The sequence below is a fragment of the Choloepus didactylus genome, chromosome 4, assembly GCF_015220235.1.
Source record: "Choloepus didactylus isolate mChoDid1 chromosome 4, mChoDid1.pri, whole genome shotgun sequence".
In the NCBI taxonomy this organism is placed as follows: domain Eukaryota; kingdom Metazoa; phylum Chordata; class Mammalia; order Pilosa; family Megalonychidae; genus Choloepus; species Choloepus didactylus.
In genome coordinates, this window is record NC_051310.1 from 152,582,721 (window position 1) to 152,654,809 (window position 72,089).

Below are 72,089 nucleotides of genomic sequence, written 5' to 3' on the forward strand. Positions count from 1 at the left end.
AGTCAGTGTTCTGGGAAATAGGTACTTGCAAATGGTGGAAAAGCCTAGAAGAGAAGGTTTTAGGCTTGGCCACCAGAGGTGACTCCCAGAACAACACAGGATTCCTAGTCTATCAGGGAAGCTCCTTTATGGCAATCTGTGGCAATCTGAGGTCTGAAATCTCCCACCACTTTAGCGAGAGGCCGGGATCCAGAACCCCTGTTCCCCTATCAGATCTCCCCTAGCAAAACAGAAGTCCCCCCATGCTACTGCTCCTCCCTCAAGGAACCAATTTCCAAATTCAAGCCTTGCATGAGTACATTAAATGGGCAGCATCGAAAATATATCTGGAACCCAAATTGCAAGGGGGTCTTTGATTAATTTTTTATTTTTAAAAATAATCAAAGATTAAGATATTTTTAGTATAAATCATATGCATGGTAAACATATTGAGACTACAGCGAAAGTGGTCTCAATCCTCAAACACTTTCTTCCTCATCCTCATTTCCAGCTGATCACCTTACTTCCTGTTTCACTGAGAAGAGCAAAAGAGAATTTCTCAAGCTTTCATAACTCCCACTGCAAGTAGATTGCAGTGTCTAATCCCTGATCTCCTAGATGTCATTGCCTTTTAGTAACTTTTTTACCAAGGCACGAGAGACTATATATATCCAGGCTTCTCATGCTCATTAAATATTGTGGTGATTTCATTAGATTTGTGAATCTTGGAAAATATGGTGTTTTTGATTCCTGCTGCATAGCTGGTAGGTTAAGAGCTGGGAGTAGTTTGAAGGATCTTCAGAAGCAGCTGTGGTTTGTGTTTTGTGTTCTTCAGGTAGTAAAAATGAGATAGAGCAGATCAACATTCATTTAATAACTAGGGGTAGTAAAAGAGAATTCATGTAACTTGAATATATCAAGAGGAATGATTAGGTATGAATGTGAGCTATTCTTCTGGAGATAAAGTGGGAGGAAAAACTCAACTCTGTTCACTTACAATGATCCTGTTTATGTAGGATTATGTATAATAATGGTTCCACTTAACAATTAAATTATTAATTCAGGAAAATAGAAAAACTATTCAAATGTGTGAAGCTGAGAATTTTCAATGGATTTAATGTAATAAGGTACTGAAGATAAAGAAGCAATTTAACTTTAAAAAGATGAAATGATTCTCTCTCTCTCTCCATGTATATATATGCAAATAAAATAAGCTGATTATTTCTGAATAGCATTCCTAAATCAGATTTTCAGACCTAAAAAGTTCCTTGAATATTACCCAGAGATATGCTCAGTCCTTTGTATGAACCATCTAATTTAATCCTCACATACAAAGGGTCCAAATCCTAGAGAGGTTACCAAGGTTTGATTAATGTCACACAGCAGGTCAAGGACAATTTGACCTACAGTTTGACTTTACTACTGTAACACTGGATTCAGTTTTAAGAGTTTGGAATACTGTCCTCACAAAAATTCCAAAATAATGTTTTTAATTATAGACAAAAAAATTGAATATATACAACTGAATTGAGAATGAGGCCTGGTTTTTCTCCAGACTGGAAAAGGAGGTCACTTAAATGAAAAATGTTGTGGAAAGTAACACTGAAAATTTAGATACCAAGGTTTCAATAATAGTGTGAGTTAAAGATAGAATAATAAGGTAGATTGTAATTTGGAAAGTACAATTTATTTTCAATATATCTCCCTCTGCATGGCAACAATTAAATGAATAAATCAGAGTTTTTTTTTCCTTTTCATTGTTTGCCCTTCTAACTGGAGTGTAAAATTTGATGCAACAGAGCAATTGATATGATCCGCCAATTCTAAAGCCAGAATGTGGAATCAATGAAAAATGTGTGTGTTATCAAAAAAGAATTCAAAATTGTTTAAAAATATTTCTGATTTAGTTTTTATTATAAATCATAAAAATCTTATTCTCTAGTCTAGAAAATTTGCTACAACTTTTAATTCAAATTGGCCAGCTGATCTGGAAATTTAATCAACCAATTAGTTAATTAAATGAACATAAACCATAAATCTTATCCCTTGACTAAACTGATTCATTGATACTGCTGTAATAGTTAAAGCTTGATGTCTGCTGATCTACAATCTAAGGAAATTTTTAATAGTCAGTGGTCTCAGGGTTTTCATTTTCTGGGGTTTTCATTTTTATTACTATTTATTTTTGTTTTAAAAAATTTTAGAGGGATTATTGGGAATAAATGAGTGAAATGAAAATGGAGGAAGTGAAAAGCAAATAGTTCATTTGTTGATTCTCTTTTCATTTGCTTGGTGTCCAAATTTAGGTATTATGACTTCATTCTTATCTATTTATGTTAACGTAAACTACAACTTAAATGTTATTAAATATTGACATTTAACATTTAATTTGTCTAAAATGGTTCACTGACCATTTTAATTTTTTTCAGAGTACTTAGAAAATGTTTAAGTAGATTAAGGAACAAATAATGACATTTTCAAAAATAGGTAACCCTGGATTAGGTAAAATAGTACCTATTAATTAAATTATATCCAAATGTGCAAAGCTGAGAATTCTCAAGGTATTTCATGTGACAAGGGAACTCATATAATTTTATATATGAAAAGAAGCAATGTAACTTAAACAAATGAAATGATTTTGGTAGCATACAGTCTTTATAAAGTATTGAACTGAAATTATAATAATTTTTTATTTAATTAATTTTTATCAGATCAAATTTTCCAGTAACATGGACACATTTTCCAAATCACTCAGCTGAACACTTTCTAGTTAGAGAATTATCTTTCATTAGGTAGCTGGAAAAGTGAAGCCCTTCTGGTCACAAGGGTAGCTCTCATTTACAACATTTTTCATTTGGTTATTTGTGCCACCCTTTTGGCTATTTGGTAACGACACTGACATCTCACAGGAGATAAAGTTCACAGATCATGGCTTGTGCAATAAACTGAAAACCCTACTTAAAAAATTAGTTTGAGTCCTTAAAGTATCCTTTTTTTTTTTTCCTACTCTAAAAAAATAGCTTTGTTTGGGCATCAGGAAGAGAAAGAAAGAAGGGATATCTTCCTTTTTTAAATGTTTCTATGAGATTATAAAATAACAAAATTTCAAAATAATTCTCCTATATTACAAGTAAGCCTTATAGTTTTATGGCATACAGATATGCCAACAATAGTTTTATGGAATTAAAAATTTTAAAAAGAAGCATTTATCATCCTCATTGGATACTAAATGAGTCTATGGAAATCATTACATTAACTTGTTAATTAAATCCAGTGTTCAAGAATTGTTGATTAAATATAATTGCATTTTTTTGTGTAACAGCAACCTTTGATATTTCAACCCTCATTTTAATTTTTATTTTCCTGCCTTGTTAGTAGAGAGCACAAACTTATGTAATATTTATCTTTGAAATACAAACTATGTAGTGTCTTAGTATGCAGAACAGGAATATTATTATGTAATATTTATCTATAAAATACAAATTATGTAGTGTCTTAGTATGCAGAACAGGAATATTATTGTGTATGTATGCCAAAATACACTGATGCTGGTCAGAACCAAAAGGTTGTCTTTTTGAAGAGCTATCACAATTGTTTTTATTCACCCCCTTCCTTTAAAAAAAAACCCAGTGGTTCAAAAGAAAAATCTTTACTGGGAGGCTTACTAGGGGGTGATCTCTGTTCTCGGAAATCAGTGTCCCAGTGAATTAAGTGATAGAACTCTCATATATAGTTGCAGAAACATCACATTTTTACAGTTGTCATTGTGTTGTCTTTTAACAACATAGAGCAAAGTCTACAGATCAATGGAGAAGTTCAACCATTCTAGAGTTTCTGAATTCATGTTACTTGGACTCACTGATTCCCCTGAGCTCCAGAATTTTCTTTGTGGTGTTCTCCATTTCCTATGTAATGACCATGTTGGGCAACTGCCTGATTTTGCTCACAGTCATATCAACCCCACACCTCCACTCCCCATGTACTTCCTGCTCGGCAACTTGTCTCTCATTGACATGTGCCTGTCTTCCTTTGCCACTCCAAAGATGATCATGGACTTCTTTGCTCAGCACAAGGCCATCTCCTTTGGGGGCTGGATTTCACAGATCTTCTTTTTGCACCTCTTCACTGGGACTGAGATCATGCTGCTTATCTCCATGTCATTTGACATGTATATTGCCATATGCAAACCTCTCCATTATTCAGTAGTTATGAGCTAAAGAGTGTGTGTAGGACTTGTAGTGACTTCTTTGACCATGGGTTTCCTGCATACAATGAGCCAGTTAGCATTTACCCTCTACTTGCCCTTCTTGGTCCCAACATCATGGACAGTTTCTTCTGTGACCTTCCTTTGGTCATCCAGTTGGCTTGTATAGATATACATATTCTTGGGATCTTCATGATTTCAACCAGTGGTATGATTGCTCTTATAAGTTTTCTGCTTTGGCTCACCTTTTACATCATTGTTCTTATCACTATTAAGAACCATTCCTCCACAGGATCATCCAAGGCTCTTTCTACCTGCACTGCACACTTCATAGTTGTGTTAATGTTCTTTGAACCCTGCATCTTCATCTATGTGTGGCCTTTCACAAACTTCCTGGTGGACAAAGTTCTCTCTGTTTTCTATACCATTTTTACCCCGTTTTTGAATCCTCTTATCTATACTTTAAGAAACCATGATGTGAAAGCAGCCATGAAAAAGAAACTGAGTTACCAATGTTTCAGTCTTGGGAAAACTTCTCCACGCTATCCACTGCAATGAACCGAGATCTCCTGGCTGAGGGGTAGTATCACCAGTTTTGTTCATGGAGTAATAGAAAATTGAACATAGAAACTGCCTTTGAGATCATTTAATCTAAACTCATGAAAATAAGAAACAGGATCTTGCCTAAAACTTAGAATTTGCAAGCCTTATAATTTATGTATCTGTTTGAAAATCTGTTGAAATATGTAGGTTCTTTTCATAGAAAAATGTACATATCTTCAAAATTGTGAACATAAATTCAGGACTCAAATAGACCCTTGAATCCTATAAACATACCTCAGATTATGACTACTTGGAGAAGCTGGAGATAAAATATTGTATTCTTGACATCTAACCCAGAATATTCTCACTCTGCTGCTACACGGATAGTGTTCACTTGCAGATCTTTAATTAGTATTGGGCATAATGGGATTATTTTTTCATAGCATTGGCCATATTTTCATGGGAGAATTAGTATTATGAAGAGAATCCTTTGCAGATTGTTGAGCAATCTCTTTTCAATGGGTCCAACTGTTTTAGTTCTGAGTCAACTCTGAAACAAGAGAGCATTTGGGAGGATCTAAAATTTAAGTGTTAAACAGCAACACAGTTTCCTAATAGTGTGCAGATCACTATCTCACTTGATAATTAATACAGCAAATAATTAACCAAGTAGAAATTAATACAGCAAATAATACAGCAAATAATTAACCAAGTAGAAAATTGATAAGGTTTAAACGTCAGAAAGTAAACCATTTTATAACTTGGATGAAAAATCATAGATATGTTGAATCTGTTTAATACCAAGACTAAGTATTTAAGAAATTATCAACTACTAAATTAATGACAATATTTCATTTCCAAAATAAAATATTCCAAAGCATTATTAGTCTTGGTATAAATTTTCTACCTTATTTTCAATATATTGTGGCCTGTGGGAAGAAAATTTTAAAAGCATTTTAGAAATATATAGCACAATCTCCCTACTTTGTTTTTATTATTGATCAGGATAAATATATTTTTGTGTGGAATTGTTGTGGTAGTGTCACATTCTTAAGGAAATCTGTCTGCGTAAGGCAAACTTGAATTTACAAGTACTCATCCATTCTTTATACAAACACATAAGCAATATCTGCCAAACATCCTGAGGCAACTTTGGTCAATAAGACAGGAACATTTCCCCACCATGTGCACACCCAAAAAGAAACCAAGTATTTTCAGGAACATCAGGGTCAATGCATCTATGAAAGAATGACAAAAACATTATATATGTTCATAATTACGTATATATTTTTCTCCTTTCTGTAAAAGACAGCAAATGTAGGACATTTTCAGCTACTCTTCCTTCCTATAAGGTGTAGATCTGAATGAGAACAAGTAAATCTGAATGTAGAAACATTATTCTATCTCCTGTCCAGCCTAATGCTTCCTTCTACTTCATACAAAATTATAAAATAGTATTTGGCATGCATCATAATATCAAGCCAATCAAGTCTGACAGAAAGTCAGTAGCTTCTAAAATAATAATAAAAAAATACAGAAGTTAATTTTGTAAGAAGATCTCTGCCATATTTCAGAACTATATCTTGATGTGGTTCAGAGCTAAGGTAGAAGGCACACCATCAGGCAATTCTATACTTCTCCATCTCTGGCTCAGTGACTCTCTCACTCTCCATTGGTAAGAGAGTCCATATCTGTGCTTTGGGGTATTTTGAAGCAATTTTAAAATTATAGGTTTTTGGAGGGGGCACATAATGTGGTTCTCTAATAATGAGGAATAATAGAATCACCTGGAAATTTTTGTTATAGTATGCAGTTCAGTCATTTCTATTATCCAAAAGTTCCATAGTTGTTCCTCATATGCAACCTACTTAAGTCCTCTTCAATAGTGAAAAATGTAAAAGCTCTGCAGAATATGTTTTAAGTCATGAGATTTTAGACAAGATAGGCTTTGAAAATTAGTTAGCCAATCTATTTTCCTGAGAGCTGAAGATCCTAAGTTCCAGAGAATTCAGAGTTCCAGAGAATTCAAGGCTGAGTGAGGGGCAAAAAACATTGCTGTAGACATGCATAGACCCGGGAGTCAAATCTTGACTCTGTCACCTCCTACTTGTGTTATCCTAGGAGATTCTTTTGTGTCTCTATGCCTTTTATACCTCTAATGTGAGGATGACAAAAGTACATAAATGTTTACTGTGCCTATTTTACATAAAGTGGACAGAATGGATTCTAAAAGTGTCATTTCCATCCCCCCACCTCAGGTGAACTTTTACCTAAAATCCATCTTATTTTTAAGTAAGATGCCTTTTAAGAATAACTGCATTCAGAGCAGACCACCCACCAGCATGTAAAATTAGATATTCTAGCTTTGGGATATCTCTAAGACTATGGCTTGTCAAGACACTTGGCATCAAAACAAAGAGAACACTCTGATTTTCCATTGTTAACATGGTGGATGACAAAACTAAATAGATCGCCTGATACTCTGAGATTTCTATTGAGAACAATATACTGACGGACTGTGTCTCCTTGAATTGGCTGAAGTATGTGAAAAGAGCTCTGTACGCAATCTCTAATCGTGGATTCAATTTGTGAATGCTGCAAGAATAAAACACGTTTCTTCCTTTCAAAGAAAGAAATGACATTGGTAGTACCTTACATGTGTCTTAGACTTTTAAGGTCTCAACATGTTTCAACCCAAGCAACATCCAAGACAAATATTGACTACCTGAAATTAAATAATGTGCCCAAGTTATGAAGAAATACAGTGTTGGGGCCAGGTGCAAAACCAGATTTTTTATTTAAAATATTAGTTTACTTGTAACTAGAACATGAATTCTTCCCTCTTGCCTTAAAGTCATCCAGATGAAGGAAAAGGGGGGAAGCTGGAAATGGATGTTTGCCTCATTACTATTCTTCAGCAAAAAATTCTTATATTTGTTTTTAAACATAAACCCCTATTTTGAAGTGAAAATCTTTAGGTCAATAATTGCTTCTTGGGCACCTATTCTGTTTCAGGCCCTTGCCAAGTGCTGGAGATAACATTGAATATAAGATCTGTTTCTGTTTTTGAGCAATTAGATAGGTTCAGTCTCTTGTAAGTCTGAATTCCAATTTTACCACTGTCTTGTGCAATAATGAACATATTTTTTAAATATTACTAAGCCTCCATTTCCTTATCTATAAAATGTAGTCATAGTATTTATCCATTATGGATGCTGTGGAAATTAAACAAAAACACATTTGGCATATTTATTAGTGCTTGACTGTCATTAATGTTTTAATGAATACTAGGTAATAATATTTTTCTTGCTGCTATTGTATTAAATATGTATAAAATTGGAGGGGACTGGAATGGAAATGGAAGTACTACCTTGAACTTAATGGACATAGTTTTAATACGGTAATGCAATATGTCAATTTAACTAATATTAACTAATATTGGAATACTGGCTCTGTGCCAACTATTATTTATCTTCGGTGTATTTGTGTAGTTCATGTTGTTGTTTATAAGCCTATAGTTTTCAAAATAAGTATTATATTTTGGTGGTTTCTTATTCATTTTAAGTTGAAATATATTCCAAGATTGTGTGAAAGTGGAAAAATGATAAGTACATGATATTCATACATCAGTGTCTTTTATCACAATAATGTTTTTAAATAAAATAAAGGGTACTAAACATATAGTCTTCACTTTAAAACTATATGGTAGCTACAGAATAAAAATTGTCCTGGTTCTTCCTGTCTCTTTCCAATCCCTCCTGGATAGTCATAAATTTGCTTACTTGATCAATATGCTAAACCTCAATTTATATGAATAGTTGAACGATGCAGTTGGCACAGCAATTTCTAGAAGCAACACTCCCTTTTCCGTCTTATTCTCTTCTCTCCCCATTCCCTTGCACCTTGAAGCTGTTTCCCAGAATCCGTCCTACTGCTGTTCCTTGAAGTGAACTTCCTGGCTTATAGACACCTGCTCACTGCTTGACAAATTAGTGAATTTTAGGGTGGTGGCAATTGGTGGGAGCCTTTACATTAAGATAACAGAGTAACTTCCTGAATAGGGATCAGGTAGTATTAAGAGATGAGGCAAAAACTGCTCAGCAATTTTTTTTTCCAAGGTTGAAGTATTCTGATTCAATGTTTTTTTTTTAAATGTAATTTTATTTATATTTATTCACATACCAGATAGTCAACCAAAGTGTGCAATCAGTGGTTCACAGTATCATCATATAGTGATGCATTTATCACCACAATCAATTTTTGAATATTTCCATTAAGTTCTACACTGGGGTCTCGGCTCTTTCACCCATTCCAGGCTGGTGTATGATATGTGTCTGGTCACAGATATCCCCCAAGCTGTTGTTCCAGACTATTTACTAGTTTTTCCTGGCTGTTTGCTAGCTGTCCTAGAGGACTAACTAAATTTCACACCTCCCTGTGCCACCATATTGCCCCACACCTTGAAGTTAGTTTTGGCATTGCTTATCCCACAGTTGAGGATGATCATATATTTATTTATTTTCACATATTCATTACTAAAAGCTATAACATGAGAGGCATCATTTTATGGATCACAGAAAAAATAGCAATGGGCTACTGTATACAACATGCATCATCTGGATTGTGCTCACCTCCTCAGCCCATTTTGCATCCCTCTCCCCCTTGGACACTAACTTTCTTTTCTCGCCAACACACCAGGCTCCATTCTACCTTGGAGCCTTTGCGTGTGATATTTTATTTCCTTAAAAATATCCTAATGCCCACACTTGCTCACCTTTCCTAATTCCTACTTATTCCTCAAGACTAATCTTTACATATATTTCTCCAGGGAATTTTCCTATAATTACATCAGTGCAGAAAGTCCCAACATTATATGGTCTTTTGTTATGCTATAATATCCCTCCAGGTGCCCTGCACAATTATAATTAAAAATATTTATGTTATTATTTATTGAATCTCTTTACTTCCCCTTCTAGGCTATAATTCCATGAGGTTAGAACTACCTCTGTCATATTCACCTCCCACTCCCAAAGAAGTAACAGGAAGTTTGACACAAACAGACACTCAATGAATACTTATTGAATGATTAAAGCAGGTAAAATAATAGAATTATGTGCAAGTTACTTTGGTGCATAGAAGGATTGACCAATTCTTAGGGTTATAGAGGGGTTAATAAATGTAACAAAGTGTGGTGACAGTCTAGTTGAACCTTGAAAAAGGAATAGCAGAATTCTATGAAAACAAGTAAGGGCAGAGCATTTCAGGGAAAAGGAAGAGTATATATAAAATCTGGAGCTGTAAAACAACATGGTTAGTGCATTCTGAGAAGAAGAACGAATCCATCCTTTTAGAAGAAAGGAATGCTGGATGCGAAAGTGGTAGGATATGAGACTGAAGATTTAGGCAGAGGTAGACGTTAGAGAACCAAGTGCACTAACTCTGAAGATTTAGAACCCTATCCTGTGGGAGAGAGGTAAATGTAGAAAGGTTGTAAGTAGAATATTTGCACGATCAGATTTCCATTTTAGAAGGACAGCTCTGGTTAAGAGTGTGGGCTCTGGGAATTCATAAAAAAGTAATGCATGAGGACATTACACTGATACATAATTTATTAACTATCATATTGGCATATAAAGGTTTGATTTTTCTTTGGTAGAATTATGAGGAAACAAGCATGCTTATATATTTCATGAGGAAGTACGAATGAGTACAACTCTTTGAAAAGGCAATTTTCAATTTATAAGTGTACACACCTTTTCAAACAGAATCTCATGGATACATACAAAGGAAATTATATGTGTCCAATATTATTTTTTGCATCATTGTTTTAATAGAATAAATGGAGATAGCTATTATCCCTAAATAAGAGGCAAGTAAATAGATTATGACACAAACGTGTAGTGTAGTAATATGTATGTAGTAATATGTAGCTATTAAAAATTGAGCAAATTCTCTGTATTGATATGGAAAGATCTCCCTGAAACTGTTAAAAAATGTAAAAAGTATACTCCTTTCAAATAATACAGAGGCAAATGTATAAATATATATGTGAATCTTCTTATATTTGGTTAAAGAAGACACAGAAATTGTTGCAAAAGTTAATAAAGTGGTTTCAGGTATATTTGTCCATGTATATACGTGTGTGCACTGGCTAGGGAAACGGCAGATGGGAGCAGGGATGGCAAGTATACTTTTTATCGTACATCTTTTAATATTATTCTGATTTTTGAAACATGGGAATGTATTATTTATTTAGAACATATTGCAAATATAAAATGGAAGGAAGAAGGAAGGACGGAAGGAAGGAAGGGAGGGAGAGAGGGAGGGACAAAGAGAGAAGGAAAGAAGGAAAAGCCTGGATTGAATCTTGGCTTCACAATTTATTAGTCTTGTAATCTTAGTTAAATAACTTATTTTTTTGCCTCAATTTCTGAAACTCTGAAATATTGATGTTAACAATGATAATCTCCTTTACAGGATTGTTTTGAGTATTAAATTAATTAGAACACCATAAGCATGTATGGCAGAGTGAGATAAAAATTGAGTATTAAATAAATGTTAGTATAGTTTAATTTCCACCGCATGGAATTTTGTTGTCCTGCTTCCTTGGAGGCTTTGCAGGGCGTTTCCTTTAGTGTCATTGAATGGGCGTGTGGCAATTGTCCTTCTGGGTCTCCGGGATGATTTGACAGACATAGAACCAGAGTCTTTTCTTCTATAGACTCTGAACTCAGAACTACGGCCAATCCTGTTTTCCTACTCAGCTACCGTACTTCTCATTGCCACGACACAGGATGTGCAAGATGTCTCTTTATATGTTTGCTCTTCTCTGGGCTAGGAAACAAGGGGTCATTGGGCTTATTACCCTAGAAAAAATAACAAAAGCTATCTCTCTTCATTTTTCCTTTTCTGTAGAAACCTGCCAAGTAAAGTCCTGGTGTCTCAGTGTTTCAGCACCGCAGATCCAAGGTGTGGTTCCAACTATCTTTATGGTTTTTCAGATATCAATGGAAATCACACCAGCTTCCCACTTCCTTACCTCCTTACCACTATTTTAAATGCACCAAATGAATTATCCCTAATCTCAATTCCCCTCCCAGAAATCTGCACTAAGGAGGTTTTATACTTGAATGACCAAAGGACAACATCAACTGGTAATCAGAAATCCTAGACACTAGATTAATAGAGGCTTAAAGGACCCCAGAATGGATCAAATCAGAGATTTGTACTATGTCTCATAGACAGTTAATGGCAGAATCTGACAAGATATTTATTACCTCTGAAATCATCTCTACCTGAACACTTCTGTGATATTTATTATATTCCATTGTGAAAGAAGAGTGGAATATTAAAGGGGAGAACATAAAAATAAATTTTATTTAGAAAAAGACACAATTCAAAAATTGTGCTACATCATTCCTCCTAACTGTGCCTTAAGTTAAGGTGCAGATACTAAAAACAAACAAATTAGCAAACAAAGGAACAACAATAACAAAGTGTAAGGACAAAGTTGGCCTCGAAGTGCTTATAAGTTATAAGAAGAAGAGACACAGATTTAAGAAAAGGTTAGATAATAATATAAAACAATGCTTAAAACTGATGCAGAGAATATTAGCTATGAAACAAGTAAAGAAAATTCAGTACAAGAACTATAGAAGCCTCTTTCGAAGAGGTAGGACTTAGTTTAAAACTTGAAAGGTGATACATAATACAACTGTACTATGTCCTGGTTCTAAAATTATTAAAATTTTTGAAAAAGAAATTGTTCCCTCATTTTCTTAATAGGTGTTCTGGAAGAAGAGGGGGACAAAGTGATAACTGGCCAGAGTATTGACAAGCCAAACAAAACCTTTCTTGATCATTTCCTAATATGAACCCTCTTGTATCTCCAGCTACATCATCACATGGAATGCCACTTTACCAATTTCCTTTTAGCCTCTGGGATGAGCAAAGCAAAGTTGTTCCTAAACAGGAGCCACAGTTTTCTTCCAGGAAAGAAATACGATGAAAGAAAATTTAACGCCAAGAGCCCAATATGGTGCTTGAGGGCCATCCACTTTGAGAAAAATTTCAATTTTGTTTTGGGGAGTGTGTACATTGTATTTGTTTTGGACAATATTAAGTATTTTGACATCTCTCTAATTATGCATTTACTCCTGGTTATGTTCATTAAACTGCTTTATAATAATCAAAGAGACATATGAATATACAAAGGACATTTTAATTATTTTTTCACTAATAGTAATTCATTAATACATCTCTTCAGTGGCCATTGAGCACATTTGTAAATTGAACTGGATGAATTTCATCATAAGATCTGCATTTAAGACAATACATTTTCTACTGTATTAAATCCAACAACTATTTAAACAATTTTAAACAAGAAAACAAAGTGGCAATTTACAGTAGGAATAGGTTAGATATACAGAATACGTACTATTTAGTTAATATACTAAAGTGCATATTCATTTCTTTATGAATGGCAAATATTTGTCTATCTATATTACCATGTAACCTTTCTTCAGTCCACCCACTTACCCACCTATCTACCCATTAATTCACTTTGATCTGTATTTCTACTTAACTCCTTCCAATCTGTTTATCCATCCGACCTCTACATATTTATTTTTCTTCATCTATACCCAAGTGTGTTAGACAGGGTTCTCCAGATAAATAGAACCAACAGGATGCACACACACAAACACACACACACACCACATAAGTAAAAATAAATGTATACAAATATTAAGATATTTATTACAGTAATTGGCTCAGGTAACGACAAGAATTGGCAAGTCTAAATTATGTAGGGTAGGCTGAAAGTTGGGGACCCCAATGAAGTTTTGGTGATTTCCCCAGAAGTTGGCTGACTGTGGTAGAGATAGAAATTCTTCTTTCTCTTCCAGGTTCCATTAACTTCCAGCTGTTGGCTGCTACCCATGGCTTCCTCTCTCTGTGACCAATTTCTTTTGCTTATAAGGATGAATTCAGCCATCAATCAATTTGGGCATATCTTAACTAATAACATCTTCAAAGTTTCTATTTACAAATGGGTTCACACCCACAGGAACAGCAGTTGGAACCTGAACATGCCTTTTTATGGGGGATATGATTTAACCCCCAACACCACTACAAGGCAATGCCACACAAAATATGCAAACTTTGACAATGCCAGACAATTGGTTAATTATTAGTGGTTACAGACACCAGTAGTGCTGGTTTTTGTATTAAAAACTGTGCACTCTCAGAATGAAAATGAACAAATATCCCTCAAAAATCAACAGGCCACCCTTGCCTTGTTCGGTTGGGAGAGAGAGAGAGAGAGGAGAGAGAGAAAATCTTCTAAGCTTGACTCTATCATTAACAATTAGTTGTCTGAACTTGGGAAAGCTATTTTATTCCCTGGCCTTCAATTTCATCATCTGTAAAATATATGGATCTGATCATACAATTTCTATTTCCTAAAAATTCCAGCAATTAGTCACATCAAATATGTTGAAGGACCACTGTTTCAAGGAGGTAATTTAATCAAACACTGTGTTTAAACTGGAGGAAATGGCTCAAATCATGTACCAAGTATCATGGCACCAAAATAACTTGTTACTGCTTAGAAAATAAACAAATATCATATATGCAAGTGAAAAACTTAGATTCTGCCTCTAACTAGCAATACCTTGAAAAGTTACTATATCCCTGGGTCTTAGTTTCCTTTTCTGTAGAATGGGAGTGAGGGGGAATTTATTACAGATGATTCTAGGATCCTTTACATCTTTAATATATCCTAGACTATAAAAATTTTCCTGGATTTTACTGCACTTTTAAATCTGTGTGATCTACTCTGGAATTTTGGGACTGAAGATTAATAAGATAAATTCTTATTGTTACAAAAGAAGGATTACAAAAATATTAAATAGAAAATACTTTTACTTACCAAAAACACTCCATTTCCTTCTGTCTTTTGAACTTAAGAAATTCAGTACCACTGTCACCTGTAAAATTCTGTAACTTATACAGTGTACAAGGTACTATACGAAGTGCTTCCAGATTTTCCTCTTTTTTTAAGAGACTGTTGCAAGAGACTGGGAAGGACTGTGCTCTTTCTTAGAACACATGAATGTCTTAGGGAGAGGAATACTCAATTAAATGTTGATATCTGAAAAAAAGTAAGATATTCTAAATATGATTCCTTGTGCTCTAAAATGTTGAATATGGGTTTGATAATGTCCAGTAGTAAATGTTATGTTGCATGACCAGAATTTGGTGACTTCTGTGGTTGATTATAGATGTAGTTCTGCTATGAAGGAATATTGATTTTCTGTGATAGCATCACCATTTTGACGAGCTGAATGAGGCGGGTAAATGCTGAACAGGTATTTTATCTATGCTCAAGTGAAATCAAGGGATATGATCAGTCTTCCTAGACTGAACTATTCAGCTGCTTACTTTCCACAAGGAATCCTTGACGTCTTTATTTCTAAGGGTGTAGATCACTGGATTCAAGAGCAGAGTGAAAATCGTATAGAATACCGAGTACACAAAATTTGTGAAAGGCCAAAGAAAAGGCCACAACTGTGAAGCAGGCACTGCATGTGGAGAGAGCTTTGGAGGAGCCACCAGAAGAACACTGCCAAATTGTGACCAGGATGACAGTGTAGGAGATCACCAAGAGGATGAAGCACACTAGGGCAATCATGCCGCTGGTTGAGATCATGAACACCCCCAGAATGTAGGTGTCCACACAGGCAAGTTTAATAACCAAGGGGAGGTCACAAAAGAAACTGTCCACTTCATTGGGTCCACAGAAGGGCAAATTCACACTAAATGCTAATTGACTCAAAGCATGGAAGATGCCAACTAACCAGGAAAGTGCCACAAGCCCAACACATGCTCATGATGGTTAAGTAATGTAGAGGTTTACATATGGCAACATAACTGTCAAAGACATGGAGATCAGCAGTACAATCTCAGCACCTCCTAAGAGATGCAGGAAGAATATCTGGGTGATGCAGCCTTCAAAGGAGATGGTTTTGTGCTCACCGAGGAAGTCGGCAATCATTTTGGGGGTGGCAAAGGAGGCCAGAGACATGTCAATGAAGGATAGATTGCCCAGTAAGAAGTACATGGGGGCATGAAGGCATGGCTCTGATATGATGGTGAGCACAATGAGGAGGTTTCCCAGCACCGTGGCTGCATAGACTATGGAGAAAAACAGGAAATAGAAGATCTGGAGTTCCCAAGAACTGGAGAGACCCTTTAGTAGGAATTCAGTTACGACTGACTCATTGCCCCAGGCCATTTACTTCAATTTTAGAGTCTGGGGCTCTGCATTTCCAGATAGGAGGTTGACTAGGAAAGAGCACAGTGATCAAACTCAAAGTGAGATCTTTTGCGTAGAATGATTTGATCCCTGCTGTATCCCTGCCCTACCCACAGTAGTCAAATATTTCCCCAAATGGACTTTCCAGAAACTTTAAATGATCCAATTCAAGATAATTCTTATGACTTAGCCATTTGTCCTGGAGTAAAAGGCAAATATTCATAAAAGGAATAAAAATTAAGCTATTTGAATATATACTCCTCGGTTTGTGAAATACGTTTTAAAATTTCGCAGCTAGCTGCCAACAGGTTGTGAAGGGAAAGAGAATGTTAACCTTTTTCAAAACATCATGGTGATTGTGAAAGACAGAGGAAGTCTGTTTGAAAATCATGACTGACTATTAGTGGGAATACAACGGTGGAAAGGAATACGGGCACTGGTCTCTTGCAGTGGGTGGGGAAAAGGAGTAGAATACTGGAGGAGGGAAGATGGTTACAAAGAAACATCACCTGTTTACATTTTTTAATGAAGATTGTCCAGAATAAAAATGAAATAGACTTTCATTCTTGGTCCTTCATTTCAGAGTTCTGCAGACTTTCGCTATGTCCCTTGCCCTGTATCACCAGAACCAGGCATTTTTAAAAGCCTGATGTACATGGTGTGGTTGGAGCCTGAGGGCTTCATACTCTACCATGCATAATTTAAATAAAACCACTCTATTAAATATCATGCTGCTGGAAGCCAGATATTTTTGCTGCTGGATTTTACAGACTTTAACAAAAGCAATTTGAAACAGAAGACTCATTTGTTTCCAAAGTTTACTTGGACCGAATAGGAGACAGAATTACACAGAGGAAGAAAATGATAAGGGTAATTCTGAAGAAGATGTATAATATAAGATGTCTCAACAGTTAAAACTAGACTAGTTAAAGAAACTCTCACTGAGAAATAAGATTTTATAAAGTGCAATGAAAGCAAATTGAAATGATATATGCATAAAATCCATGTCAAAACACCTTTCACCTTACCACTAAACCAAACTTTTATTTCTTAAAACTCTGCAATAAATATGCATTCTAAATAACTGGTCCAAAGACTAAACCCCATTTAGGCATGCATCTATCCACTACTCTCACTTTTTGTTTTGAAGTTTTGTGCCCTTTCTTTGACTCCACATTTATATTCTGACTTTACCCAACCCCAGAAACTTTTAGATTATTGGTCTCTGCACACACGTACCTGATATTGAAATGGATGTCCCCAGCACACCTGTCACTTGAATTAGTGCAACAGAAATAGCAATGGTCTGAGACTCAGAAAATGTGGATCTAAATTCTGTCTTAGGTTTGTGAGATCGGGTAGATTTAATGAAACAACTGGAGCCTCATATTCTTCATATAATAAAATGAGTGGGTTCACCTAGATGATTTTAAGTCTTTCCCACTTACCTATCAATAATCATTGAAAGCAGTGACAAGTGTTCAAGAGTGACCTTAATACAACATATTCCTAATTTCTGGGAAAATAAGGTTCACAGTCCTTGGGACCTTTGTATTTATAATGTCTGTGTTGATGATCAATTGATTCAGTGAATTGCATGGCATGAAAAAGACCAGCTGCTGCTTGGGGAATAGACTAACATTTAATTTGCAGTGGGAGTTACTGAAACATTCTAGTTGATTTGGCCAGAGTTAAAGATAGATCACAAAATGTTATGACTGCCCTTAAGTGTTTTAAATACAGGACATGGATGTGGTGGGATTGGGAAGAGTACAGAATCACCTTTGTCTTGGACCACAGCAAAGTTGAGACTTAGAGGGTCTACTATTTGACTTGCAGGGCTGGAAACACTATATCTCAGTTCCTCTATAAATAAGGGCAAGGCCTGCATCTCTTTTGCAGAAAAACTCATGAAGTAAATAATAGAGTCAATGAATGTTTGAGACTTTAGATTTTACCATATTCACTTGAATCATTATGAGCTAAGGGAAATGAAGTAATGTCCGGTTTTAAAACTTAGAGTATGTAAAGGATTTTAAGAGATCCTTCAGTTAACTCTTTAGTTAAAATCTCCTCAAAATCCAGAATAATAGCCAACAAAATTTAGATGCAAGACATATTAATATTTTACCCTATTAAGAAGAATTATAAAAATATTTAATGTGTGCTCAGCTTGTATTCATGAGGTAAAAAAAAATAATTTGCAGAAGTTACATTATATGCAATTGTGTGCTATAAAGACCACTGAATGTTGGGTTTGGAGGTCTGAGTTTACATCAAGGTGCCAAATTTTACTATATGACCCTGGGTAGGTTACCACATTATTGCCCTGAGTCTTAATGAGAGTTATAAAATATACCCAGTTCCATATAGTAAATATCAAATGAGATTCATATCTGTAAGCACCTAGGATAATATGTGACAATTAGTAGGTACTCAGTAAATCTTATTTCTTATTTTTACTTTTCAGTGGGAGAGATCTACCCTTTTCACATTGTCTCTACTTCATGGTGTTCTGAAGGACTCAGGTTAATCTATATTTTATTCTTCCTCTGAACAAACACTGGGATATTTAAATACCATCTTTTATTTTCCCATTTTCTGTCCCCTCTACTGGTCTGGTCATGTCTTCTTTGCCTTATTCCCTGAAAAATTCCCTGGATACCATTTGCCTTGGCCCTACTTGCTGATTTTGTCAACCAGGAAATCTAAAGAGGGAATCTGATATATGACCACAGACCCAGGTTAAACCTGTTTGTACCCTTGGACATATTTGTGCATCTTACAGAGAGGTCTTCTTAAGACTTTGACCTTAATCAAAATGAATTCTTCATGATATTGTATTGTAACATCATGGCAAAGCCTTTTTGCAGGCGTGCAAAACCATTTTTAAAGATATTTCCCCAATTTACTATCTGAAATCAAGTGGGAGACATTAACCAATAAAATTACCCAGAGAATGTTATTAGAAGTATAGAACTTGGAAAGGAAAAGGTAAAACAATACATATTTGCAGAAAGTTTCATTATATATTAGCACAACCCAAGAGATTTAATGGAAAAGCTACTGCAAATAATAGAATTTAGTTAAGTAATAATATATAAAATTGGCATTTAAAAGACAATAGCCTTCACATAAATAAAAAATAGAAGCAAAAAAGGAGCAAAAATACATAAATTTAAAGGAAATACCCAAAACCAATGTGAGGAAAAGTATTAAAACTCTCCTATAAGACACAAATATATACTTGCGCAAATGTATACCATGCTCTTGAATAAGAAGACACACTATCAGGAGATGTCATTTCACCTTATGTTAATTTATAAATTTAATACGATACCAAAACAAAAAATACCAGTCTTCTTTGACCTAGAAAAGCAGGTAACTAAATTATTTTGGAAAAATGGCATACACACAAACAAAAGGAGCTCTACAAGGCAATAAACATACTGTAAAACTGCATAAATGAATTCAATTAATGGATTTACAAAGAATTGAAAGAAACAGAATAGAAAACTTGGAAATAAACTTAATTACACATGGAAATTAAGCATATGATGAAGGAAGCACCTCAGATGAACAGGTAAATAAGGACTTTGTAATATGTTGTTTTGAGATAATTGGTAGACATACATAGCAAAAGATAAAATGACATTCATTCTTCATACCTTACCTGTAAATACTCAAAATGGGACAGAGATTTGGATGCAAAAATCAAAACTACTCAGATACCAGAAACACAAAGTTTTCTCTGATTTGGGAGAGAAAATCATTTCTAACTGTAACTCAAAATCCAAAAGTAAGGGAAAATAAAAAAAAAAAAAGAAATGATTACATAAATAAGTTGTCATGGTAGAAACAACAGAAGAAGAGTTAACACCTAAATGAAAACCTGGGATACATTTTCAATTAATTACAGCAGGCAAAGTATTGGTGCATTAATACATAACGAACCACTAAAGATAAAGAATAAGAAGACCAAACATACTGCCTAGAAATGGAAAAAGAAGTGCAAATGACTACTATTGACTATATAAAAGATGCTGAAACTCTAGTAAGAGAACACATTTTAAATCTATAGCAAGATATCACTTCTCACTTATCATCTGTTAAAAGCACTTCTCATCTATCAGATAGCAAATTTCTAAATGTTGTAAAGCTTATTCTGATGAGGCTGTGGTGAGGTAATCCCAGTAGGAACGTGAAATGAACAGAACCCATGGAGGGGCATTTAACAGTATTTAGCAAAACACACTTGAAGATGGTGGACTGGTGAGGTGCATAATTTCGTCTCTCCCTTAGAGCAGCTGGCAATTACCTAAGAACTATATGAAACAGTGTTTTTGGGGTCTCCAGTAACCAGTCACACATCAGACATAAGTTTGGAATTGGAGGAAAAGCTGAGAATACAGCAAACATTGTAAATTCCTTGGACCAGGGGTCTGGCTTCCCTCCCCACCCAGACTTCACAGACTATCTTGCTGCTGGCTCCCTGAAAGGGGGGGAAAAAAACCCCAAAAAACATCAATCTGCTGAGGACAAGAAGGGAGGTTCAAACCAGCCTCAACTGCAGAATTAATTAAAAAATTAATTAACTAATTTTAGGAGCTGGGGTTGCTAAAGAAGGGCCAGACTCTGAGAGGGGGGGGGGCACATAAAAGCGGGCACCCATTCCCAGGTTGCAAAAAAGCCATTTCTTTTCCCCTACATTTTGTCCCTTCTGGCTTCTCACTGATTCCTTATCTTTTTGCATTTCAATAACCGCTGGCAGGGGTGGAATTGAAGCTGTTGGAGAGTAATTATGAGACAATAGCCCAAAGTACATCTTTAAATGCTCTATTCTGACACTGACAAAACTTCCAGGTTGGGGAAAGACTTTTAAAAGGGACTCCTTTTTTTTTCTTTTTTCTTTTTCTTGTTTTTCTTTTCTATGTTTGTTAATCTAAAAGTAACATACGTGGTTATTTTCTATCGGAAAGCCCAGGTTGAGGGACTAGGTTGGGCTTGGGGGGAGGCAGAGTACCCACAGCATCTTTGAGTTCTGGATTCACTTCTGAAGTTCTCCACCCCTGTCTTTAATTGGCAGCTCAGGCTGACCAAGGAATCTAGCTGGAGATTCCCCAAAGAGGAGAGGGGAGAAGGGAATAGTGCCCCTGAGAGACAACTGGATTTCCTAATCTGAGGAGGAGAATGGAGGGAGGTCCAGCTCAACTGGCAGTCCTCCTTCTGGGAACTCAGACTGCAGGGGCTGGAATTCATATTCTAGCTTCAGTCAGCCATGCCCCCAACAGGATCAGAGTCACCAGCAGAACTAAAGTCTCCATGTAAGAAAGCAATAAGTTTAGTTTTCACATAGAGACAGCATGGAATAAGGGAAATGGAGGCAAAACCAGTTTAAACAAGCCCCAGACAAAGAGAAGAGAGAATCTGCCTGCTCCTTATATGGAAAAGTAACCATAGTTACTGGTATGTAAAGAGATATGAGGTAAAATCAGAGGCGGGAACTCACAGCAAAAAAAAAAAAAAAAAAAAAAAAAAAAAAATTGGGGGGGGATAGGCTGATCAGTTCAAAATCTCAATAATGAGCTAGTTGGCTCTCTGGGATTGGCTGATCAGTTCAAAATCTCAATAATGAGCTAGTTGGCTCTCTGGGATTGGCTGTACAAATTAAAATCTCAAAAGATGAATTAGTTAGGCTGTAACCTCTGTAGTACCCAGTCAGTGGGGAAACAGGGGAGGGACTTGCGAATTAGGAGTAAGAGATTTAAAGATCACCATTCTCTTCCTCTGGCACGCCAGCCTTCCACGTGTTTGGCTGGATGCCCTATCTTGAAAGATAGTAAATAAATTCTTTTCTCCTCCAGAACCGAGTGAGCATTTATTCCCTTACAGGTACCGCTTTATTTCCAACATCCATACATCCTTATACTGGTGGGGGAGCTGCAGGCTGGCAAGTGCCACCTGCTGGACAGGAGAGGAAAAGCACCAATTCTAGAGGCCTCATAGGAGGGTCTCATTCTCAGAAAAACTCCATACCCTCCCAATGAGACCTGGGCCTCTCTAGACTGGGAAAATCTGACTGGGGTCGACCATAGCTGAGGAAACCCTCTCACAAATAGGTCACATAGAGGTAGAGAAAGAAACAGAAAAAACAAGAGGGGAAAAATTCTGATCAACTAAATAGAACCTAAGTTAGAGGTCTAGAATAAGTTGAACTAAATAACAGAGGCCAGAGAACAAAGCCAACCAACAAGAAAACCCCTAGGTAAAAGATAGAAAACAAGCTCCAGAATAAACTAATCAAGAAAATCAGATGCCTAGACAACTTAAGAGAACAAACCATATCAGGAAACATGAAAATATGGTCCAGCCAAAGGAAAAAACTAATAGGTCAACCAAGATACAGGAGTTGAGGCAAATAATGCTAAATAAATTCAATGAAATGAAGGAAGATATAGTGAAAAAGATGGATATAAAGAAGACACTGGATGATCATAAAGAAGAATTCATAAACTTGAAAAAACAAATGGCAAAACTCATGGGAATGAATGCCACAATGGAGGAGATGAAAAAAACAATGGAAGGACACAGCAGTAGATTTGAACAGGCAGAATAAAGGATCAGTGAACTGGAAGACAAGACATTTGAATTCATACACAGAAAAGAACAGATGGTAAAAAAATAGAAAAATACAAGCAGGGTCTTACGGAGCTAAGTGAGAACATGAAACACACAAATATATGTTTTATGGGTATCCCAGAAGGAGAAGAGAGGGGAAAAGGGGCAGAAAGAGTAATAGAAGAAATATTCACCAAAAATTTCCCAACTCTTATAAAAGACAGAAAATTAGAGATTCAAGAAGTACAACGTACCCCAAATAGAATAGATCCCAATAGACCTACTCCAAGACACTTACTGATCAGATTGTCCAATGTCAAAGACAAAGAGAGGATTCTGAAAGCAGCAAGAGAACAGCAATCCATCACATACAAGGGAAGGTCAATAAGACTATGTATAGATTTCTGCACAGAAACCATGGAGGCAAGAAGAGAGTGGCATGATATGTTTAAGATACTGAAAAAGAAAAACTGCCAACCAAGAATTGTATATCTGGCAAAACTTTCCTTCAAAAATGAGGGACAGATTAAAACATTTTCAGACAAACAGACATTGAGAGAGTTTGTGAATAAGAGACCAGCACTACAAGAAATACTAAAGGGAGTGCTACAGGCTGATAGGAAAAGACAGGAGAGAGAGAGTTGGAGAAGAGTGCAGAAATGAAGATTATCAGGAAAGGAAAGACAAAATGGTAGTAGAAAGTACTGCCCTAACAGAAATAACACTAAACACGAATGGATTAAACTCCCCAATGAAAAGACACAGACTGGCAGAATGGATTAAAAAACAGGACTCATCTATATGCTGTCTATAAGAAATTCATTTTAGACACAAGGACAAAAATAGACTGAAAGTGAAAGGTTGGAAAAAGATATTTCATGCAAACAACAACCAGAAAAAAGCAGGAGTAGCTATATTAATATTGGACAGAATAGACTTCAAAAGTAAAACAATTAAAAGACATAAAGAAGGACACTATTAATAAAAGGGTCAATTCATCAAGAAAGCATAACAATCATAAAGATTTATGCACCAAGCCAGAATGCCCCAAAATTCATGAGGCAAGCACTGAGATCACTGAAAGGAGAAGTAGACACCTCTACAATAATAGGTGGAGACTTCAATACACCACTCTCATCAATGGATACAACATCTAGACAGAGTATCACTAAAGAAACGGAGATGTTGAATTTTACGATGAATGAATTAGTCTTGACAGACATTTATAGAACACTACATCCAACAACAGCAGGATACACTTTTTTCTCAAGTGCTCATGGAACACTCTCTAGAATAGACCACATGTTGGGTCACAAAGCAAGTCTTAACAAATTTAAAAATATTGATATTATACAAAAAACTTTCTCAGACCATAATGGAATGAAGTTGGAAATAAAAGACAGAAGGTCATAAAATTCACAAACATATGGAGGCTAAACAATACCCTCTTAGAAAACCAGTGGGTAAAGGAAGAAATTACAAGAGAAATTAGAAAATACCTTGAGGCAAGTGACAATGAAAACACAACATCAAAACTTATGGGATGCAGCAAAGGCAGTGCTGAGAGGGAAATTGATTGCCCTAAATGCCTATATTAAAAGAGAAGACACAGCAAAAATTAAAGAGTTAACTGTCTACCTGGAGGAATTAGAAAAAGAACAGCAAACTAACCCCAAAGCAAGCAGAAGGGAAGAAATAACAAAGATTAGAGCAGAAATAAATGCAATTGAGAACAGGAAAACAATAGAGAGAACGAACAAAACCAGAAGCTGGTTCTTTGAGAAAATCAATAAAATTGATGGACCACTGGCTAGGCTAACAAAATTAAAAAGAGAGAGCAGATGCAAATAAATGCAATCAGAAATGGGAAAGGAAATATAACTACTGACCCTGCAGAAATTAAGGAGATAATGAGAAGATACTATGAGCAACTATATGCTAATAAACTAGAAAACTTAGATGAAATGTACAACTTCCTAGAAAAGCATAAACAACCAACATTGACTCAAGAAGAAATAGATGACCTCAACAAATCAATCACAAGGAAAGAGATTGAGTCAGCCATCAAAAAGCTGCCAAAAAGGAAAAGCCCAGGACCAGATGGTTTCACATGTGAATTCTACCAAGCATTCAAGAATTAATACCAATCCTGCTCAACCTCTTCAAAAAAATTGAAGAAGAGGGAAAGCTACCTAACTCATTCTATGAAGCCAACATCACCCTCATACCAAAACCAGAAAAAGATACTACAAAAAAAGAAAATTATAGACCAATTTCTTTAATGAATATAGACACAAAAATCCTCAACATGATACTCACAAATCAAATCCAGCAACGCATTGAAAGAATTATACACCATGAGCAGGTGGGATTTATTCCAGATAGGCAAGGCTGGTTCAACACAAGAAAATCAATTAATGTAATAGACCACATCAATAAATCAAAGCAGAAGAACCACATGATCATCTCGATTGATGCAGAAAAGGCATTTGATGAAATTCAACATCCTTTCCTGATGAAAACAATTCAAAGTATAGGAATAGAAGGGAACTTTTTCAATATGATAAAGGCAATATATGAAAAACCCACAGCTAACATCATACTCAAATGAGGAGAGACTGAAAGCTTTTCCTCTAAGATCAGGAACAAGACAGGGATACCCACTATCACCATTGCTATTCAACATTGTGCTGGAAGTTCTAGCTAGAGCAATCAGGCCGGAAAAAGAAATAAAAGGCATCCAAATTGGAGAGGAAGAAGTAAAACTTTCACATTTGCAGATGACATAATTCTATATGCAGGAAATCCAGAAAAATCTATAGCAGAGCTACTAGAACTAGTCAATGAATACAGCAAAGTGGCAGGCTAGAAGATCAACATGCAAAAATCTGTAGTGTTCCTATACACAAGTAATGTGAAACAAGAGGAGGAAATCAAGAAAAAAATCCCATTTAAAATAGCAACGAAAAGAATCAAGTATTTAGGAATAAACTTAACCAAGGACACAAAAGACCTTTACACAGAAAACTATAAGAAACTGCTAAAAGAAATTGAGCAAGACCTAAAAAAATGGAAGAACATACCATGTTCATGGATTGGAAGACTAAATATAGTTAAGATGGCAATTTTACCTAAACTAATTTACAGATTCAATGCAATACCAATTCAAATCCCAACAACTTACTTTACAGAAATAGAAAAACCAATAATCAAATTTATTTGGAAGGGCAAGGTGCCCCGAATAGCCAAAAATATCTTGAGAAAAAGGAATGAAGTGGGAGGTCTCACATTACCCGACTTTGAATCATATTACAAAGCTACAGTGCTCAAAACAGCATGGTACAGGCATAAGGACAGATATACTGACCAACGGAATCAAATTGAGTGTTCAGAAGTAGACCGTCACATCTATGGACAACTGATCTTTGATAAGGCAGTCAAGCAAAATCAACTGGGGAAGAGCAGCCTCTTCAATTAACAGTGTTTGGAGAACTGGATATCCATTTCCAAAAGAATGAAAGAGGATGCCTATCTCACACCTTATACAAAAATTAACTCAAAATGGATCAAAGACCTAAACATTAGCACCAAGACCATAAAACTCTTAGAAGAAAATGTAGGGCAATATGTTAAAGATCTTGTGATAGGAGGTGGTTTCTTAGACCTCACACCCAATGCGCGAGTAACCAAAGAACAAATAGACAAATGGGATCTCCTCAAAATTAAGCACTTTTGTACATCAAAGGACTTTGTCAGAAAAGTAAAAAGGCAACCTACACAATGGGAGATGATAATTGGAAATCATGTATCAGGTAAGCATTTAATATCCTGAATATATAAAGGAATCCTACATCTCAATAACAGAAAGACAAACAATCCAATTAAAAAATGGGCAAAAGACATGGACAGACATTTTTCTGAAGAGGAAATACAAATGGCTCAAAAACATGAAAAAATGCTCAATTTCACTGGCTATTAGGGAAATGCAAATCAAAACCACAATGAGATACAATCTCACACCTACTGGAATGGCCATTGTCCAGAAAACAGAAAATGACAAGTGCTGGAGAGGATGTGGAGAAAGAGGCACACTTATTCATTGTTGGTGGGAATGTAGAATGGTGCAACCACTCTGGAAGACAGTGTGCAAGTTCCTCAGGAAGCTAAATATAGATTTGCCATATGACCCAGCTATCCCATTGCTAGCTATATACTCAGAGGAACTGAAACTTAAGACACAAACAGACATTTGTAAACCAATGTTTATTGCAGCATTATTCATGATTGCCAAGAGATGGGAACAGCCCAAATGTCCATCAATGGACAAGTGGCCAAACCAACTGTGGCATATACACATGATGGAATATTATGCAGCTGTAAGACAGAAAAAAACATGGATCATACAGTAATGTGGATGAACCTTGAGGACGTTATGTTGAGTGAAGTTAGCCAGAAACAAAAGGACAGATTCTGCATGGTCTCACTAATATGAACAGACATTAATGAACAAACTTTGGGAGTTGAAAGGTGACAACACAGGCTACCAGGAGGTAGAAAGAGGGCAGAGACCAGGCATTTGATGCTGAAGGACTACAGAATGTTTAGGATTGATTGTATAAGTCTGGAAATAGATAGCATAATACTGTGTGATGGTAGCACAGAATTGTAAGTACACCAAACAAAGACGTCTGTGAGTAAAACTAAAAGAGGTGGGATAGGATATGTATGACACCAGAGGTAAAGGTAGATTATAAAGACTGGGACTGTATAACGTGGCAAAAACTGGAGTGGCCAATGACTGTTACTAAATATACAAATACAAAAATGTTTTTGCAAATGAATGTCAACCATGTAGAGTGTTGAAAAAGGGATGGTATTCAGGAAAAAACATAATCAAAGCAAACTGGAGTCTATGGTCAACAGTAACATTGTAATATACCTCCATTAAATGTAACAAAGGCAATATGCCAATGCTAAGTGTATATGAGAGGGGGATATAGGGGAGGAATATGGTACATATTCTCTGACAGCAGAGACAGGAATGGACATTTGCAAACTGTTGTTCATGGAGACAGTAATCATGATTTGCAATGGGTGGAGGTGACCTAAGGGTACATAGACTGAGGAACAGAATGGTGAACTGTGGCATATGCATACAATGGAATATCGAGCAACTACAAGAAGGGGTGAAGCTGTGAGACACATAATGAGGGGAATGGATCCTGTACACAGTATTTGAATGAAGTATGCCAGAAATAAAGGCAGACACTATAATGCCTCACCAATATGGACTAACTACAATGTGTAAACTCAGAATTGAATCTTAGAACATAACCTAATGTGGACATGATTACTGTAATAGTCCCTAGATTGTAAGCTCTTACAGCAGTCAACTCTATTCCTTAATTGTAATGCCTATCTCTAAACTTTGAGATGCTGATCCCTTAGTGTATAACCTGATTGGTCTCTGGAACAATGTGTATCTCTGAGACACCTGAAACTCAGAGCTAGAGCTCAGCAGATATGAATGTCAGTATTAGTGCATATAGCAACTGTTAAAAAAAAAAAAGCTGAAAAAGAGCCCAGGCTTCAATTAGTGATATGAATGAAGCAGATCTGGTTAACACTAGGGAAAACTGGGCCAAAGGGTAAAGGCCAAAACTAACTGTATTTTAAAAATTCATCTTCCATGTGAGACCAAGGGAGGAGATGTCTATTTGGTGCAGGATCTATATTTTCTAAACAATGTAACTCTATAGTTGGTTTGTTCAAACACCACAATTACATGGCACTTTGAATAGGAAGTGAGATACAGTAGGTTAGTATAGGTTAGAGTGAAATAGTGACATATCTCCAAGTAATTTGGGCAAAGAATAAAAAATATATTTACAGCCTCCCCCCCACCCTGCCCAGAGGAGCTGGGGGAAGGTGCAGAAGTGTTGGACTTCCTCACCTGGACTGGGGTTGATGTTATCACAAACATTGGGACTGGTGGTTTGATGTGTTGAGCCCTCGATCGTGGGACTTGCCCTTATGAAGCTCATTACTGCAAAGGAGAGGCTAAACTTGCATATAATTGTGCCTAAGAGTCTCCCCTTGATTACCTCTTTGTTGCTCAGATGTGGCCCTCTCTCTTTCTAACTGGGCCACCTTGGCAGGAGAGCTCACTGCCCTCCCCTCTATGTGGGACCAGACTACCAGGGGTGTAAATCTCCCTGACAATGCAGGATATGACTCCCAGGGATGAATCTGAACCCAGCATTGTGGGAGTGAGAATATCTTCTTGACCAAAAGGGGGATGCAAATTGAGATGAAATAGTTTCAGTGGCTGAGAGATTTCAAATGGAATCGAGAGGTCACTCTGGCGAACATTCTTATGCACTATATACATAACACCTCTTAGGTTTTAATGTATTGGAATAGCTAGAAGTAAATACCTGAAACTACCAACCTCCAACAGTGGTCTGGACTCCTGAAGATGGTTATATAGTTCTATGGATTTAAGGGGTGACAGTGTGATTGTGAAAACCTTGTAGATCACACTTCCTTTATCTAGTGTATGGATGGATGAGTAGAAAAATGGGGGTAAACAATAAATGACAAGTAGGGTGGGATAAAGGGGATGGTTTGGGTGTTCTTTTTAAACTTTTTTTTTAACTCTTATTCTGTTTCTTTCTGATGTAAGGAAAATGTTCAGAAATAGATTGTGGTGATGAATGCATAACTATATGTTCATAATGTGAACAGTTGATTGTATACCATGGATGATTGTATGGTATGTGAATATATTTCAATAAAACTGAATTTAAAAAAAAAAAAAACACATGCGCATTTACCAGTTGATCCAATAGTGACATTTCTAGGAGTCAATCCCAAAGATATAGAACAGATAGATGCACAAAGATATTAAACGAAGCATTATTTTTATTAGCAACATAACTGGATATCACTCATACATACATAAAGAAAATATTGTTTTAATAAAATAAGCTACTCCTACTATAGAGTACTATACAGCTATGAAAATCAATGAGGAATATTTATCTATCTATTTATCTATTTATCTACCTATCTATCCATATCTATATATATATATATATATATATCTATATCCCTATCTATCTATCTATCTACCTACCTATCTATTACTAAGGGATTACTTAAACCAGTGCCACATAAAATGTGGTCCATGACCAATGCCATTCAGTGAACATTTTGTTACAAACTTGTGACAAGATACATACAGAAATTGACAGTAAACATGTTAAACCTTTTACAGCAGTTCAAAATTGTCTCAAACTTCAAGCACACAATTTCCTTTTTTCAAAAGTCTTTGGTCCATGATTAATTATTCAGATGACTGACAATGAATGACAGTTTTGCATGAGAGGATCCAAGTTTCTTTTCTGATGTTTGCTTCTGAATGCTCTACTATGATTCTGGGGGCAACAAACTGGGGGAATTCCTTGCTTACCCTTATGTTGATACTGGATCCTTTAATTGAGAATAACAGCAAGAATAAAAAACAAACCCTTGTGAAATAACTGTCTTATTGAATGATTATTTCTAAGAAATGCCACTGAGGAACATGACCCACTTAGAATAATTAGCTAAAGCTACCAAAAAAAAAAAAAAAAGGAGTCCAAATCATACATTTTCTTATGAAGTAACTTCATTGTATTTAAATTTTAAAAACATTAGTAGTAAATTATGTAATATTTATTACAATATATTTTTTATTCAGAATTCTTTTTGACTATATTTCAAGTGGGTTATCTTTTTATTGAGTTGTAGGAGTGCTTTATATATACTGGATGCAAGTCCTTTGTCAGATACATATATTCTGATTCTTTTCTCCCAGTCTGTGGCTTGACTATTCTAACTGTCCAGAGAGATTTTTGCTAATGATAGAATTCAGTAATGACCCAGCAAATGGTAGAAGAGCATTGAAATTCTTGGAAGAATGTGAGAGCTACACCATGAGTCTTCCAGGGTAAAGAAACTTGAAATATCTATAAGAAAAATTAATGAGAAGTTAAACAGAATAAATTATTCAATAGATGATACAAGATCAAGTATACCTATTGTGTAATTTAATCTTATAGTGGCTCTTTTGTAATGCTGGGTTTTGTTTTTTTCACAGAAACTAGTTACACAAGGCATTTTAATGAAACTGTTACTACACGAATGAATATAGCCATGACCTCACAGAAGTAACCATGAAATTGGAAATTTTTTCTTGACCAGAATGTTTTGTGGGTCAGAAATGCTAAATGTTTGTCAATTTAATATTTTTATGACAATAAAATTGAATTAAAATATTTTAGATAATATAATTGCTGGGTAAAGAGAAAGCAAGATCCTATGGATTGCTAGCTTTAGCTCACTTATTTTTGGGCAATTAACACACAATTACCAAAAAACGGAAATACAATAGTTTCACCAGCCAAACTCTTCCATTGTTCTGGTCCCTTTACTATGACATCCCTAAATTATGCTCTTCTCATTCTAAGCCAAAGAGAAATTTCAGAACAATTTCTGAGGTTTAGATCATAAGAGAAAATTGTAGTTATCTACACTGAAATATTTTCTGGGAACCTTTGCCATTTTGGGGTGGAAATGCTTTCTTATGGAATGCTAATAAAATAGTTCATTTAAAAAAAAAAAAGTAAGGGCTGGTGCATTCATGCTGCCTCTCTAATCCCAAATTTCATTTTAGACAACTCTAATCCACAACCATGCAAGAAAGGGAATTCCAGGACAAGTAGTTCTCAGTTTAACCATATGGACAAGAGAAAGAATGTCACCCTGCAGTCTACAGGAGACACTCAAGCAGCTGCATTCATCTGGGAGCTCAACTGGTGCCAGCACCCCATGAGGGCTTCCAGAACATATCCAGTGCTGTTTTAGTTTGCTAGACTGCTGAAAGTAATATGCCGTGAAATGATTCAGCTTGAACAATGGGAATTTATTTGCTTATGGTTAGAGTCTAGGAAAATGTCCAAATCAAGGTGTCATCAAGGTGATGCTTTATTCCTAAAGACTGGCTGCTGGTGATCTTTGGTTCCTCTGCCACATGGTGGTGTCTTCTGGTCTCTCCCTTCTCTTCAGGGTTTCCTTGCTTTCAACTATTTGCTTCCGTGGCTTTCTCTCTCTCTATATATGTATACATTCATCCCATTTATAAAGGACTCCAGTAAGAGGATTAAGACTTACCTTGGGGCCATACCTTAACCAAAGTAACCTCATCAAAAGGGCCTACTTATAATAGGATTACACTCATAGGAATGGATTAACTTTAAGAACGTGATTTTCTACGGGACACGCAGATTTAAACCAGATTCAGCTGGAGTGGCGGCAATGTCTGGGATCTAGTTGGGTTTCCTCTCTCCACATGGTGTGTCATCATTCAGTAGTCTAGCCTGATCTTCTTTACACAGGGACTGGGTCCCAGCAGGGTGGAAGTGAAAGCTGCTCGCCTCTTAAGGGCTCAGTTATGGGATTCCCATGACAGCACTTTTGCCACATTCTACTGGTCAAACAATTTATAGCTTAACCAAGATGAAGGGGACGCAAAATATTCTGTTTGTGAATTCCTCCTATCATGGCCTACTCTCAGGATGCAATTATTTACATTCCTCCCATGGGGAAAATATGCTTATTCAATTCAAAGAGCACCATAATCTCATACAATTAAAACATATGGCTGGAAGTCCAGGATCTTTTTATTTTTATTTTTTATATCAACTCCAGATGTGTATGAGGATCTTTGAGCTTAGATTCTGTTCATAAGGATATGTCTGAATGAAAAGATGTAATTGCTCTCTTCCCCAAATGCCAAACATGCAAGGATGAGAAAAGGATTAGATAATTGCAATAGACATGCCAATTCAAAAAGAGGGGAAATAAAAGTACACGCAGTGTCTGGCCCACAGCTATTCTGGACATATTTCATTAGATTCCAGGACTCCAAGGGCAGGAAATTTTCCCTGACTAGGACCTGGTTCTGCCTTTTGGGCTGGTTTCCTAATTCATTGAACAGGGCAGAACTAAGCTCCACTCTCAGAAACCTTCTTCATTTTTCATAGGAAATGGCCTATATTTGCTGCTGAATAGTTCTTTTAGTTTACTCCCAGTCTGCAAACATTTAGAGTCCTAAAGTTCTCTTTTAGTCTGAGCTAATACAGCACCTTCAAAAATACTATGAACTTTCAATGTAATTATATCCAGGATGTATAAAGAAATGGGAACAGAATCTATTAGTCGACTGACTGAACAAAATCAGGATAAAGAGGAAGAGGGAAAGAGGAAAAAAATTTGTTCCTAGATTAAGACCTGCCCATTAAGTAGTGATGCAATTAAAGGTTTTGTTTTGGCTTTAAGATCACACCACTAGGGACAACGATGTTTCCTTGAAGGTCTTGATACTGTTCCTAGAAAATTCCATCTCCTTGCCCCAGGCTCTTTTTATTTGCTATTCCTTCTTCCTAGAATTCTCTTCCATTTAACAATGGCATGGCTTACTTTTTAAACTCAGTCGGATCTCTTCTTAAAGTCATATCAGTGAAGACTTCTCTGAAAACCCTACTTAAAACTCCATTTTCAACAATCCATATCTGTCTCTTTTTTATTATATTTTGCGCAGTGGCATTTTTTACTATTTACCATGCTATATATTGTACTTTATTTCTTTTTTATCATCTGCATCTTCCAATTCACCAACAAAATTTTTCTGAGAGCAGGGGTTTTGCTTGCTTCATTTACTGTATGCATTAAGCTGAGAAAATTGACTAGTACTTGGTAGACATGAAATAAATATTGTTGAATGAATATTGAATAAATAGTGAATGAATGAATTTCTTTACTGATGTGTAAAGAAACAAAAGCCACCTCTCTACAAATATATTGGAAGTAAGCCTCTTATTCCATAACAACTATTTATTCCTCAATCATTTATTTCCAAATCCATAGAAAGTTTTAATCCAAACATGCTCCCCCATACAGTGATATCTAAGCAGCTGCTAATGAATATTTACAGAGCCCATCAAATATTTATACAGTAGGGGCAAACCTTTTTGATACTGTTGTTGGTTGAATGAATCATTCCACTATGTTGAGAAATGTTGGACTTTCAGTCAGGAGACATGGTTTCTACTCAAAACCGCTCCACAGTTTTTGGAATCTTGAGAAATTCACTCAACTTATTTGAATTTCAGATCCACCTGTATAGAAGAAGGGGACTGAGCTAAATCAGTCATTTCTCAACCAAAATAAAAATAAGCACTGAAACACTTTTTAAAATATGAAGTTGCATGAGATTATTATATAAGCAGATAAGTGGAAAACTGCCCTGACAGCAGCAGACTGAAGGTGGATGGGGTTTTGGAGACTCCACTTTCCTTAGGAGCTTGTGGGACAACTGCATAATATTTCAGGGGTCTGTGGATGAAGGTTTGAAATTCCCTGGATCAGAAAATCCTTCTGTTCCTTCCCATGGTTTTTATAATCTGATTTTCCTGCCTCTTTGTGGCCATGCAACCAGCTGAGTCTGAATTTCCTACCTGTGGAATGTTTATTACTTTTATCTCTTCTTTGTTTATGACCATCAAATGACTTTGGTGGGCATACAGAGAACTTCTGCAGTAGCCTCCAATAGTGTGCACTCACCTTTAGCCTTTTCCCCCTCCAGTCAACTGCACAGCCGCTGTCAGTTACATATTCCTAAAGCATATTCTCCTGCACTGAAATGGTGAGTATCATTCCATGTTCCAACAGGTTATGTACAAAATCCCAACGCCTGTCTTCAAGGTCTTCCAAAATACAGTCCAATAAAACTCTGTGGCATATGTTCTCTAGCCAAGCTGGAGTAGTTGTTCTGGGATCACTTCCGATTTTCTTCACTCATGCATTTGTTTATGTGGTTCTATATGCACTGTGTAATCTTCCTTCACTCACTGCCTCTGTCTTTCAAAACAGCGCACCTCAGTTAATGCTACAGTTGTACTCTTCGCAAAGGCTGCTTTGTTGCCCTCTTCCTTCCCCTTTCTGTTTTCCTACTCCCCCCTCCTCCTCCTTCTTCATTGTTCGCCCATCTTTCCTGATCTTTCCAACAAGATATTATCTTTCCCAATGTGGAATTCCTATATCATTTTGTTTGCACTTCTCTTATAACATGTAAACTATTCTATTTTGCATTGTGTTTCAATTTATTTTCTTTAATTGCCCTTCTAAATTACAAACTACTCAAAGATAAACTGTCTTACTTATTCTTGAATCGGTATTCTGTGGTTTTACATGAACTAGATACTCAATTTCTAAAATTTCTTGAATCAAATTTAACCTGAGGAATGTAGAAAAATTAAGGCATATTCTGTTTTGCCAAGTGATTTATAATTTGCGATACTGTAATATTTCACTACACCTATCAATATAATATTTAGAATGTGGCATGAAGCAATGTTTTTCACAGAAAATGTTAGTGGTAGTGATTGGGACTGAACTGTTCCCGCAGTCAGTAAGAAAAGCGCTTTATGAGAATTCAATCACAACTGTAGATAACGGTCAGAAATCTTACCTATGAGTAAAAATTCATATAAAATGAATTTCACACTAGTTACAAGAGGCTGTTAAAATAACAAGTGTATAGAGTACTTTGGAAGCATAACCTTTCAAAGTATTTATCCTTACATAGAAATAATATTTGCCAGGTTATGACCTAAAGGGCTTGTTAGCAACAGCCCCCTGGGACAAAGTTACCCATCAATGAGAAATACATCTCCAACTCTACTTCTTCTTATATAAAGTGTGTGAAGTATAAAGACAAGCATATTTCAAGCAATATGAAAACAATGCACTTTTGATGTCGTCACAATACCTCATGTTATTCCTGTGAAATTCCTGAAATAAAAAGAGTGGATAAATTCCACCTCTCTTAATGAATCTATATGGCATCCCAGCAGTGATTCATGTAAGTTTTAAAACTTCTGTTACTTGAAATAGTTTTCTGTAGATAAATTATATTGATATATTTTTTATTATCCAATTATATTAATGAGGTGGTATTTATCTCACTTTGAATTCCCGTTTAATGTTCTGAAATGTGATATTTTATTTTCCATATGCCAATAACCTTCAAAGTGCATTTCTCTTCTGCAGACTCAGCCACTCTGATCTCTGAGTTTATAATTTCAGTTTTACAACATAAATGTGGTGCTACAGTGAGAGGCCAATATATTTGCTTGAATTAAATTGCTTCTTTAGACATGGAGTCACATCTAGTTTTTAGTTGTTGCATTGATCTCCGTCACATATTATGCCAACATAGTATTATAGAATCCTTAGCATACAGTTTCTACAGTGAGAATTACAGCTTTGTCATTTCTTTACCATATGGCTTGGGCCAATGATTTAACTTCAGTGAAATACTGTAACATAAGGATAAAATTATACTTTACAAGTTACCTTGAGCATTCTCTATTACAGACACACACACAGACACATACACTCACACTCATATATCATTTCTAAGTAATTAAATGAAACAAGAGGTGGTATTCCATGTGGGAAAATTAGTGATTGCAAAAATTATCCTATTAAGCTATTTTAGTTGTTTCAGTGGCCTCTTTGTTTATTCTAATAAAAATTTTTGATGGACAATTTACCAACATTGATGATCCACTCTGTATATCTTAGTTTAATGTGAATTAAAGATTCTATTTCAAGTTCCATATATTCAGAAACTACAAGTTATTTATCCATAGGCTTCACAAATGCTTAGCTTCAGCTAGTCGATGGGTGACGTGCCCATAATTTAGATCTCATAAGAAGTCACATACAAAAATTCTCAACCCAACTCTTTCACCTGCATCAGGATAACTTTGAGTTTGTCTTCTCTTCTGCATGTCTTTCAGCTTGTAACTTGTGATTTTTTTTCCTTTCTCTTTTTCTTCCTTATTTTTATTCCTTTTAGCTTTAATTTGCCTCTGTAATGAGTTTGGGACAGAAGAAAACACCCATTAGATTTTTCATGATTCCTATTAAGTTTATAAGGTGCAGTATATGGAATACTGAAAATTATATGGTCAATGGCAGTTATTTGGGTTAAAATTTGGTTTCGGATACTTAATTTTATTCCTGAAGTTGTGCGTCTCCCTTATGAACTAGAGGTCTGAATGACCGATAAATTGTTTATCTTAAAATATTGTCTTCTTCCACATTATTACTAAAAGTTCACCCTATTAATGACATGCAACATCTTTGTGGTATTCAGAGATATTCATTTAAAACAGCTCAAGTTTCTAATTTCAAACATCTGTCTTCTGATGTTTAGGATATATTCTTATATTTCATGTTACATTATTTCTCAGATACAAAACAAGAATATGCTGATGAATGTTAATACAAATGAATCAGTGAGAGTCTTATGTTTGAGCTTGGAGAACATTACTAAGTAGCATTTTGAAGAAGTAGTATAATCATTCTAAAGAAGCTTGTTTTAGAAAACTAAAGTAAGGGATGATATATGTATAACTAAAAGGGACATGCAAGAGATGTTAGCTTATTTATAGGATTCCTTATCATGGTTTAGGCAAAGGACCAGCTAGAAAGAATAGAATTTTTTTGGCATGGTTTTAGGGGTCAGAAGTATGTTGAAAATTCTCACCCTTACACTCATTCAACATTTAGTTTGTAGTTTCTATGAAAGAATTTCATCTTCTTTGCAATAGGGATTGACTGATGAAATTCCACCTTCACAATCACCACCTCCTCAACACTGGATGCGCAATGTAACATACTATCTTATCAACAAAGTTGAGATGAAGAATGTGCATTCTCATGTAACATTTTAGAGAGATGACATTTTATATAATGAACCAAAAATTTCTGAAGTGCATTATTATAATGATGTATACTAAATAATTACACATGTAAAATTTTAACTAAAATTTAGTTTATCATAAAACTGTTAATAGTGAAAATGGAAAACATCCCTATAAAGAAATATAACAATATTTATGATATATTGTTAAGTCATAAGTTATAAACAATACGTACTTTATGTTCAGTAATATATTTCAATATAATATCACTCATAAGTAGAAAGAGCAACACAGTTTGATATTTGTAAATAATGTTAATTTGCACATGTAAATATTTTCATTGTAAGGGAAACAAAAGCATGGGCTGTAATATATTGATTAACAACTATGAGCCAAGCAATTCTTGAGGTATTTCACCTTTTCTAATTATTCTACCCTTACAAGAGTCCTATGGAGCATATATCACTATTTCACAACATTTAGAGATGTAAAAACTGAACCACAGGAAGTTTAATTTGCCTAAGGACACAGATCTAAGAACTATTAAAGAAAGAATTTCCAATCTTACTCTTGAGCCTCACACTTCCATTTATCCTATTTTGCAGAATTTTTCAATGGTGCAAATGAAATGTAAAATTGTATTTTTAGAATACAGACATCATGCTGCAATACACATATGGAAGCCAAGGATGTGCAATAGTTACAAAACAAATGATTGCATGCAACATGTGTTTGAGAGCTTAAGAGGATCTACAGTACATAAGTATATTGAAAGGAATTTGATAAGTGGTTAGGCTTGGCTCATTTATTCTCACAGCCTATGATGTTATGTCCATTTCCATTTACTTTACAGAAAAATTTCTGTACCAGGAACAGAAATTGGAAATCATGGACAAAGGAAATAACACAGGAGTGACTGAATTTGTATTGCATAGTCTTTCAGGTCCTCAAGAGCTTCAACTTTTCTATTTTGCATTTTTTACACTTTTCTGTTTATCCATTCTGCTGTGGAACCTCCTCATTGTTCTCACAATCATCTCTGTACCTGAACTACACACAGCCATGTACTTCCTTCTCAGTAAACTCTCCTTCATTGACATGTGTCTGTCCACTTTTGCCACCACCAAAATGATTGTTGACTTCCTCATGGAGCACAAGACCATCTCTTTTGAGGGCTGCATGGCCCAGATATTCTTTCTGCATATCTTTGGTGGTGCAAAAATGATGCTCCTGGTGGCCAAGGCATATGATAGATATGTAGTCATATGTTGACCCCTGCACTATGCAGCCATCATGAGCTTATGTAAGTGCACAGGCCTTGTGTTGGGCTCTTGGATCACTGGGATTCTGCACTCCTTAAATCAGCTGTTTTTCATAGCAAACCTTCTATTCTGTGGCCCCAATAAAGTGGACAGCTTTTTCTCTGACCTACCTCTGGTTATCAAACTTGCCTACACTGATACATATCTCCTCCAGGTTCTGATGGTTTCCTACAGTATTCTAATGGCTGTGATCTCCTTTGTGCTCTTGCTGATCTCATACTCAGTCATCCTCATCACCGTGCAACATTCCTCAGTGGGCATGGCCAAGGCACGGGCCACCCTGACTGCCCATATCACTGTGGTGACCCTTTTCTATGGGCCCTGCATTTTCATCTATGCCTGGCCTTTTGGCAACTTCCCAGCAGATAAGGTGGTCTCAATATTCTATACTGTTTTCACCCCTCTCTTAAACCCATTGATCTGTGCTTTGAGAAATAAGGAAGTAATAACTGCAATGTAAAAACTGAGGAGTCAACAAATCAGTTCTTGACAATCTTGCAGCTTTCCTTTGTGGTAAGTAACAGCCCATAATAAAAATCTGTTCACTGCACCTTCTTTATGAATTACTGTTGTACCTGTAATATCATAGGGCACATTTTCTCTGTTTTTCTAGCAGAAACACACTATGTTGTATAAGACTAGAATGGAATTTCTTATCAATTGTTTATGAAATTTGTCCTATTTCATTCAGGTTAAAATTAATTTTAATCATCTTCATTTTTTATAAAAGTTAATATTTCTTTCAAATTCATTCTTCTGCTCAGTTTGAAACATGAAAACAGATACCAAATACTAATGTAAAGTATTTAAATCATATTTTAAAACTTTCAGATTAGTATTTAATTTATGGATATTTGTAATCATCTCATTTGATATCACAAATTAGTAGCAGGTGTTACTATAGTACATATGAGGATATTGTTGCACTATTCTCACCATATATAGGTTGCAGAAGAAACCTGATTACATATCAATACTTCCCCTTCTTCCTCCTTTGTATACTTAAAAGCATTCCTATATTTAACCCTTGCTTTTCAAATTTGCTATCTGAACTGAGGAACTAAATGCATTGAGATAATTTTGTTTTGTGTATAGAATTCTCACAGTAAACCATGCCAGGTTAGGGATCAGATAGTGAATAGCTTTGTTTGCCAAACTCAACATTTGAACTCAGAAGCAAAATGGATCAAGCCCTGGGTGCACATTTAATGTTCTTTTGTCTCAGTAGATGAAAGAGAGATTCACAATTGCCACTGAAAATTAATAGTTCAATGACTATAATAACAGATACCGCTCCATAAATAAATAGGCATTTTCACCAACACTGCTACCTATATGCCTTTACTCTATATATTCTCATGTCTATCTCCAGACCATGGACTCTAATCTGCATTAACCAATAAAACATAAATGAAAATACACATTTTTCATGCTGTCAAAAAGTATAAGAGTATTCCTTTGGATTTTCAAAATAAGTCCATGTTTTCATACTTAAATTTAATAGCTAATAATTAGTCTTAGTCAATTCCTGTTTCATCCATTAGGAAACTAAAAGTCATCTATCAAGTTAAGTGAGATAACCACATTCATAATCAGAAAGTCAAAAAAGTAAGGCAAATATCTTTTGACTTCTAGTATTTGAAAAAGAATTGTTGTCAGTGGGTGATGCAGAAATGAAATCCGAGACAAAAGTATCTTTGAGAGACTGGGAGCAAGAGACACACCACCTATAGGGCAAGTGTGTGAGTCTTCTTTCCAAGACCCTTATTTATTATGCTTTTAGGGTAGAGTAATGCTTTACTGCACATGTAGCCATTTTCCCATGGTTGTTTACATCAGTCTGCAAAGGGTTTTTATCTTAATCTCAAGGACAATAACAGAAAACAGTCCTTTTCTCACATTTGCACATAATTTAATGAGGTGTGCCTTGACAGTGTTTGGTCTCAGCCGGAGCCAAGTGTTCTAGGCCCCCACCTCAAGTATGCGGGAAGGAGAGGAGAAATTTCAGGCCCTGTTTCCCACAAAGAATGCCATACCATAAATCTGAGTTATCCATTTGAAAATAGAGTGAAAGAAATGGTAATATGGAATAGGATTTGATAACAGTTATGCTTCCTCCTTCATAATGTCACCATTCTGCAATGTCTGTTTATTCTTCTCTGAAATGTGGAATTAAAATAATTTAATATAGGGTTGTGTCATATGATTACAATGATAATAAAGCCAAACTTATATTCAATGGTCACTATATAGTTTAAAAATTGCATCTTCATTAATATTTTATTGGATCTGCACATGATACCTATGGATTAGATGAAGATAAGACTTCTATTTCTGAAAATATTGAGATTCAGGTAATTTGAAAACCATAAACAAATCTACAAATTCTGGTGCATTCTTTAAAATAAACAGACATGTTCATGGGATGCTTTAGGAGAAGAAAAGTGTTGGGAAATGATTTCAAGTGATGAAAATGATGGGCAATGCAGGACTATTGGGGCAAATTTTGCCCATGCAAGAGTGTGGAGTAGAATTTGATCCTTTATACCTGGAATCCACAAAGCCTATTTCCACACTGAAGGTGTGGACTAGAAGAGTGTGCTCAGGAGAACAAAGAAAAGACTAAAATAAATTTCCCCACTGGTCTTGTCTATAGTTCAAAAAATTATACCCTCATGGATATTATAATGATGAGTTTGCTCACATAAAAGTTTGGACTTAAATTCATATTGTCTGGATACATAGAAGAGTTTTAACCTGAAAAATCAATATGAAATATGGTCCATATTAGAGATCAATGAAACTCTTGGAGCATTTGGCAAAAGAAAGGTAAAAACCTCTCTAGAGGGTCACCTGCTTAACGCTGGCCACATATAACCCGTTTGGAAATTGATATCACTATCAAATCACAAAACACAAGATGAGCCTATCTACAATGTACAAGATTCATATAAGCAAACAGGCAGGTGGAAAGAAAAAGAATGTTAAAAGACATATCATGTAAACATCAATCAAAGTAAAATTTCATATCCAGTAGCATACAAAATATGCATACAAAATAGATTAGAATAGCATACAAAATAGCATACAAATAGATACAAATAGATACAAACAGCATACAAAATAGATTACGAAATAGCATACAAAATAGATTACAAAATACAAATAGCATACAAAATAGATTACAAAATACAAATAGCATACAAAATACAAACAGCATACAAATAGCATACAAAATACAAATAGCATACAAATAGCATACAAAACACAAAATAGCATATAAAATACAAAATACAAAATAGCATACAAAATAGCATACAAAATAGATTACAAAATACAAAATAGATTACAAAGTAGCATACAAAATAGATTACAAAATCTGGGATTTAACATAGGAATTCAGGGGTTCAAAACACAAAAAAAGATATCAATGTTATTAACCACATTAATAGGGCAAGTGAAAAATAACTGAAATGGTCATTTAATGCAGAAAAAGCATTTGACAAAATCCGACATCCATTCAGGATAAAATCACTTACCACACAAAGAATAGAAAGGAAATTCCTCAACATGGTAACAACTCCAGCTAATATTATTCTCCATGGTGAAAGGCTCATCTTCCCCCTAAGATCAGGACCAAGACAATGATATGTGCTTCTGCCACTTCACTGGGAATTCCAGCCAGAATAAATAGGTAAGAAAAAGAAATTAAAGGCTTCCAAACTGGAAAGGAGGAAGTAAAACTATCAACATTCACAGATAACATAATTTTATATATAGAAAATCCTAAAGATACACACCCACACAAAAACTATTAGAGTTAATAAACAGATTCTGCATAGTTACAGGACACAAGATCAATGCATAAAATTAGCTGCATTTTTTACAATAGCGATGAGCACCTTAAAAGGAAATTGAGACATTTTCATTTTCTCTGTCGTAAGAATAAAATATCTAGGAATAAATTTAACTAAGTATATGAAAGACCTGTACACTGAAAAACTACAACACTTGTTAAAAGAAATTAAAGAAGAACTAATAATTGGAAAGAAATTCCATGTTCATGTATAGTAAAATGATATTATTAAGATGACGAAAGTATCCAAGTAATCTATGGATTACTTGCACATTCTACCAATTTTTGCACAAATGGAAAAGACTTGCTCCTTTTGATTTTAAAACTTACTATAAAAGGACAGTAACCTAGGCAGTGTGGGTTTATTGTGGAAAGAATAACCTCTTCAACAAATGGTGCTGGGAAAACTGAATATCCCTCTATAAAAGAATGGAATTGGACCTCTATGTCACACTATATATAAAATAAACTCAAAATGGGTCAAAGACCTACTCATAAGAGCTAGAACCATAAAATTCTTAGAAGAAAGCATAATGGTAAATTGTCATGACTTAGATTTGGCAATGATTTCTAAGATATGACACCAAAGCACAAGCAATTTCTACAACTCAGCAACAAAAAAATTCACAACTTAATTTAAAAATGGGCAAAGACAGTAGCATTGATTCTTGAAGATGATTGTATAACTATGTAGCTTACAGGGTGTGGCTGTGTGATTGTGAAAATCTCAAAGCTCACACTCCATTTATCCAGTGTATGGACAGATAAGTAGAAAAATGGGGACAAAAGCTAAATGAAAAATAGGGTGGGATTCGGGGGGGTGGAATGTTTTGGGTGTTCTTTTTCACTCTTATTTTTATTTTTATTTACTGTGTTTAATTTTTTTGAGTAAGAATAATGTTCAAAGGTGAATTCTGGTGATGAATGCACAACTATGTGATGGTATTGGTGTTGTGACTAGTTGATTGTACACTGTGGATGATTATAGGGTATGTGAATATATCTGAATAAAACTGTATTAAATTTTTAAAAATGGGTAAAGGATTTGAATAGATATTTTTTCCAAAGATCAGTAGATGGCCAATACATATGTTAAAAGATGCTCCATATCTTTTGTCATTAGGAAAATGTAAATCCTGATGAAATAGCATTTTTTACCCACTAGGATTGCTACAATAAATAATAAAGAAATAACCATGTTGGCAAGGATGTGGAGATATTGGCATCCTTGAGAATTGCTGGTAGGAACCTTAAATGGTGCAACCACTGTGGAAAATGGATTTATGGTTCCTCAAAAAATTAAACTTGGAATTACCACTCCTAGGTCTACACCCAGAATAATTGAAAAGAGGCTCTCAAAGAAATACTTATCAACATAATGTTCACATCAGCACTATCCATAATGAAAAGATTAAAACAATCAGAATGGCCAAGCATTTGACAAAATTTAATACCCATTCATAATACCCACTCGGAGAACTAGAAATAGAGGGGAACTTCCTCAACTTTTAAAGAGTGTCTGCAACAATCTATTACTATTATCATACTTTTTGGTGAAAACATGAAAGTTTTATCCTTAAGATTAATAACAAAGCAAGGATGACTGTTTCCTTAGTATTAGTCAATATACTTGTGGAAATTCAAGCCAGTTCAATAAGACAAAAAAATCAGATAAAGGGCATAGATATTTGAAAGAAAAATGCAAAAAAAGTCTCCATTTCCAATTATAGGGAAAATCCACAGGATTCTAAATGCCTAAGGATTCTACCAAATACCCTCCTGGAAGTAGTAAGTGAGTTATTCAAGGTCACAGACACAAGATACACATACAAAAATCTATTGTTTTCCTATATACTTGCAAGAAGCATGTGTAAATTGATATTAAAACACAACTTATTAATAATTGCTCCAAAATGAAATACTTAGATATAAATCTGACAAATCATGTACAGGACATGTATGCTGATAACTTCAAAATCCTGATGAAAGAATAAAAGAAGATAAACCGAGAGACATGGAATAGTGTTCCTGAATTGGAAGATTCCAGGTAGTAATTTTGTCAAGTTTCAACCATTAATTGTCAATTATCACCAAATTGATAAACATTGATAAACCTCACACATTATACAAAAATTAAATAAAAAAGGATTGCTGATTTAACTTAACATAAAGCTATAACAATTTTAGGAAAAAAAAATGCTAGATATGTTTGGGATTTAGGAGCAGGCAAAGAGTTGTATACCTAAATATCAAAAGCAGAATCCAAAAAGAAATGTTAATAAATTTGACTACCTTGAAATTAAAAAAAAAAAGATAAAAAGCAGAAAAAAAAACAAAACAAAACATTTACTCTGCAAAAAAACCATTAATGGTGTGAAAACATAAGCTACAAAGTGGGAAAAATATTTTTAATCCGAATATTCAGCAAAGCACTGGTATCTGGAATATATAAGGAAGTCCCAAAGCAAGAGTTAAGAAAAAGAAGCCCCCAGGTAATTCAATTATAAAATGGGCAAAAGACATGAAAGACCTTTCACCAAAGAGAATACAGTCTACAGATGGAAATTGAGTTGTTCAACCACATTAGTCATTAGAGATGACATTGTGACTGTACTAAATGTCACTGATGGTAAATTTTTACTACACATCTTTCAGAATGACTGAAATTAAAAATAAGACAACAAAAAAAACGTTGTTTGGTTTTGGGTTTTAAAGGTTCACCACAAGAGGCAAAGGTGAGCCTTTCAAGGTAGGGCAGGGGTAGGAAGAGCAATTCATGGATAACTCGACATATGTTTTATGAAGTTAAAAATGTTTGTAAAGATAAAAACTCATTCCAAAATGAGATCTGTCATAATTTTACCTCAAATGAAAGGAGTTGTGCACCTTTAATTATAATTAATTACAAATACCATGGTCAAAAAGAAGCTAATCAAAAATCTAACATCAATCGAGAACCACTAAAGAAGTGCTGTCTTTCTTGTATCCCAATTCAATTACTTATTTCTCATTTTTATTTTTTTTTTTAATTCTTAATATACATTTGTTTAATTTCCAAGATAAGAAGTATCTGGTGTCTTTCACTGAGCCTAATGTGTTCAAGATACATCCATATTCCAGCATGTATCAGTTACTCTATTTTATGACTGAAAAGTATTCCATTGTATGGATATACAACATTTTTTTTAAATCCGTTATACAGTTGATGGGCATTTGTTTTATTTCCTCCTCTGGCTGTTATAAATAGTGCTTCTATGAACATTCATGTACAAATTTTGACAAAAGGCCCCATATTATGTGATTCCATTTATGGGAAATATCCACAAAAGGTAAACACAGAGAGAGAGAAAACAGATTAGTGATTTCCCAGGGCTGGGGAGGGGGTACAGAGAGCAACTGATTAATGGGTAAGGGATTTTCTTGTGGGTGATGAAAATGTTCTGAAGTAGAGGTGATGGTTGCATGACATTGTGAATGTACTAAATGTCACTGATGGGAAATTATATGTCGTATGTCTTTTACTACAGTAAAAAAAGTAAATGAAAAGATGTCCAAATACATATAAAAAGAAAATTAACCCCTCTCCCTCCTTCATTCTCACTCCCTGAGGTAAGACCAATGCTTTACAGCCTTGTGTGTCACCTCTCATGTTTTTACAAAGGGAAATTATATGATTTTGCATAATCAAAATTATATAATATGCATTACTTGTCAATGTACTTGTCAATCTTTTGATGATACATTGTGGACTTATTTTAGATGAGTATATTCAGATCTAATAAATGTTTTTTATGGCATTTGCATATTTTTGTAGCATGTTTATTGGGTACTTTTTAAAATCAGCTCTGTTATGGAAAATTTTACAAACAATATCCTTCACCAATTGCAAGTGTATAATTCAATTAGTTTTCATAAATACATAGAGTTGTGTCGCTTCCACCACAATTATGATCTACAATATTTCCATCATTCCCAAACATTTCCTCATATTCCTTTACCATAAATCCCCTCAGCTCCAACCCTGAACCCTGGAAACCATTGATCTGCTTTCTGTCAGTTTGGCTTTTCCTTTTTAAGGATTTCAGATAAATTGATCTATACAGTGTGTAGTCTTCTGTGTCTGGTTACTTTCATTTATCCTCTTAGTTCTCAATTTAGGGTTATTTTGCACCCATGAGACATTTGGCAATGCTAGGAGACATTTTTGTCTGTCATGGCTCAGGCAGTGGGGTGTTGTTAGCATGTAGTGGGTAGACACCAAGGATGCTGCATAACATTTTACAATGCACAAGAAAAACCACTTACAACAAAGATGTATCTTTGGTGCAAAATACCAATATTGCTGATAATGAGAAACCTTAATTGGCATAAAGCTTGTGAAATAAATTTTTGTTTTTCCATGTATTGGTAAGATGTACCCTGTAATAGCTCAGTTGTATTTCATTATGTGGATATGCAACAATTTATTCATCCACCAGTTGGTGGATATTTGTTTTGTTTTGTTTTGTTTTTTCATTTTCTGTACTTTTGAACTATCATGAATAAGGTTGCTATGAACTTTCATGCATAGTTCTTTGTGTGGACCTATGCTTTCATTTATTTTAGATAAATACCTAAGAGTATTATTACTGGGATATATAGTAACCATGTTTCATTTTATATGAAATTGCCAAGCCACTTTCCAAAATGCATTCCCAACAGCAATGTCTGAGATTTCCTGTTGCAGTCTGTTGTACCCTGTATACAAATATTTTCTTTCAGTCAGTGTCTCTCCATTTCATCTACCTATCAGTATCATTTTAAGGAGCAGAAATTTTAAATTTTGATTTATTCCAAGTTACCAATTTTTTTAATGTTTCTTCTTGTCTTTTCTTAGAAAATGCTGTCTACCTCTAGGTTTTAAAGACTTTCTCCTATGTTTTATTCTAGGACTTTGATAGTTTTAGCTCATTGTTCTAGTTTGCTAATGCTGTGGAATGCAAAACACCAGAGATGGATTGGCTTTTATAAAAGGGGGGTTTATTTGGCTACACAGTTACAGTCTTAAGGCCATAAAGTGTCCAAGGTAACACATCAGTAATCAGGTATCTTCACTGGAGGATGGCAAATGGCGTCCGGAAAACCTCTGTTAGCTGGGAAGGCATGTGGCTGGCGTCTGCTCCAAAGTTCTGGTTTCAAAATGGCTTTCTCCCAGGACGTTCCTCTCTAGCAAGCTTGCTCCTCTTCAAAACGTCACTCACAGCTGCACTCCGTTCAGTCTCTTTGAGTCAGCACATTTATATGGCTCCACTGATCAAGGCCCACCCCGAATGGGCGGGGCCACACCTCTGAGGAAATATCCTATCAGTTATCATCTACAGTTGGGTGGGGCGTATCTCCGAATCCAAACATTCCAACTTAATCCCCACTATTATGTCTGCCCCACAAGATTGCATCAAAGAATATGGCTTTTTCTGGGGGACATAATACATTCAAACCGGCACACTCATATTTAGGTTGATATACGTTTCAAATTAATTTTTGTAATGTGTGAGACAGGTTAAGATTATTTTTATCCATCTGTGTATCTGTGTATCTATGTATCTGTTTATCTATCTGTGCTGGTTTGAATGTATTATGTCCCCCAAAACACCATTATCTTTGATGTAATCTTGTGTGAGCAGATGTATCAGTGTTTATTAGGTTGCAATTCTTTGAGTGTTTCTGTGGAGATGCACCCCACCTAACTGTGGGTGATGACTCTGATTGGATAATTTCCATGGAGGTGTTACCCCACCCATTCAGGGTGGGTCTAAATTCAATCACTGGAGCCATATAAATGAACTGACAAACAGAAGGAACTCAGTGCAGCTGTGAGTGACATTTTGAAGAGGAGCTACAACCAAGAGGGACACTTTGAAGAACACACAGAAGCTGAGAGTAGCTGCAGATGAGAGACAGTTTGAAGATGGCCGTTGAAAGCAGACTCTTACTCCAGAGAAGCTAAGACAGGACAAAGCACCCCAAGAGCAACTAAGAGAGACATTTTTGAGGAGCTGAAGCCTAGAGAGGAATGTCCTGGAAGAAAGCCATTTTGAAAGCAGAACTTGGAGCGGACAGAAGCCATGTGCCTTCCCAGCTAACAGAGGTTTTCTGGACGTCATTGGCCATCCTCCAGTGAAGGTACCCGATTGTTGATGCATTACCTTGGATACTTTATGGCCTTAAGATTTTAACTGTGTAAACAAATAAACCCCCTTTTATAAAAGCCAATCCATTTCTGGTGTCTTGCATTCCAGCAGCATTAGCAAACTAGAACTCTATCTATCTATCATCTATCTATCTATTTTTAAATAGTGATGGTATATGTGTATTCAATTGTTCCAGCACCATTTGTTTAAAAGACTATTCTTTTCCATTGAATCATTTTGGAAGCTTTGTTGAAAAGCAGTTACCATATATGTGTGGATCTTCCATTTTGTTATATTAATCCATTGTCTACCCTTAAGCCAACACCACATTATATTGATTACTATAGTTTCATATTGTTGTGAAAATACATAGTGTGAGGCTTACAAATTTATTCTTCTTTTAACAAATCATTTTAACAATTTTAGGTTTTTTGCAAGTCCATATTGATTTTAGAATTAATTTATTTCTAAAAGAAATGCCTAATAGAATATTGATTACCATGGTACCATGATGTTCAGTGTATAGACAATTAGGAGATAATTGACATCCCACAGTATTGTGTCTTTCTAGCATGGACTCTCTCTCTCTCTCTCTCTCTCTCTCTCTCTCTCTCTCTCTCTCTCTCTCTTTCTCTCTCTCTTTCTCTCTCTCTTATTCATCCTGGGACACAGGTAGATGAAAAAAAGCAATGGAGGAATCACATTTCATTGAACTAAGCAAGTCACACATTTATGTTTGTGGTAAATAAAGTGGGATTTATACTCCTCCCACAGCAAGACAGGGTCCTTGAAGGTGGAGCCAGGTAGAAAAAGATAGCAAATTTTGACTAGAGAAATGCACTGTAACACACAGACTTCCACCAAATAATAATAACATTCTTATTCAATAAATACAGGTATACATAATAATAAAGCTACTTAGAATTCCCATTTTATTAATCACAAACACATTCATATTGCTAATGTCTTGGTCAAGATTCTCTCTTTATACCTATTTCATCTAATAATATTCTGCCTCAAATTTCCTTCTTATCTAAACCATTTGGATGAGCAGTATTTAACATTCATTCGATATGTATTTCTTAAGCCCCTCATCTATGCCTAGGCTGCTCTGCCTCTCTGCTCACACCCCCCCCCCCCCATATATTTATTTTTTCCCTACCAGGAAAATTCTCATTTCCTTCTAGGTCAAGTTCATGTCATATCTCCTGCAAGAACACATCCTTGATTAATTTTAGCACATTAAAGTCCATTCACACATGAACTCTGATAATAGGTTGAGCACTAGTATTTCTCATCAATTATTTTGTTTACGAGTGTCTAATATGTCCAAGAAACTTTAAATTACTTGAAGTGGAATAGCATGTTTATGGATTTTATAATCTGCTGTCTGTTGTACGAGTTCAATAATCAAGAATTGTCATTAAAATTTGTTGACTTCATAATTCATGCTGCTTGTTGAAATGACTTTCTCAACTTAATTCCTTCAACCCCTCATGTCCAGATGAAAATAATCATTTTAAATTCCCATAAGACTCTTGAAATATCTTCTCTTTGAGAACCCAATAAAACCACCTTTGTTGCTTAACAAATCCCATTGGAAGATTATTTCTTGGTCAATTCTGAAGTCCCTACATCTATTTTATCCATAGCTGCTAAACAGCTAATGATGCAACTAGGTCATATTTTTACATTTAAATTTATCTCATATATGCTCTCTGGCAGAAACCTACTTCACACTATCAATGCTCTCAATCCCTGTTTTTGCTATAGATCTTGTAAGAGAGAACATTTTCAGATGATTTTCACTGAAATGATACTAAACGTCTGTCCTTGCCACTCTCATCTACCCTCTATTCCAGGGAGCTGAGATCAATATGTCATTTTGGTTATGTTGGTGTGTGTGAAGGAAGAATTCAAACAGGTGGATGTAAAGAGATGGATCTTTGAGCTTATTGCCTCTTTCCACGAAAATTGATGGGATACAACCTTTAGGAGATAAGGGTAAAATTCTAAATCATAGAGCTATACATATTTATAGGAATTACAGCCTCATATTTTAAAGATAAAATTTAACTCCCAACCTAAAATTCATCTTTATGCTTTGATACTATGGGGTTTCATTAATAAATTCTATCTATTAAATGAGTTGATAAAAATCATGTTCTTATTTACTTAATCTTTGAATATTATTTACACATAATTGTAGCACAAATGGAATTCTATTTGACCCAAATGTCATAAATAGAGAAACCAACTTGTTTCTGCTCTTTAAAAAAAATGTGAATACTGAAATTCTTCATGGAATAACTGTTCAGAGGAACCTTATGAATAGCTTTTTCAGATTTGTGGGTGGAATGACAAATATATTATTGTATTCCAAACAGCTATCAATTGAATTAAAATATGAGCTTTCACTTGAAATAAAACACTTTCCAAACAGAAGTGAAATAATATTTACAGAAAGAACTGTCTGATCATAGGATGGACATAGTGTCAGAATCTTGACATTTGTATGTTTGGTTCTAGTAAACAGCTAGGAAACAATCTTTTAGTTGACATTTTAAATTAAAGATCATTGTTTAATTTCCCTATCTTCCATACAACACATCCCAACCTAATGGATTGTAATAGAAAAGCAGACTATGATTCATTATGCTTTCAGGAAAGGTAGATTCTTGGAAAAAAAGCTTTTGCTTACATAGAATCATATTTTCTCTTGATTTTTGCTTTGATACAGGCTTCCCCCTATCAATCAAGGCAGTAGATGTGGCCAATAAGTCAACTGTATTTGAGCTTGTTTTGCTAGGACTTTCCAACTCCTGAGAGCTGCAGATGTTTTTCTTCATGATATTTTCATTGTTTCATGTGTCAACAATGGTGGGTAATAGTGTCACAGTCATCACAGTTGTAGCTGACTCTCACCTACACTCTCCTATGTATTTCCTGCTTACCAAATTTCCATCATTGATGTCTCTTCCTTTCTTTGCCATCCCCAAGATGATTACAGATGACCTCACTGGACATAAAACCATCTTTTTTTATGACTGCCTAATCCAGATATTTTTTCCATACCTTTTCACTGGTACTTAGATTATTTTACTCATGGCTATGTCCTTTGATAGGTTTATTGCAATATGCAAGCCCCTCTGCTATTCTTCAATCTTAAGTCTCCAATTGTGTGTTGCTCTCATGGTGGCTGTCTGGGTTGTGGGAGCCACAGATTCAATGAGCCACGTCATGTTTCCTTATGTTACCATTCTGTGATCCCAAGAATACAGATAGATTTTTCTGTAACCTCCTGTGATGTTCCAGCCAGTTTGCGTGGATATTTATGCTCTGGGCCTCTTTGTAATCTCAGCAAGCAGCATAATCATCTTGTCCTGCTTTATTCTTTTGTTAATTTATATTATTATCCTGGTTACTATCATGCACGATTCTTTGAAGGGATCATCTAAGGCACTATGCTGGTTTGGATATATTATATTTCCAAAAAAGGGATATTCTTTAATGCAATCTTCTGGGGGCAGACATTAAACTTTTGATTGAATATTTCCATGGAGATGTGACCACCCAACTGTAGGTGATACTTTTGATTAGGTTATTTCCATGGAGGTATGGCACCTCCCATTCACCATGGGTATTAATTAGTTTTCTGGAGTCCTTTAAAAAAGATAGAAGCAGACCCAAATGATTGCTGATGCTTTGAGATGCTTGGAGATACAGACAGAAACATTAAGAGATGCTTAGCTAAGAGATGCTAGTCCATAGACATTTTGGAGAATGCAATTTTGAAATGCAACCCGGGAGCAAAGGAACAGCAGATGCCAGCTACATGCCTTCCCAGCTGACAAAGGTGTTCCGGACACCATCGGCCATCCTTCAGTGAAGGTATCCTTTTGCTGATGCCTTAGTTCAGACACCCTTATGGCTGTTGAACTGTAAATTTATAACTTAATAAATCCCCTTTATAAAAGCCAATCCTGTTCTGGTATTTTGCATGACAGTATTAGCAAACTGGAACAGATTTTGAATTTTTTTTTGTAAATTTGAGATTTTATAAAATTGTCTCACGCAACTGTGGGGATGCATGAATCCAAATTCTGTAGGGCAGGCAGTGAATGGGCAACTCTGATGAAGGTTTTTCATGAACTCCCCAGGAGAAGCTGGCTGGATGAAGAAAATTTCTCTCTCTTCTTCCTTAAAAGTCTTTAACTGATTGGATTAAATCCAGCTGATTGAATTCTCTCATTGTGGAGGACACACCCTCCCTTGGTATAATCAGCCACAGATGTAATCAGTTGACTGATGATTTGATAAATCACATTTCTGGTTTATTAATCAACACAAATGTCCTTTCAGTAATGGTTAGGCCAGTACCTGCTTGACCAGACACCTGGGCACCATCACCTGGCCAACTTGACACATGAACCTCACCATTACAGGCACTTTTTACCTGCACTGCTCATTTCATTGTTGTCTTCATGTTCCTTGGCCCATGCATCATCATCTACATGAGGCCACAAAGCAGCTTTCCAGCAGACAAGATCCTGTCTGTGTTTTATGTCATCTTTACTCCCCTTCTGAACCCAATAACCCGTACCTTGAAGAATCAGGAAGTAAAGATTACTATGAGGGAGTTGAAGAATAGGTTTCTGAATTCCAAAAGGTGACCCCTTCTCATTATTTTGTTTTAACTTCTAATTCTAGTGATCTTCTAGTTTTAACTTCCTAGGCATTATGTGCCACAGTTTTCTTTACAGAGCCACAGTTACAATGATCTGCTAGGCTCTTATTTTTGAAGTTATCTTCAAATTGTAATTGCCAAGAATTTGTGATGGCACAAGTTAAGAGCATTTGAAATAATGTTCATCTGTATGTTCAAAATACATTTTTAAATTTTGGAAGATCAAATAACAGAAACAATTTCTTCCAGAGCAAAGTCTATCCATAAAAATATCAGGAGGGACTGGTCCAGTTAGGAGATTCAGCATAATACTCTCTAAATTGGAAAGGAGAAAAAATGATTTAGAAGAAAAGAATAAATATTGGAAGAACTAGGAGACGATTACATAACATACAGCCGGCAACTGAGTTACTCAGACAGTTGCCCCAAATTATGACAAATAAGCAGCATTTCTATAAGCCTTAGAGACTCCATACTCATATAGGAGGTTGGTCTCTGATAGGTGATGATTCTTCTACATACATCCTTCAGACACTCCTACTTAACCTTCAAACCTATTTGTGATCTTTTCTATTAAAAAAAATCCGAATTAGTTTTCATTACAATTGTTGATGGGGTCCAAGAAAAAAAAAATTTGAAAAGTGGAGTCTTTGCCACCAAATCAGTTAACTAGCAGAGCAATTTGGCCATGTTAACTCCTGATAATGCCGAATGAGGAGAGAGGCTAGAGAATTCCACAAATCAGGATACATTATGAAATTAGGTGCAAATCAATACGCTTTGTTTTGAATGTACACTAAGCTTACTGCCTGGGAAATTAAAACTATGATTATATTAAAAGATACATTTTATAGTAAGTTGTGCTGTGGAGAGCTTACACTTTCTTTTTAAAGTGTTTTATTGCTTTAGATTTTGGTAACATTAATTTTCCTTTTAATATATGGATAAAAAAATAAGAAATGTGTCGTTAGTAAAACAGTGTCAATCTAAAAAGCATGTTTATGTATAGAAATAAGTTTTGTTACTGCTTTGAAGAATGATAGGTTCAGTGTTAGCTTTAAGGTATGCAAGGTATCACTACCTCCTGCTGGTAGATAGTGGAATTACAGCATTTCAGGTCATGATAAATAATTCTCCAGGGAGCCATGCTTTGCAAATCATCTTCTGTAAATGATGGAGAACATGAAATACTTAACTATCATTTGGAATTTACTAAATGATGATTATGAAATGCAGTATCTAGTATAAGATCCAAATTGTAATCACAAGAGGAAAGATCTGTTACAACCACAGTATTTGACAAATAACAAGATGTATTCTTTCCTGGCATTATTGAGTAAATGGAGAAAACCAAGAATAGATATGCAGTAATTATCATTAATGAGACAGAAGGAAATAACTAACATTTATTTTAAGCCACATGAGAAAAGGAATGTGTTCTTTTTTTTTCTTCAGCAACGTATTCAACAAATAAGGGGATGACTTTACAATTTAGAAGTGTGGGAGTATTGTATTTGAAACTTTGGCAGGTGTGAAATTGTACAAAAATATTTACAATATTAAGATGAGAATGAAATTTATTTATATCAGCAAAATAATAGCCAAAATTTATTTGGAATAGTGATAAAAATGAACCAATTTAGGTTGTGTGTCTGAATTTTCATTCTCCCTATTTCAGATAACCATGCAAATACATGCAGGATCCAGGACCTCATTTATGTCAGAAACGTTTTAACTGGTTTTAGAAATATCCAAACTTATTCTTTCAAATAACATTTTTACTTGGCAAGGAAATAATTTCAAAAATCAACTTTTCTTTGTATAAAAATATAATGTCTTTTTAAAGGAATATCATCTATCTTCAGAGATTTTGTGGAGAGTTCTAAAATTCAGATTAATTTTCACAAAAAACTGAAAGGTCTGACTGATCATAAAGACTCTGTGAGGCAAGTCAGCAATGAGATCAATTAGTTGCATTCATAGCAAGGCTCTGAATATGAGAATGAAAAGGATTTTGGAAAGCCTCTGGAGGACTTCCATATATAAATGGAACTACTTTGCACCTCTGGTGACTCAAAGTGAGTAGTCATCATCCAAGATGTCTCTGTGTATTATACAAACACTAAAATCTCAGTTGGGAGCTATCGGTGGATGTTGTTATCTCCATGTGCCTTCAACATGCTGCTGACACCCTTACACCAAGGGCAAGTGCAGTGGGAAAGGCACGGGCTCCTTAAGCTGTGGTGTGGATGGTGCCACTTGTCACCACAGCATCCAAAGGCAGAAACAATGTTTTGCAAATGATCCACCCCTGTTGGTGGATGAATAGAAACTAGGTATTATGGATAAATATACCAGGTTGGGGATAGCTCTAAATAGTCTGTTCCATTTCTAATAACAAAAGTGAGGATGTGTTGACATATGAAGGATTTGCAAGAAGACTAGGAAGGCAAATACTTTCATCTTTCTCTAAGTTTTGGGGGAGTCATGAGGCTTGGCAATACCAAATTTCCAAGCTTCTTAAAACTTAAGAAACATGGAAACTGAACTCTCCTGCAAAATTAAGCAGAACCATTGAATGTAGGCAAAAAAATAATATCACATCTAGATGAAAAATAAAATGGAAAACGTATTATGTGAGGGAATTGGATATATGGGATCTCAATGTAAATTTAAATGATGTATGTTTCCAAAAATGTTTGAGGAAAATTTCAGAATACTATATAGAATAATGATGGTGAATTTACTATGAAACTAGTGAAGCTTAAGTTTCAGAACCCCTCTGTATTAGTTAGTGTTCTCTAGGGAAACAGAATCAATGAGAGGTGTCTCTGACTATCAAATTGTAAAAGTGACTCACGCAATTGTGGGTATGCATGAGTCCAAATTCTGTAGAGCAGTAAGCAAACTGTCAACTCCAAGGAAGATGTCCGATGAACTCCTCAGGAAATGAACCAGCAACTTCGACGAGCTCCTCAGGAATGAACTGGGATCTTCGACGAACGTGTTCGATGAACTCCTTAGGAAACATACTGACAACTTCGAAGAACTCCTCAGGAAATGCTTCACTGGGCAGCTGAAGAAGAAGTGAAGGTCCTCTATCTGTCTTGCTTATAAGTCTTCAACTGATTAATTGGATTAAATCCAGTCAATTGCATTCTCTCATTGTGGAAGGCATGCCCTTTTTTGAATCATCAGTCGCAGCTGCAGTCAATTGACTGATGATTTAATAAACCAGCCTGTTGGTTTATTAACCAGCCTCAAACATCCTCACAGCAATTGTTAGGCCAGTGTTTGCTTGACCAGACAGCTGGGTACTATCACCTGGCCAAGTTGACACATGAACCTAACCATCACATAGTATTATAATCATTTTATTTTATCCAGTGTCTGTATTGATGTTCCTTTTTTCATTCCTGATTTTTTAAATATGCATCACTTATTTTCATAAGTCTAACTAAAGGCTTGTCAATTTTCTTGACTTTTTCAAATAAACAGATTTTGGTTTCATTGATTATTGTTTTTCTGTGTTCCACTTCATTGTTTTGCATTATGATATTTATTGCATTTTTCTGCTATATTAGGTTTAGTTTGTTCTTTTTTTTTTAGTTTCTTATATTGAAATATTGGGTTACTGTTTTGAGAAATTTCTTATCTTTAATATAGGTATTAGAGCTATACATTTCCCTCTAAGTTCTGATTCACCTGAATCCCAGGATTTTAATGTGCTGTATTTTCATTCATTCAAAAATAATTTTATAATCTTCCTTGTGATTTCTCCTTTGATATATGTTTTTTAAAAGAGTATTGCTTGGTTTTCCAAATTTCTTTCTGATGTTGATTTCTAATTTAATTCCAATATGATCAGAGAACACACCTTGTGTGCTTTTAATATTTTTAAATTTATTGAGTTGTTTTATAGCTTAGAATATGTTCTATCCTAGAGAATGTTCTATATGTCTTAAGAAGAGTGTGTATTCTTCTGTAGTTGGGTGTAATGTTTCGAGGTGTCAATTAGGTCATATTGCTTGATAGTGTTCTCTAAGTCTTCTATGTCCTTGCTGATTTTCCTTCTAATTGTTGTGTCAGTTATTGAATGTGGAATATTAAATATTCCAAATATAATTGTCAAATCATCTGGTTTTCCCTTGAATTCCGTCAGTTTTTGTTTCTGGGACTTTGCTGCTAGATGCATATTTGTTTAAAATGTTATATATTTTTAGCAAATTGACTTATTTCAAAATTACTCTTTTAGTGTCTAGTAGCATTTTTTTTCAAGTGCATTTTCTCTGGTATTAGTGTAGCCATTCCAACTCTTTTGTGGTCATCCTTTGCTAGGTGACTCTTTTATATTCTTTCACCTTGTTTTTACTATTTGTTTCCTTGAATGTAAAGTATATTCTTGTACATAGCATATAGTTGAATGTTTTATTTTTAACAAGTCTAATAAACTGTCTTTTGTTTGTAATCTTTTATTTATTTGTATATAGTGTAATTATTGGGGTGGTTCGATTTACATGTAAATGTTTGCAATTTGATTTCCACGTCTCACAGTTTTTTTATGTGCCTTTGTTTCTCCTAGACTATCATTTTTTTGTTAAATAGATATTTTCTAGTATATCATTCTAATTCCTTTTTTAGTTTTTAAATATATTTGTGGAGTTATTTTTCTGTGGTTGATCTAGGAATTATAGTATGCATAGTAATTTATCACAACCCACTTCAGATTAATACCAGGTTAATTCCATAAAATATATGAACTTTTGCTCTAACGCATCTCCATTTCCTCCCACTTTATTTGTCCTATCACTGTCATGTTATCTTACATCTTCATATTTCTTGTGTTGAATAAATGTTACTTTTTGGTGTCCTTTCCTTTCAGCCTAAAGGACTTCCTGTAGTATTTCTTGTAGAGCAGACCTGCTAATGAGAAGTCTCTCAGTAATAGCGTATCTAGGGATATCTGTATTTCACCCTCATTTTTAAAGAATACAGGCAGACTTGTTTTATTGTTCTTTGCTTTATTTTGCTTTGTAGATACTGCATTTTTTACTAATTGATGGCTTGTGGCAATTCTGCCTTGATCACTTCTTTTGGCACCATTTTTCTGCGGGACACTGATTATGTGCTTTAACTTGGCGGGCCTGGGCTGGGGGACCTGATCAGCCCCTGGGGAGGGTGGTGGGCACGGGCGACAGCACCCTCCGCAGCCCCCCGGGCCTGGGAAAGTGAGGCCGGAGGCAGGCCCCTTTTCCTCACCCAAAATACCACTGTTAGGGGAGGCTTGCCGGAGGGAACCGCCTTTTCCCCACCCCCTTATCTTGCCCGGACACTCCCCGTTGCCAGTGCAACTCCCATCACCACCAGTGCGCATACATTGTTGCCGGACACCGTTACCGGAGCAACTCTCGCCCCTTTTCAATCAACCTCCGCGCCCTCTCAGAACCAATCCAAGCCTTTAACCCCTACAGCTACCCCGCCCTCTAAACCGCCCGATATAAGCTTGTACTCTCCCCTGGCCAAGTCCCCCGCCTCGCCTTCGCCTCCGGGAAAGAGCCCCCGCCGCCGGTACCCTCCAAGCAATCCTAAGAGCCTAGGATTTAGCAACCGGCCGCCACCCCCCCCCCCGACGAATCAACTGCGACCGCAACTGGCGCCCAACGTGGGGCCCTAGGATTAAAAGTCCTCTCCACGCAGCGGTCCAGTAAAACCACCCGCTCGCCCGGACGCCTCTCCAGCTCCCCTTCTCCTCGCCTGCAAAGTAACGGCCGCCTCTCCCTCGCCGCCCCGCGGAGCCGCCCCTCCCTCGCCGCTCCACGTCTGGGGCCGCCTCTCCCACGCCGCTCCGCGCCCGGGCCGCTCTTCCTTTCCCGCATTAACCTAGCTTTTGCCCCCGACTACCTTTCGTCTTCTCTTCCTATGTCCCCCCATTCCTCCTAACACTCTTCCTCCAGTAGCTTTCCCTCTTCCCCTCCATTACTTTGCTGTGGTCCTCTGTGTCTTTGTTTCTTTGTTTAGCGCGGTGTGCCTCTTTGCAACCGCCCCCCCCAAACTGCTCTTGCTACTAGAGGGTCCTGCCTTCTATTCTCACCGTCTCCCTCGGCCTCGCGGCCACGGTTTACCTCATTTTCTTTACTCAATAATCAACCCCCTCTTTTTTTTTTCTTTTCTCACTCCGCTATGGGTAATCGTCTATCTGCACGCCAAGCACCCCAAGTTCGTGCTCTGGCTGGTCTCCTAGACACACATCGCTGTAAGGTGTCTGTCCGGCAGCTGCAGGTATACTGGGACCTCCTGCTGCCCTTTAACCTATGGCTCACCACTTGCCATCTTTGGGACCCTGTTACTTATAATCGCCTTATTGATTGGGTCACCAACGCCATGGAACATGAGAGCAAGCGCTTCCCTCCCGGCTTGCTCCCCACCTTAATAACCGTCAGCTCCTGCCTTCAAGGCTCCCTCCCCCCTGATCGAGGCCCCATTAAATCCAAGGAGGCCCTATCAACCCAGTCAACAGATTCAGACAGCGATACTAATGTAAACCACGATTCGGACACAGAGTCCTTAGTCGAGCGGATTAACAACGTGCTCGAAGTGACTCCCAAAAAACAAAATAACACTGAGCCTCGCCAAGATGGCGAACTTCCTCCTCCTCCTTCTTCTTCCATCGAGGGGAGGAAGTGCTCCGGTGATGATGTCAGCCCTAAGCTGGACCGGAAACCGCAAGCGCTTTACCCCGCCCTTTCACAGGGCGGAGCTAGTCCACCATCTTATGCCTTAGCCACTCCCACCGCGCCGCTGTCTTGCGACGCTTGGGGCCTCCCACCTCCGCCTCCCCCTCCGGCGAGCTCCCCCTCGGAGCCGCTACCGGCAGCTGCCGCCGCTCCTCCCACCCTGCCGACTAACAACCCCTGGCTGCCTTTTACACCTCAAGGCAACCCTTGGGGCAACGCTCCCCCTACCCCCACTCCCGCGCCAAGCCCTCTGCAAGCGCGTCCTCCTTTCTCTCGTGCCTTTCGCTGCTTTCCTCTTAACCTTACCCCCACACCACAGAAACCGTATGACTGGTATCCCATTGACTCTGATACTATCAAGCAGCTTCGCAGGGCCGTCAAGGAGGACGGGTTAGGTAGCCCATACGCTTCCCAAATACTACAGGATCTCGCCATGAACTTTTGCCTCCCCCAAAACTGGGCCTCGCTTGCCCGTTCCATTCTTAACCCCGGCCAGTTTGTTGATTGGCGTGCTCACTTCCAGGCGGAAGCAGCTAAGCAAAGCGAGCAAGACGCAGCCACTGGAGTCTATCATCACCCCGAAGCCTATTTAGGCACGGGAGCGTTTATAAATGCGTCTGCTTATATTAATGTCCCTGCCACCTTCTGGACTATCCTCAGAGGCATCGCCTTACGCGCGTTTGCCAACTGCTCTGCCCGTCGACCTGACAACTTTACCAAGCTCCTCCAGGAGCCAAATGAGCCTTTCGCCACCTTCGTATCCAGGGTCGAAGAAACCTGCGCTAGAAAAGTTAGCAACCCCCAAGCCCAGCTAGCTCTCACCCGGGAACTCGTTCTAGAAGGGGCTAACCCCCCCTGTAAGCAAGCCATTCTCCCCTTACGGGAAAAAAGTCTAAATGACTGGGTTCTCACCTGCAGCGCCTTTGACCCAGCTGCCGCGTCCCTAGCCCAGGCTGTCTCTGGCGCTGTCACTGCCGCCTTAGCCGCCACCACCGGTTGTTTTAAGTGCGGGCAGAGCGGTCATTTTGCCCGGGAGTGCCCCAATACAGAAGTCAACCGCCCGCCTTTCATGCAGCGCAATGGGCGCCCCCCTCCCACTCCTTGCCCACGCTGCCAGCGTGGCTATCACTGGGCGCACAATTGCAAAAATAACCCCAAAAACCTCTGCCGCTGCCCCGATGTTAATCAGCGCCAAGGTGCTGAGCAAGCTTTAAACTCCAAGCGGGGCAAGCCTCAGCCCCGCCCCTAAGAGGCAGCGTGCCGGCCGGTTCTAATAAAACTAATCACCTCACCGGCAGTAAAACGCTTCTCTGGACAGTCCCTATCACTCCAGAGAAGCCTACTCGTAAGTTAAAAATAGGGGGGCAATGGTACACGGGCACGCTCGATTCAGGGGCAGAAGTCTCTTGCATGCCCGCTCAGTATGCCACCATGTGCATGGTTCTCGATGGTCCCTCGGTAGTGGGAGCCACTGGTACCTCCACCTCTCTCCAGGCCATAGGGCCCATTAAGTGGGAGGATGAGGAGGGCCACTCAGGCACCTTCCGCCCGTTATTTCTACACACCATAGACCAAATTTTATGGGGCCGTGACATCCTCGCCGCCTCTGGGGCAGTGCTTACCACGCAGCCCCCCCAATAATGTGCGCCACTGCTCGTTTAACACCTCCAGCGCCCGTTCCTCTGCAGTGGGATACTGAGGAACCTATATGGGTGGAGCAGTGGCCCCTTCCCACGCATAAATTAATAACACTCCAAGCCCTTGTCCAGGAACAATTGGACGCTGGCCACATAGAGCCTTCTACTAGTCCCTATAATTCACCAGTGTTTGTTATTCATAAAAAAGCCACAGGGAAATTTAGGCTCCTCAATGATCTGCGGGAAATCAATAAGCATATTCTTCCGATGGGTTCCCCGCAGTCTGGCCTCCCCCATCCGGTAGCCATCCCGGCCCACTATCACGTAGCCACCATTGACATCAAAGACTGTTTCTTTTCCATCCCGCTACATGAGCAAGACCGCCCGCGCTTTGCCTTTACAGTCCCCGTCCCCAATCACGCGGGCGCGGCTAGCAGGTACCAATGGAAAGTCCTCCCTCAAGGGATGCGTAACAGTCCGGCCATCTGCCAAATGTATGTTAATCACGCAGTGGCCCCCCTGCGAAAGCGGGCCATGCTCATCCATTACATGGATGACATCTTGGTGGCCTCTGAGGACGCCGAGGCACTTCCTCTAATCCTCAAAGACCTCACCACTAATTTAGCTGACCTCGGCCTTACGGTTCAGCCCGATAAAGTTCAAATTGTGCCACCATTAGCCTTCTTAAGGTTTAGTATTAATAGAACCATTGCCCCGTCCGCTCCCCAGCTGGACATACCGGATCGGGTCACTATCACTGAGCTTCAACAGCTCTGCGGTCAGATCAATTGGCTCCGCTCTGCGTTGCCGATCACCACCGCGCAGCTCCAACCACTCTTTATGCTGCTGAGTGTCCCTGAAGCCCCGCCGCTAGCAACCTCCCGGCGCATTAAGCTCACCCAGGAGGCAAAGGAAGCCATTGCCGCAATTAACAAGGCACTCGCCGCCTGCTGTCTCAACAGGTTCAGCACTAAAGAGGGCAATCTTATAGCACTCATCCTTCCTATGCCCGGCACACCCATGGGCTGCCTGTGGCAGGAAGGCCCTCTACTTTGGGTGCACCCTGCTAAAAGCCGGCTTAGAAAAATTTTCCCCGCAGTGCGGCTCTGGATCAGCCTAGCTTCAGATCTAGTCACCCTGGCTGTTCATGTATTCGAAGAGCCGCCAGAAAAAATTGTTTAGCCCCTAGACGCAGGCCAAACCCGCCTGCTTATACGTGACAACCCGGACATGCAAATCCTTTTAGAAGGATTTCAGGGAGAATTCAGCTGCCACTATCCTAGCCATCGACTGTTACAGGGGCTTGCCAAGCTTCCCTTCCACAGCCCCTTCCATCCTTTCCCCTCCTCTGCACCCATCCCGGGTGCCACTACCGTCTTTACTGACGCCTCCAAAACCCGTTTCGCCTTCCTCTCTTATTCGCAGGACCACCCGGAACCACGCCTATTCAGTTATGTCAACCTTCATTCAGTCCAAGTGGGGGAAATTCTGGCAGTGTCATACGCGCTAAACGCCCACTGCAACCACCCAGTAAACATTTTCACTGACAGCCTCTACACTTATCAGGTCTGCCGGGTCCTCGCGTTTTCCACCTTTTTCCCCGGGGACTCGGCCATTAATAAAGCACTTTCTACCCTCAGGAGCATCCTGGAGCATCGACAGGATCCTTGGTTCATTAGCCATATTCGTAGTCACTCAGGCCTTCCGGGGCCCTTGGCTAATGGCAACAGCATAGTAAACCAAGCGGTCTCAGCTCAAAATACCCAAGCTATGCTAACCCACACAGCGGCCCCTCCGGGGGACGCTGTTAACCAGGCCAAGTTATTGCATTCCAGGTTTCACTTTTCGGCTACGTCATTGCATCATTTATGTGGCCTCCCCCTAGATACCTGTAAACATCTTGTCCGCAATTGTGCAACTTGTGCGCCCTTTGCGCCGCTTGGCCCCCTGCAACCTCAGGGAGTCAACCCACGAGGCCTAAAACCCAATTCTAGATGGCAAATGGATGTAACTCATGTTCCGTCCTTTGGGCGCCTCAAGTATGTACATGTAATGATTGACACCTTCTCAGCCATGTGTTATGCAGTCCCCCTCGCCGGGGAAACGGCCAAACACTGTATCAAGGCCCTAAGACAGGGAATTCTCTTCATGGGAGTCCCCTGGGACATAAAAACGGACAATGGGCCTGCCTATCGCAGTGCCTCCTTTGCGGCCTTTCTTCAGTTATATAACATCACCCATCATTTCGGCATCCCTTATAATCCACAGGGACAAGCCATTGTGGAAGCAGTCCATCGCCGCTTAAAAACACAAATTGAAAAAGAGAGGGCAATGCTCCCCCAGGCAACTCCAGGGGACTTTATCGTAGCAGCCCTTATTCACCTTAATCTACTCACATTCAATAAAGAAGGACTTTCGCCCCTACATAAACATTGGGGGCCCTCGTATAGGCCCACCCAGGCCCCGATGGTCTACTGGAAGGACCCAGAGAATAATGCCTGGAAGGGTCCCTCCCCACTCCTCGCCCAGGGGCGCGGGTTTGCTTGTGTTTTCCCAGATGATGCAGCACAACCAATCTGGATCCCAGGAAGGGCAATCCGGCCCGCCACCAGCAACCACGCGTCTGACGAGACGAGAACGCCGTCGTCTCCGCAGCCTGGTGCACCAGATGACAACAGTACACCTGAACCTGGACCCCAGTCCGAGTGAAACCCCAGAAAAACAAGAAATCAGAGAAATTATACGCCTCTATAGATGGGCAAAAGCCAGCTCCCTACACCTCCTTAACCCCCACCCGAGCATTACTTCCCTTCTAACGATCATGCTGGCTCTCGCCTCTTCTACCCAGGCTGTCTACCAGCCCCACTCCCCTCACCAGCCTTGGAAATGGACCTTGGCACGGTGGGAAGATTCCACAGTTATACAAACCCATGTTACAGCAGGGCAACCTTCTTTTCTCGTCAACGCCTCTAATCTATTTCCCAACCCTCCCGTTGGCAGTAATGAACACCAATATTATATGTGCCCAGCCTCCAACCCTGGAAAATCGTATTGCAATGCCCCCAATCAATATTATTGTGCCTATTGGGGCTGCGAGACACTAGCTACTGGTTGGAAGCCGCGTAGCGTTGATCACTATCTTACCCTACGCTGGGCCCCCTGGAACTGCAAACCCCGTGATGAGCCTGTTTATTTCAGCACGGACGACAGTTCCCACCTTCCACCCACAGGTACCTGCACTCACCTTAATCTTACCGTGCAACTTCCCACTAATCCCTCCTGGTTACTCGGTCGAACTTGGGGCTTCAGAATCTATAAGGACGGAACCGACCCAAGATCACTTATTCTCATAAAAAAAGAGGCTGCAAACCAACCAGGCCAAAATACTGCATTAAAAACACCCTCTGGCATAGGTCCCAACCAAGTCATTAACCCCCTTTTTCCACAGCCCCCCAGCCGCACCTCGAGTACAAGCAGCACACCCGGAAACCGCACCTCAGCTGCAAACGGCGCGTCGCCAACACCACCACCCCAACCTCGTCCGCCCCCCGCCCGTTACTCCTCTCCCCTCCTCGGCCTTATCCAAGCGGCCTTCACCTCAGTGAATTCCTCCAACCCCAATCTTACCTCCTCTTGTTGGCTTTGCCTCTCCACTTCCTCCCCCCTGTATGAGCCAGTAGCCTCCAACCTCTCCTTTTCAGAAAACACAGAGGACAGCCCCTCGGAATGCAATTGGAATACCTCTGCCGTCCCCCTAACCTTTCATTCAGTCTCCTTTACAGGAAAGTGCATCTGCCCTCGCTCAAGTAACTCTCCCAACCTCACAGCTTGCGCCGACTACTCATCTCCCAGCAGCTCTGCAAAATTTCTCATCCCTCATAACTCCTCCCAATGGCTCTGCTCCTCTACAGGGCTTACCCCCTGCCTTAACGTGCAAACCCTCAATACAACTAATGAAACTTGCCTCCTAATTGTCCTCATCCCTAGGGTCCTATACCACAGCGAGGAAGACTTCTTCCTCCGCCTGGAAACAACTGCAGCTTCTGCCCCACTGCAAAAGCGAGAGCCCATCACCATCCTCACGATTGCCTCCCTCCCAGGTCTTGCAGGCGCTGGCACCGGAATCGCTGCATTAGCCAGTCAAGGCTCCGCCCTAACTCACCTCCGGGCGGCTGTTGACGAGGACATTCGTCACCTACAAGACGCTATTTCCCATCTTAAAAATTCTGTCAATTCCCTCTCTGAGGTCGTGCTCCAAAACCGCCGAGGTCTCGACCTTCTCCTCCTCAAAGAAGGAGGCCTCTGCGCCGCCCTAGGAGAAGAGTGCTGTGTATATGCCAATTCCACAGGTCTCGCCGAAGACAGCCTAAAGAAGGTCCAAGAAGGACTGGAACAACGCAAAAGAGACCGTGAAGCCACCAGCTATTGGTCCCACATCTTTACCCCCCTCCTCCCTTACCTCCTCCCTCTCCTCGGCCCCCTACTAATGATTATTCTAGCTCTCACCTTAGGACCCTGCATTATCCGCAGAATTGTCCAGCTTGTAAGGAAACAAACGGATGCTATTTTCTCCTCGTTCGTGCAAGTCCAGTACCAGCGACTCGCCACCTCTGACGCTCCCTACTCCGAGATGACAACCAACCCTCCGCGACCTCACCGCCACCGGTCAACCCGCCGACCGCGAGGCCCTTCTCGATCGCCTGAACATCGCACCAACCTCGAGCTCCAGCTTCTCTGAACCTCCAACTTTAAACCCCCCACCCTCGTCCATCCCGCAAGCAGCAAGGCCCCTGTCGAGCGCCCGGGCGCCACACCAACGCCGAGCTCCAGCCTCGCTGAGCCACCGTCAACCCCTTTTTCCCCTCCCCGGCCTCCCCCTTCCCTCATCCCTTAGCGGGCCTCTCCGGTAAGCTTCTTCCTTTAATTAGAAAAGAAGGGGGAAATGCGGGACACTGATTACGTGCTTTAACTTGGCAGGCCTGGGCTGGGGGACCTGATCAGCCCCTGGGGAGGGTGGTGGGCACGGGCGACAGCGCCCTCCGCAGCCCCCCGGGCCTGGGAAAGTGAGGCCGGAGGCAGGCCCCTTTTCCTCACCCAAAATACCACTGTTAGGGGAGGCTTGCCGGAGGGAACCGCCTTTTCCCCACCCCCTTATCTTGCCCGGACACTCCCCGTTGCCAGTGCAACTCCCATCACCACCAGTGCGCATACATTGTTGCCGGACACCGTTACCGGAGCAACTCTCGCCCCTTTTCAATCAACCTCCGCGCCCTCTCAGAACCAATCCAAGCCTTTAACCCCTACAGCTACCCCGCCCTCTAAACCGCCCGATATAAGCTTGTACTCTCCCCTAATAAACTCTCTCTCTCTTGGCTTCTTCACCCTAAAAGAACCGTGTCCCGCCTGTTCCTTTCTCGCCGCCCTCCATACTTTGCACGCCACCCCGCCGGGGACCTGGCCAAGTCCCCCGCCTCGCCTTCGCCTCCGGGAAAGAGCCCCCGCCGCCGGTACCCTCCAAGCAATCCTAAGAGCCTAGGATTTAGCAACCGGCCGCCACCCCCCCCCCCCGACGAATCAACTGCGACCGCAATTTTTCCAACTACATGTGCTTACTCCATGTTTCTGTATAACATTTTGGTAATTCTCATAGTATTACAAACTTTTTCATTATTGTTATGTTTGTTATGGAGATCAGTGATCTGTGATTTTTGCTGTTACTATTGTTACTATTGTTTGGGAGAACCACGAACTTTGCCGGTATAAGATGGCAAACTTAATAACTATTGTGTGTTTTTGACTGTGCAACCGACTGGCCATTCCTCCATCTCCCTTCTGTCTTCAGATCTCCCTATTCCTGATGAAGATGCCATGACCATTGTTGAAATGACAACAAAGGATTTAGAATGTTACATTCACTCTTTTTGTGAAAGGAAGAGTCAATCAATGTGACAAACATCACATTATTTTAACAAATTATTAAAACAAATTATTTTAACAAATTGCCACAGCCACCCCAACATTCAGCAACCACTCTGGATCAGTTAGGAGCCCTCTACATCCAGGAAAGACTCTCCACCAGCAAAAATATTATGACTCCCTGAAGGCTCAGATGATGGCTAGCATTATTTAGCAATAACTTATTTTTTAAAATAAGGTATGAGCATTGTTGCTTTAGACACAATGCTATTACACACTTAAAAGACTACAGTATAGTGCATAACCAGAATTTTTATATGCTCAGGGAAAAGAAAAAATTCATGTGACTGGCATTATTATGATAGTGATTTATTGCAGTGGTTTGGAACCACAACTGCAATAACTCAGAGGTAAGCCTGTAATTTTTCTAGTGCTATAATTTTATTTATCATTATTTTTTTAAGTACCCTGAATGTATCACCATGATTTCTGGCCTCCCAATAAGAAGTCAGCTATTAATGTCATTATTTGAGTTGGTTTTCTTTCTGATTTCAAGATTTTGCTGGATATTGCTAATTTCCCTTTTATAATGGTCATTCCATGTTGTATTACCACTTGCAGTATATGGAGTGCCACTTAGCCCTGTCAGGAGAAAGCATTGTGAAATTTTCAATTTTTGCCAATATGCTAGATGAGAGATGATATTTCACTGAAGTTCTACTCTAAAATGGAATTTCTGTTGAACATAGGGTACCTAGACATAGAAAGAAGCTAGAGAAGGGGTAGCAGTTACATAATATGTACAGAAATGTTAATGAGGTTGAACTTAAATGTTTGGGGATGGATAATGGTGACTAGCTCATTATTGGGATTATAAGTAATAGTACCATACTGGAGGTAAATTTGATTGAAAAAGGTTGTTTAAAGTCATGTATGTCACCAATTAACTCTACAAATATAAGTTCTTGCATGAACTATTACAAATGTAAGACACTTGTACAAAGAGTTGATAATAGTATGGTATATGGAGAAGCAGTACAAAGAGTTGATAATAGCATGGTATATGGAGAAGCATTACCTGTTGTAAGCTGTGGAATATGGTTTAAAGTAATACCTTAATATTCTTTCACCAACATTACCAAACAAGTACTAGGGGTCAGTAATAGGGGGTGGATAATGGATACGTTGTGTTTTGGGTTTTCCTTTTTTTTTTTTTTTTTGTCTCTTATTTTTCTCTTTGGAGCAATTAAAATTGTCTAAAATTGAGTGTGACGATGCCTGCACAACTCAGTGATGATACTATGAGATATTGATTGCATACTCTGGATGGAATATATGGTATGTGAATATACATCAAAATCTGCATAATTAAAAAAGTAAACTGGTTAATATGATTGTTAAAAAAGGAAGTTTAAAATACAGAATAATCTAGGGCAATTCGCAGTGAAATAAAAAATATATTTCTTGGAGAGACAAAAACTACAGACTTATATTTGATTAAAATAAAAAGGGACTACACAATTAATATTGGACATTAAATAAAAGGCTAAAAGTATTTATAAGATTAAGCAATCCTTAAAGAATATTATGTAAAATCAGAAGGCAACAATTTCATCAAAATGAATTTGTTGATTTCTTAGGAAAGCATAAATTATCGAATTTGCCTAAGAGGAAGAAAACTGAAGACGTCATTAACTATGAAGTACACTGGAAGGGAAGTGAAAGGTTTAAACCTGTAAAAGTCATAAGACAATTCATTTATGTACATTACCTTCCAAACCTTCAAAGAACAAATAATACCAGATACTATGACTTAAAAATTCTGCAGAACAATTTCACTTCAAAACTATGCAAAATTCCTAAATAAAAAATTAGGACATCAAATCCAAATGATGATATTTTCATGTAACACCCCGTAATTGAGTAGGGTTTATTCTAAGAATGCAAATATGTTCACTTTTGATGAACTAGTAATGATATTTAACATTTATATTAAAAGAGGAATTCATCATATGTTACCATTACAGGGGATCAGATGTCTGCTGATCTTTTTTATATTTTCCCACTAAAGTAGGGAATATCATTAAAGTTTCAATTACTTCTTCATGAAGTATTTCTGAAGTCCTTACATGTACAAAATTTCCTCAACCTATTAGAAACATAATTCATGTAATCGGTAGGGGATGAGACACAGGGGAGTAGAGTATCTCTGGGAGCTGGAGGAAAGCTGGAAGTCATTTGGCTCTCCGAATTTAAGATATTTTTTCCTTATTCAACAAGCCAGCAAACACCTAATGTTAGAAGTCTCCATGGGACACATGCATCCACCCATGATACAATTTCAATCACTAACCCTGAATGCAATGAAAAATGATAAATGGATAAAAGGGTGAAATAGAAAGAGGAAGAAACATGCTTAAGTCAAGATTCATTATAGCTCACATATCTGAGCTCAAAGATATGTATGAATCCAATGCAGTCCTTCTGTAGGAAACATTTAATTTGGAAGTAGCAAAAATATCTTTCAATTTTTTTTGATATCTGCTGGTAATTGAATCAGGTATGTTTTCTTTCTTTTATATCAATCATTTGCTTGATTCATTTGCTTGAGATCAAATGGAACATTTTCTTTTTGAAAAATGTTAATAGGACCTTAATTAGAGAAAGAGAAACTTGGAGAAATGGTTTGCTATATTTGGACTTATGTTTTTGTTCACATTCTTTTCTATCAACAACAAAATATTTGTACTCATGTTAGTCTGGTGCATAAAATGTGACCTTGGGTTTGATGTAAAATAGTTTAAGGATCAATTTCTGGAATATTTGAAGTGATTTTTTTTATTGTAAGGTTTTTATTCTGATATATTCAGTAGAGAGGACTCTATCAAAACATACTAATGTTCAGCCCAGTCCAGCCCAAAACTCAGACAAAAATGGCATTCAGTAGACACATGTATGCCACTCTCTGTATTTCTGTAATTTTTTTCTTTCTCCCCCCACACCCCACTAATTTTTCTGTCACTTTCACTAAATGACATTTTATAAGTGACTGATCACCCCAAGAACTATTCTGTTCTCAATGTCTTTAAATCCCATGCTTGTGTCTATTGGATGAAAATTTCTGGCCTTACAAGAGAATGCCCCAGGAATGACTCCACCTCTCATCCCAAGTGACAGTGATTGCTTTAAATATCCTTTGGAATAGGTCAGCTTTAGTATTTTTCTTAAGGTAGCATTGCTCACTCACTTGATTCATTTTTATGGTCAAGATTTGGAAAGTCTTTGTAAAGTACAATGTAGCAAAAAACCATTAAGCAGATATTATCAAGAAACAAAGTTTTCCAACCTAACAAGTTATAAAATAAAATTTATTCTTTTAAGCAAAAAACATTACCCATTTTGGGAAGCAAAATATACATTGTCTCACACCTTTTTAAATAGAATTTTTTTACCATCAGAATACATGGTCCTATGTAGTCAGGCCCACTTGATTCCACATCAAACAGAGAAACAAGTCTCTTTGCTTGGTGCAAAGATGCATCAACAAGTAACTGGAGGAAGAAAAATGTTTCCAAAACCAGTTCAGAGTGAGAAGAGTGGCTGGGCTTTTATAAACCTAAACAGAAAGTAAATTGCCATGATCCAGAAGAAAGCAGAAGGAAAAAGAAATAGAAGAGAAAAAAGGGTTTGGCCAGTATGTTCTGTTATCTTGAAATTCTCCCCTCATTTGGATTTGTTTTCAAGGAGAATAAGACAGAGATTATCAGACCATATGGTCATATACTTCTGCATTCTCCTGTAGGCAATGCTTGGAGAGTTTCTGGGAACAGAGAATAAGTTTTTTGTTGTTCAGACTAGATCAACAGCAAGCTATTTCAACAACAGCTTTTTATGTTTAAACTAACTCAAGGCTGCTTTAGTGAAATGATCATAATAAATGGTTTTCTTGCTACTGAAGACTATAGTAAGCATTTTCCAGCTGAAGAATTATATTGAGTATTTTTTTTTTACCTTTCCAGCTATCAAATCCCCCATCTTACGTGATATTTTCTTATTCTTAAGAAGTGGCTTCTCATGAGAATTTCTTATAAAAGGGAAAATGGACAAACTTCTATCTTCTGCAACTGCTTCCTGCTAAGGAAGGGCAAACAAAGTTACTATATTAATCTGGAAGATTCTCAGGTCATAAACCACAGATGCAATACTGGCAACTGCAAGAGAAACATATGGCAGGTGAAATAAAAGCCTTTTCTATTCTCCATTTCATAGGTAAATTCACTAACCACT

General features: G+C 37.6%; 3 pseudogenes; 2 read left to right on the top strand and 1 right to left on the bottom strand.

Annotated features, from left to right (window-relative positions):
• The first annotated feature begins 3,785 nt into the window (after positions 1 to 3,785).
• On the top strand, positions 3,786 to 4,741 carry LOC119530963 (annotated as a pseudogene).
• Positions 4,742 to 15,121: 10,380 nt separating this feature from the next.
• LOC119531195 lies at positions 15,122 to 16,022 on the bottom strand (annotated as a pseudogene).
• Positions 16,023 to 35,133: 19,111 nt separating this feature from the next.
• Positions 35,134 to 53,563, top strand: LOC119532914 (annotated as a pseudogene).
• Positions 53,564 to 72,089: the final 18,526 nt, after the last annotated feature.